Genomic DNA, 72,089 nt, shown 5'->3' on the forward strand with positions numbered 1-72,089 from the left:
TAGTCATAATAATACTTTAACATTTGTAAAGCACTTTCTTTTTTTTTTACAATAATTTTTATTCAAATTTTCATAAAACATAGAAAACAAAATCATAAAACATTCAAAGACAAAAAACAAAACAAAACAAAAATGATTAAACAAAAAAAAATAAAATGTTGACTTCCCATTTGTCACATATCAAATCAGTTATAGGTCTACAATATATAACAATCCTGTCTCTTAAATCATATTATAAAATCACTTTCCTACAGTAATTATCTTAATTAATCATCAAATCTCATAAACATTACTTTATTCTTTCCACAAAAAGTCAAAGAGAGGTTTCAATTCTTTAAGAAATATATCTATCAATTTTTCTCCAAATAAACATGTCAATTAATCCATCTCATTAATAATTATAATAATCTTACTGTCATAACCATAGTCCAAATAAACATTTCGATTAATCCATCTCATCAGAATCTGTTAGGTCCAATAATTTCAATAGCCATTATTCCATTATCCCTATTAGTTCCATCTTCCATCTTCAATAGTCCTGTTAAGTCCAGTAATTTCAGTGTCCAATCTTCCATTATCAGTATTCCATAATAATCTTGCTGTTGTAGCCATAGTCATATAATAAGAGTCTGATGGGAATTTCCTCTATCCCAAATATTTTCTTGCCATCCATTCTGAATAAGTTGCTGAAATACTGTTGTAAAGTCATATCTGTGTTCTTCTTTTTTACAAAATGCACTGGCTCATCTCTTAAGAGTTTTTCCATTGTCACATGGCTGCAGTTAATTCCATAGATTTTCTCTATATCAAGCTCCATCACATCATTCCAGTCCAGAAGATTATCCAAGCCATTGATAACTTTATCTCTAATATCTTCATTAATTTCTTCAGAGATAACGTTAAATTCCAAACAGTAGATTTTATTTCTAAAATCCATAAACTCCAGATCTTTTTCCAATTCCACATTTGTTCCAATCTCCAGGGCTTGTATCTTCCCTTTATTTTTTCTTTTCTCATCTCTGATCTCATTCTCCTCTCTCACAGGATCCCCTATTTCTTTAAGCTCCTGCGTCATTTTGCTCAGTTCAATTTTCAGCTCCTTACTGCCCTGTCGCAGGGTTTGTTTCGTTATCTCAATCTCATCCATTATTTTCTGGAACATAATTACTTCCAGATTCTCAGCCACTTTCTTGATTGCCATTTTTTTAAAACCACGAAAACAGAGCAAAACAAAAATAAAGAAGAACCACTTCTTATTTCAGCAACAATTGGGTTAATATTCCAGGCTTGATGACATCACAGTATAAACAGAGCAGCCTGCTTATCTCTCTATGTTCAAGAATGCAAAACAAATTTAGTTCTCAGCATCAAAACAGTTAGTGGCGTCGTGAAGAAGCAGATTCGTCAAAATAAAATAGACCAAAAAGAGAATAGTCCCAGACAATATAATGTTCCTCGGAATAGAAATCAGGAATAGAAATCCCTCTTCTGTTTATATCTTTAGAATGCACTTCCAGGACAGCTTTTTGCGACAGAAACAGAGATAAGCTGTTAATTTCGTGAATAACAGAGAAGAGTTATAGCTCACCCAGAAGTTGTCCAAAGCCAATCAATCTGACAAATCTCCTTTTGCTGCAACAATTTAAACCAAGTAAAAAAAATAATAGAAAGAAGGGTGCTTGCCTGTTAGTCCGTTCTCTCTTTAAAGAAAAGATAAACGTATCGCTTAAACAGATAGAGCTTGTTCGAAAGTCCGTCCGGCATTGTTGGCTGGACCTTATCTCATAAATTAATGAAATCCAGTCCTCCCAACAAAAACAGGCTTTGAGGTTGATCTCTACGTTTCTCCCTGCCCGGGAGAAATTTCATCAGTCAAAAAAAAAATGTTCTGACTGATTTATATCTGAATAAGCTTCTTTTGAGGCGGGAGCCCGTCCCAAAAGCAGGCACAAGCGAAGTCACCCTTCCCGGAAGTCGGTTGGAGGAAAGCACACTATTTCTCCATGAGCGTACCAAACCAAAATTTTACCATTTGGTAAAATTTTGGTTCACGACACTGATCTGGTATTCTTGTCTGTCTTTGGCTTGAGTTTTAATTGGATTTTGATTATATTTTTATTGTATATTGCTTTTATGTATTTTAATTATGCAAACTGGTTTGATACTTTTTACAAAAGTGGTATTTAAATTTAATAGAATCATAGAATTGTCATCAGCTGACTTCAAATTTTTCCACCATTTCTCTCTCTTTACCAGAGCTTGGAAGATTACTTTTAAAAAGTAATAAATTGCAGTTACAATTACATGGCCCAAAAAGTAGTAATTACTGTTACAATTGCAATTGCTCTGAAAGAAACTGATTACTTTTTGTCAAAAGTAATCACAATTACATTTCAGTTACTTTAAAAAAAAACACCTACAAGGTGCTGGCCTTGGCTGCTGCACATCTAAGTAGCCTAAAACAACATTAAAAATAAAAACACACATACAGAGGTAGTAGAATAATTCTTTTTATCCATAAGGTAGCAATGGTGGTCTCTCCAGTGGTAAGGGAGGTGGGGAGGGAGGCAGAGGCCACTACTCAGATCTTTGCACGTCAAACCAAGCGACACCCCCCCCAGCCAGCAAGCATAATCCCTCTCACTTAACCACCTCCCGGACTTTGTCCTGCCACCAACTAAGGGACACTCACCCAAGCAAACATTTTCCCCTGAGATGCAAAAAAGTTAAAATACTGCAAATGCAGTACAGTAGCCAGAGAGGGTGGTGGAGGCCATTTTGTGTGCCAAATGCAAACACAGTATTCACACACACACACACACACACACACACTCACTCACTTACGTTGTCATCTTTCACATCCACACTTCTTTAAATCCATTCTGCTGTTGCCTCCTTCTTCTTTATTCATGTTCTTGCCCTCTGGCTCCTTTTTGCCTCCACTCCATTCTTCACCACCACCACCCATTTTTTTAAACAATTGTTTTCTCCACTCCACCCCGTCTCACTTCCCACCTCCTCCCTCGTCGCCTCCTACCCTCCCACAGAGCATGAGGGAAGAGTGATGCTGCACACAAGCCCAGTTTGAGGCACATGATTTTCATCCACAAATCTGAGGAGCAGAAGACTTCCCCTGCTTCCCTCCAACTAATGCCCAAAAGTAATGCTGTAAACATTGCAAGTACTCCACAAAAGTAATAAAATTACTCCTAATTCTATTACAATCAAACTGTAAAGGAATTACCCACTCATTACTCAAAAAGTAATGAATTACTTTACTTGTAATGAATAACTTCCAAGCTCTGCTCTTTACATAGTATTCTAGTGCACAGAGATAAATATTAATAGATTATTTTGGCTGACTACATCCAAACCATTCATAACTTTTAGAGGTAGTTGCTTAGTAATAAAGCTTACCAAAGGGTTTGAGAGGTCATGCCTTGAATGCTATGCAGCATTAGCTACTTGTTCTGAACCTTCCTGACCAAAGACCAGTTTGGTATACCAACACAGACCGAAGAAAATGAAATCAAGACAACCTGGCAGCCTTTAACCTGCAATTTTCATGCTTGAAATGAAGCATGCCTAAGCTGTGCTGTAACCCCTGTATAATTAATTTGCTTTCTTTCTTTCCAAACCCAAAATTAAAATGGTCAGCAGGCATCAGTTCACAAGCAGATTTTTGCTGTTTCACAGTTATGTGCTTGTTATAATTATTTCTCTTTTGATTTTCGTCAGCACCCACACAGACTTTCCTGTGTTTCTACAATTCCTTTGCCCTGGACATTCAGATGGCTTAATCAGTCACTAAAGAGCAAGGATGGATGAATGTGTCCATTTTGGTTTCTTTCTGTTTCTCATTTTTCAGATCTTAAGTTCAGTTCTCCACATTTCCACATCAGTTTACTATTATTAGTTTTTATTAAAAAAGGCATCATGAAAATTCACCTGCACTTTTGTGTGAATTTCTCCAAATATAAACATTTTTCTATGCAATTTCCCCTAACATACACATTTTTGAAAATTGATTTCCCCTAATACAGTGCAGTTTTGTATGTTATTTTCACTAATATATTCTTTTATATGCACACTTTACTGTAGCATATGCATACTTGGCTGGCGAACAGCATTGCAAAATTCAAATATCTACGAATTTAGAAGGATGGCTGTGTTTCAGTTCACATATTGTTTCTGAAAGTATGAATTATGTAAGTTTGCCTTCAAAAGCAAACTGAATCAAATTTCTTCTGCATCCCTACTAAGAGTCACATGATTCCAGCTACTATCCTTTGACCTTTGGGATCATACTACTACAGGATGCAAATTTTACCTCCTCTAACTACTATGGCCTTCCATCACTTGTGGAAAGCATTCTTTATATTTCCTTCCTTTGTGAACAGTATTGACATGAAGATAATTTGTGGCCATTCTTCCTCCTTTTAAAACTTCAGAGAAACATGGGGATGGCCTGATTGTTTTGTTTTTTAAAACACACATACACCAGGATTGTGCAATCTAGGTGAATTATGTTTTGGAGCAACAACATGGTAGCAAACAGTATGTTTTTAAGACTTTCTGCACCGGGCAGAAAATTAAACTTATTAATTTAATTGAATTTTAATTTTTGTTTAGTTGGTCTATAAATCTTAAACATCAAGTGTAGTATAGGATTAGCAAGACAACCACAGCAGAGAAATAACACAATATACATGCGCACAGCACCTTCATGGAGACAACTTTCATTGGGGAAACAGTGCTGGGGGGAAAACTCCTGTCCTCTAGTATCATAATTCCATCATGGCTACTATTTGTTAACTTTTAAAGTGACGATCTCATATAGTTAGGTTTTGACAGGTTGTGGGTATCTAAATGAGACTTGGCCTACTCAGTGGCAGCACTGAGACAGCGCAACTCCTTTCCACTGGAGGTCTGTTTGGTTCCCTCATTATTGGGATTCAGGCAGGAAGTCAAAATGCTGTAGATCCAGGAAGCTTTTGGTTAAAATGACAGATTAATCACTGTATTATGTGCTTCTGCTGTTTGCTCTGATGCTGGCCCAAAAAAGTAGTAATTACCATTACAATTGCAATTGCTCTGAAAGTAACAGATTACTTTTTCTCAAAAGTAATCACTACAATTACATTTCAGTTACAAAAAAAACCCTACAAGATGCTGGCCTTGGCTGCTGCACATCTAAGTAGCCTAAAAATGGAAATGGACTGCCTTCAAGTCAATTCCAACTTATGGCGACTCTATGAATAGGGTTTTCATGCTAAGCGGTATTCAGAGGTGGTTCACCTTTGCCTTCCTCTGAGGCTGAGAGGCAGTGACTGGCCCAAGGTCACCCAATGAGCTTCATGGCTGTGTGAGGATTCGAACCCTGGTCTTGTGTGTGTGTGTATAGTTATATCACCCTTTGTTATTGGAGATGGGTAGGAATAATACTATCTGTATTATTTATTGTATAGTAATTTAGGATATTCAAAGTGATATTCACGTGCATTATCTTGTTGTAATCTTTACAACTCCATCAGGTGAGTCAGTACTATTGGCTCCATTTTAGGAAACTGCTTCATACCAGGTTAGATTGTTTGGTTGATTTAGCCCAGTGTTGTCCTCTACTTTCGGTTTTTCTCTTGTTCTCATTTTTCAAGTCTTAAGTTCAGTTCTCTACATTTATATGTTACTAAGTGATTAAAAAAAAGAAGTCCCCATGAAAATTCACTAGTATTTTGGTGCAAAAGTCTCCTAATATTCAAATTTTGTATTGCCTAATATACACATTTTTGCAAAGCAATTTCCCCTAATATAATGCATTTCAATGTTAGTTTCACTAATATATGTCCCTAGAGATGTTATAGACAACCCTCTGTTTCCCCAGATGTATAAAGGAAACTGACTGAGAATATGTATAAAGATACTTGTTGAAGTCTTATAGCAACCAGGCTACTAAAGAATAGTTTGAAAGCTGAGACTTTTTTCCCAACAGTCTGAAGAAATAAATACTTGTAGGGAGAGTTTTTTTCTTTTCTCTTTTTAGTTTTCTTTCAATACTTTTTATAGCAACAAGAAATTATTTGTATGATAAAAGGAAGCTAGTTACCGTAGGAGTCATTTCCGGGTTATTTTTTGAGTCTACTGATTTCGAGTTATTACAATCTGTCAATAAGAAAAGAATCTAACAAAATAAGAAACCAGCAGATCATGAATAATTCCAAGCGTATTTTTTTAAACTGAGTTTGTTAGAGAAAGAAAATACATCTAGGCATGACATAACATAAACTTTGCTGGCCAGCTTACAATACTTTTTTATTGTTATAGTGAATGAATGAATCTTTATTTTTACCCCGCCCTTTTTCCAAAACTGGAACTCAGGGCGGCTTACAAATAAAAACTACACATAGGTAAAAAAACATACAAAAATATACAATTAAAACAGAATTAAACTATTCGTAACATTAAAACCATGAAACATACACTTAAGATACTAAGACAATTTAAAACATTAAGACTAGGACCATAGAACAATACAACAGACCTTATGAGGCCCTATCTTAAACATCTTCTAGTCCAAAAGCCTGTCGGAATAAAAAAGTGTTTGCCTGCCGACGGAAGGATAGCAAAGAAGGGGCCGTTCGTACTTCCCTAGGAAGAGAGTTCCAGAACCTGGGGGCAGCCACTGAGAAGGCCCTATCTCGCGTCCCCACCAGTTGCACTTGTGAAGGTGTTGGGACTGAGAGAAGGGCCTCTCCTGAGGATCTCAATGCCCGGGCAGGCTCATATGGGGAGATACGGTCTGACAAATAGCCTGGACCTAGCCCGTATAGAGCTTTATAGGTCAAAACCAGCACTTTGAATTGTGACCGGAAACAAACTGGTAGCCAGTGGAGCTGTCGTAACAAGGGGGTTGTATGGTCTCTGTAACCAGTCCCAGTTAGCACTCTGGCTGCAGTTCTTTGTACCAGTTTAAGTTTCCGAACAGTCTTCAAAGGCAGCCCCACATAGAGCGCGTTACAGTAATCTAAACGGGATGTAACTAAGGTATGCATCACTGTAGTCAAATCAGGCGTCTCCAGGAACGGGCGCAGCTGGCGCACCAGTCTTAGCTGGGCAAAAGCACTCCTGGCCACTGCAGAGACCTGGGCCTCCAAGTTCAAAGCTGAATCCAGGAGCACACCCAAACTGCGAACCTGTGTCTTCAGGGGGAGTGTAACCCCATCCAGCACAGGCTGAATCCTGTGTTATGTTATGGGGTAACAAACAAACACACAACCAAGTTCCCACGGTATGAGGGAGCTCACATCAAGGTAGTCTGTACAGTCATCTCTGTGAAATGGTAGTAACATTCAGAAAGAAAAGAATTATTGTTAAAAGGCTGTCAAAAATAGCTGGAGGTTCAGGTACCTGAAGGATTGCCTTCTCCATCATAAGCCAGTGTGGTGTAGTGGTTACAGTGTGATTGAGTGCATTTAATTTATTTATGAATATCTTGAATGAATAATCAAAAACAAATACACCCAAGCATATACAGAAAATCAAATATTGTACCATGCTTGTTCTCGATCTCTCATTTTCTGAGAACACAACAGCAAGAACTCTTTATATCAAACTAAAATACCATTTTTTAAAATGGTGGGGAAAAGACTTTTAGCATTAGATGCCTTTGGTGTGAGCCAGGACACCTGGAGGTTAAGGACCATAAACGTTAAGTAATACACTTGACGGCAAGGTCAAGAATGTGCCCTGGGTGAGCACGATTTTCTGACTTGAGTACGCAGGCATCATTAGGAAGGTGTTCGGCTATTACATATATAAGGCATAATCTAGCCAAAACTGAGCATTTTAAAACTGCATTGAGATTTCAGTGGAACAGGTCTAACCAACATATGCAACTTTCCCAGATTCCCATGCTTAATCTTTTTTTGTACATATTTAACATTTTTGTTGTATGCCAACTTCTGTGTATGATGGGGATTCAGACTCTTGCTGAGCAATACTAAGGTGGTGATGAGGAAGATCTGTCAGTGGGATCCACCCTAAGTCCTGTTGGCATACTCCAGCCAGGGCAGAAAGGAGGGGGCAACTTTTGGAGGCATGGAGTTGTCTCTGTCTTGCTTCTTTTCCTATTTTCCTTCCCAGTGACATTAATGAGAGGAAAAACCAATATGCCAGTTTCAGGGTCACTCCCCCCTTTTTTGGAGGGGTGGGGACAAGGGCAAGCTCTTGTGATCCACCCCTGACATGCCCCCCAACACATACCCTTTCAATACACTGCTGGCAGAACATCTATCCCTGTCAAGCTTTCTATGGGTGTTACAGGACTCCTCCAGGGACATTCTGCCATCCTGCTGGTGCAACTGTACTCCACCAATGGAGTGTAACTTATGTCACAGCTGGGCTTTGTTTGGCTTAAGATTGCAGCGTTAATCTGTTAGATTAACCTGGTGGGAGGAAGTCTGATGCAGATTAGGCATAAGGCAATGCGCAATGCCAGCATTTGATTTACTTCATTTTTAATTAATTTTCAGCGTTTATATGCTGTGCCTCAGTATAAATATTCCCAGGTTGACGTCAAAATAATAAAAAAAAAAACATTTTAAAATTAGTCTTTTTTTAAAGACATGGGAGATCAATCCAGCAAAACTCAGTAAAATTAAGAGTTAAAACACCTGAGAGAGCTAAAAATTTATTTGTTTTGCAGTGAAAGGACATCTGAATAGGTGTCAGGTGAGCATCCATGGGTAAAGAATTCCAAAAGTGAGGAGCCACCAATATGAAGGCCCTGTTCTGCCTTCAGAAACCACTTCACTTCACCTTAAATGGAAGAAGCATCTGGAGGAGACTTCCAGAGATGATTTGTATGAACAGACTTATTTGTATCTTATGTATTATTGCATTTATATTTCACCTTTTCTTCAAGGAGTTCAAGGTGGTGTACATGGTTCTCCTCTTCTCCATATTATCCCCACAAAAACCCTGGGAGGTATTAGGCTGAGAGTTGGTGACTAGCCTAAGGTCACCCAGCGAACTTCATGGCTGAGTGGGCATTTGAACCCTTGTCTCTCAAATCCTAGTCCAACACTATACCACACTGGCTTATGATGGAGAAGGCAATCCTTCAGGTACCTGAGCCTCCAGCTGTTTTTGACCTTAGCATTTGACAGCCTTTTAACAATAATTATTTTCTTTCTGAATGTTACTACCATTTCACAGAGATGACTGTACAGATTACCTTGATGTGAGCTCCCTCATACTGCAGGAACTTGGTTGTGTGTTTGTTTGTTACCCCATAACATAAACTTTGCTGGCCAGCTTACAATACAAAGAGTGGGATCTGATTAACTGTCATTATATGAAGTCAGGCACTAGAAGTCAGGCATTTAGTGTCATTCGTCCCATGGTGTGAAATACTCTTCCAGCAGAGATTTGATAGGTACCTTCGCTTGGCTGTGAGGTGTCTCTTAAAGACCTTCTTATGCTGACAGGCTTTCATAGCTGTTTAATTTTTTGATTAGCCAGTCATTTTGATGATTATCTGCATTGTTTTTAATGGTGTATAATGGCCCTGATATTTTATGACATGAAGGCATAGAAATAAGTTTGTTAATAAATTAGCTAGACCCACTGAAATGAATAGAATTAAGTCAGTCATAACTATCTTTTTTTAAAAAAAAATTCGTTGGGCAGTATTCAACTAACTTTTTGTGCTAGTGCTAGTGTCAGTGCTAGCGCAATGGGATTTCCACTGTCTCCTCACCCCGCAAGCACCCTGCACCATCCCCATATCTGCTCAGAACAGATGTAGGGATCATGCATGGGAGGAGAGGGGGAGATTGTTCCATTAAGTAAAGATGTCCCCGTACTTGTAGTGCGAGTCGTTTCCGACTCTTAGGGTTACGTCTTGCGATGTTTACTAGGCAGACTGTATATATGGGGTGGGATTGCCAGTTCCTTCCCCGGCCTTTCTTTACCCCCCAGCGTATGCCGGGTACTCATTTTACCGACCACGGATGGATGGAAGGCTGAGTGGACCTCGACCCCTTTTACCGGAGATTCGACTTCCTGCTTCTGTTGGAATCGAACTCTGGCCGTGAGCAGAGCTTCGGCTGCATTACCGCCACTTACCAGGAGAAATCCTTGCGCTGATGGAACGACTGCCTGAGTGCTACACTGAATACAACCCATAGAGTCTACTCTTAGTGTGACTTTGTCAGATCCCAATGTAAAACATAAAATCATTAAAGGGGGTGGGAACTGCATAGATGCAACAAAACAGAACTCACCGCACCCCCTACAATTACAAACAGATTTTAAAAACAAGTCCGGATAATCTAAGTTATTTAATGACCATTTATCACAATACCCAGTGGTATGTAGGGTTTTATCATGCTTAAGGCACAGATGTGAGGTAAAATATGTGGTAAAATGGTTGTTCATGTCCATAAGAAAGCTTGAAAGGACCTGTTTTGAAAAGAATTCTCCTGCCTAGACCATAATGAACATAAAGTGGAAATAAATAGAAAAGACCTTAGGAAGGAAGAAAAGCTAAATATAAATGGTTCACTGAAATATAGGAAAGGGAAAATAGAAACTGGTGGATCTAGCTAAAGCATGTTAATGCAGACAGAGTTTCCAGACAATTAGCCAGAAGACTTATTAAGGAGGGTCCATAACACTCCTGCCTCTCCTTCAGCAAAATTCAAGCTGCAGCAAATGCCAGCAAAGGATATAAAGAAGGATGTAAAGACAATCCTAGCAGTAAGAAGATTTTGGCAAGAGAATATATTGGGAACTCTTCTTCCTTGTACATTTTAAAGCCAAGATTGGATGAGTTTATCTACTACCAAGGGGGATTTAGGTCTGAGATTGTGGTCTGTTTAAAGGCACAGGATCCTAAGGCAGGTAGAACCTGCCTCCTCCCAGCAGTCTGGGAAAACTGAATGTAGAGAAGGCAGTGAAATTTGGAATTGGGGAGTTTGGAAATTAGCTTCCCAAGTTTGAACCCTGCCTAGAGTCTATTACGAATCAGCTCTTAAAATTTCAGGGCCAGTTCATAATGGGCTAGCCTTGCCATTAGGCATCCCTATTTAGTAGGGATGCCAACATCCACACAAACGACATTCCCATAGTTTCTGGTAGCCCTAATTATTGTTCTGAGCCTGTGTGGCAGAATCCAAAGCATCAGGAGTTTATTTATTTTTTGCTTTCTTGCATTCTTCACCACATGGTACTGATGGGCCCTGATAAGGATATCAGGAATCATAACACAATACCCACAAAGTCAATGGAAACCATAAACAATGTAAGAGGTAGTCAATGTAATTGTTAGAAAAAACAAAATGTTTGTTAATAGTAATAGAGTAATAGTATATGAAAACATGTGTGAAACAGACTCATATTACACCATTCTGAAGTAGTTTTGCATTGTAGCAAAAAAACCAAAACAAAAGACTATATAGACTGAAAATACAAATTTCCTGGTGAAGCTGAATCTAAAAAGAATGTATTGCAAAGCGGTGGACAAGATCTCCAGATTATATCTCGTTCAGATACATGAAACAGAATCTAAGGCATCACACACTTGTTTGCTTATTTATTGTTTGTTTTCTTGTGCTCTCTTACTTTACCAAGTGGTACTAGGGGACCCTAGTAAGGATGTCAAGAATCGTGAGGAGTATGTTTCCCTTGGTTCTTTATGCCCTGGACGTAGGAAGGACCAATCACTGGCCTAATCACTGATGCTATTGGATATGCTTTGAAGAAAGGGGGAGCACCAGTAAGGCTCAACAGGATTTGGTGTTATGAAGTACAAGGATACAGAAATCTGGCTACCCCTGAAATAGATGACCAGTCATGAACCTTTTTTCTCCACTGTATAATTACATTACTTTCTTGCAACTATTTCTGCACCACTGGAGCTAGACTCTGAGCTGTGGCTTGTCTGATATGTCGCTGGGTGTAGAATGGTATTCACTATGTCTGGGAATGTGGTGCCCCAGATTTGGCTAGTTGGTCCCTCTCACCTTCACTTTAGGATGGCCTAGTTTCTGACGTCTTTCACTGTTTGTTTCAGCCACACAGCAAGAAGTGAAATGTTTGCATTTATAGCCTCTGATTCCATACCTGATACACCACATCACAAGATGCCAGTTGGCTCGGAGTAACAGAAACATTGCCCAGGAGACATCATTTCTCTGTCTTGATAGTTTAGAAAAAACTGACCACTAACAAGATCTGTGGGGTGGAGGGACAGAAAAAATCACCCAAAATGAATAAACAAATATATCCCAAATAATCCTGCAAGATCCAGCAAATAACCTTGGAACATCTTGATTTCACCTTCACTACAGAGGCCCTTATTTAAAAAATGAAATGTCTCAAATTTCAGCACAGTTCCTGATTATTATGGGAAGCATCAACCTTCATCCCATGAGGGCTTCATTTGTAGTTTGACTCTTGACTGAGCTGCCTGAGTTCCAACAGCGTCTCCTCCTTGGACACGTTTATTTATATGTGCAAACACTGAAAAGTTTCAAGTTTACTCAAAGCGGATCCATAAAAAAGAAAGTAGGGAAATGTGTTTAAATTAAAATCCACACAAAAGGAAGAAGGTGCAAGCAGATAAATGCTAAGAAATTATGCCCCCAAATAGGATCCAGCCATAAAATACACAAAAAAGTGCAGATCAACATTATTTGCTCATTAGAATATATTAGCTTAATCTGATATGGTTCTCATATTCTTTGCAACAAAAATTTATTTGATGTGGAATATATTATTCCATGCAGGGAATACTACAAAAGGGAACAATGCTGGTATCATCATCATTGTTGTAATGACTAACATACTGTTTGGGGATAGTAAATTTTAACCAGTTATAATATGATGCCGCTATTTGCCATTGAGTAATTTGTGTTATGAAGGCTGCATACATTCAGCACAATAGTGTGTTGCTCAATATTCCCCAAGTAGGGGATCAAAAGACATCCTAGACAGGCCTGACTGAGCAAGAGATATAAAGTTATAGTCTCTTCACCTTCCAACTGTGTAAAATGAATAATACAGGCCTTGGAGTAAGTGGATCATATGATGGAATTAACCAGTGTTGTTGGTGAGGGTACTCACTGGTATGCAGTACTGACACCGCTTTTTTTTTTCTTTGCTGCAATTGACGATCATTTTGTGCTGGCCCACATGGCACTTTTATCAAGGCATTATTACCATCATCTCATTTTTTTTAATCAAAAAAGCACTGGAAGTAACCCACAGGACCTGATTGACCCAGAATATTACTACATCATTAATTGGCTCTGAACTTGCAGATATGACAAACCAATGAAAGCTTCTAAAGCCCTGTTTGAGCATGCTGCTCACATTTAAATTGTGCACATGAGCAGCACAATTGGGAGCAAACAAGGTAAGCTCCCACACCCGGATTAGCATCCCTGTCTGAAGACTGACAGTGCTTCCACTCACTATGTTCAGATGGGATTTAATCACAAATTCAGGCTGTAACAATTACAGTTAGATTGGTAGGTTTTGCTCAACAAAGCTGCTTCCCCAAAAGATCAGACTTTTTGCAATAAGGAAAGTGATTGGGAAATGCACTGTAAAGTATGGGATAATATTTCTTTTGATGCACACTACATTTAAAGCACACTATTAACCCCAAAGAATCCTGGGAACTGTCATTTTCCCTTCACAGAACTACAATTCCCAGCGCTCTTAACAAACTACAGTTCCCAAGATTCTTGGGGGAACTCCTGTGCTTTAAATGTATGGTGTGTATGCAGCCATTGTCTAATCTGCCCACAGATAAATCAGGATGAATGCTCACTAGGGAGCCAATGTCATCTAACCTCTGTGCAAACAAATCACAGAGATGGGTTGCTCCACTGCCTAAGGTATTGTTTTGTTTTTAACTTTTTATTTTTTTGAAATCTTTTGCTTTTTAATTTTAATTTTTTATTAATTGCAAGTGACTTTGACTGAAGAAGTTTGTGTAGAAAAGCAACTAACAAATCTATTCAACAAACAGATAAATAAAATTAGTGAAGAAAGCTGGAAAACTGTTATAAACAAACAACAAATGCTTTATTTAATTTTAGCACAACAGACCCCTCTCATTCTCAAGCTTCCAGCTTCTGCTGTTTCCTTCTCGGCTCTAGCCACACCTCTTCACCCCTTGTTCCTTTCTGCTCAGCTCGTAAAGGAACCTTACTCGCTCGCTTCCTTTGAACTAATGGTAGAGACATTCTTGCAGTTGTGCTGGCTTCAATGTGCCTCCACTTTTGTTTTCGAAAGCAGGGACACTCCGCCCTTTTTACTCCAAAACTTCAGAAGTTGCATCTCCAGTGCATTTTACCTTGAAGTCAGCTTCACATGGACTTCAAAACTGATTAGCCATCAACCCTGTTGCCACTCCAAGGTGTGTCCAATGAAAACGCTTTGCTGTTGGCTCAGGCAGAAACAGTGATTGGATCAACACTTTGTGGTGGGTGCAGTCCTGTAGCTGGGTGAGTCAAATGGAGCCACCACCACCCCTAGAAGTGTGCTCCTCTCTGGAATTCGGGGGAAAATGTCTTTTTAATTTGTGCCATGACAGACAATGACAACCTCCATTTAAAGAATGACAGCTTGTTTTAAGAACAGGAACAATTTAAGAATAGGATCCTTTGAAAAATTCAGTAAATATGGCAGGGCAAGTGCACAACAAAAGCCTCATCTGGAAGAGCCCCCAAAAGTATGTTCATTCAAGACTTTTCCTGGCTGAGGGTGGATTTTTCATTATCACAATCACCCTATAATTACTTAACTGATCCTGGAAAAAAAACATGGCCCTTGAAGAGTTAAATATTACACAGTTGTATTATGGGCCAGAGTTAGACTCTCTCCCTTGGACTGGAGACTCCATTCACTCTCTGGATGGAGGATGAGTGAGGGGCAAAGTCAGGGCTGGCACCAGGCATGCCGGGGCCCTTGGGTACCATCCTGCCCTGGGCCCCAGAACATGCATGTGCACACACACATGCACCCCACCTACCTGTTTCTCCTGTCTTTTGCGGCTGCACATGCTGTGCACACAGGACTACCATTAACCAAGATGGTGGCCGAGGTTTTTGTAAGGGGCTGAAGCCTCTGCTGCCATCTTAGTTGATGGCATGCACATCCCTACCATCAACCTAGATGGCAGCAGGGGCCTCAACACCTTAGGGAAACCTTGGTTGCCATCTTGCTTAATGGCAGCTCTGTGTGTGCAGCTGCAAAGGACAGGAGAGACAGGTAGGTGGAGCCAGCAAATGAGCAGGGGGCTTGAAAGCTCCCTCCCTGCGCAGATCATGGAAGGGGAGCACTACTCCCCTACCCTATTGAGGGGCCCCAGGGGCCCTCAGCCAGGGCCCGACTTGGCTGCCCTTTGGCGCCAGCCCTGGGCAAAGTCACTGTCTTTCCCTTCCCTGGCCTGGCACTCACATCCTCTCTGACTCAAAACTGCCTACGATATGGATGTGGATGGGATGCTGGGATAAATCAGAGTTACAGCATATTTAAATACTTGTGTAGATTTAAGAAATAAATACTTTCATTAAGTTGGTTTAAATTGGAGGGACAGTCTTGCAATGCTCACAGAGTTAGAGAGTATCTTCTATATATATTTTCCTGTGGCATTCAAGAAATCTCCAGATCTTATTTCTGTAGTTTTAAATGTAGTTGTGCTATGAACTGTATTGTTACATAGACTTATGCTGAATTTTATAGTGGTTGTTTATACATTGATTGACCACTGAAGAAGACTTTGTTGAAGCGCGTTTGGTTATATGTTTTGATATTGTATTTCAGCAGTTGATTTTTTATATATTGGTTATATTTACTATTGCTCATTCAGCTATGACAGATGTGTACATGTTATCTGCATATTTTTAATTTTGTATAAAGCATCCTCATCCATATCATAGGCAGTTCTGAGCCAAATTTTTTTGGTTCCGAATTCCTTATTTTTCCAGATTTCTGTTTGTTGTGATATAATTTTTGGGTTTTTTTCGGTTTATTGACTTACATCCTCTCCACTAGTGGTTGGCTAGCGCTGTGCACCTCTCTCCCCTCCCCCCATGCCACATCTAGAGATGTGGCTGCCCAGCCTAACAAGGAAGGGTGGCTACAGGCTGAATGGGCAATCCTGACAGGTCTGGAGCATTAGCAGTGGGAAAGGGAGATGTGTCCAGCTGTGAGCAAATACATTTCAAACCGCAGCCAAACAAAATGGTCACTACAAAATGGTCTCACTACTTTTAAAACAGCCAGTGTGCATGTAGGCTAACTATTGGGTGGCCCTTTGGTTTAGTGTAGCCTTCTATCAGCAGAACAGGGATTTAGGCAATCTTTGGCAAGTCACCCTGCAGGGGCCCCCCCACACCACCTCTACACTATTCAGAAGGTTCCCTCAATCCTTTGAAGCAGATTTTTTTTGTGGGGGGGACATGAAGGGCTGGTGAGGAGAGAGGAAATTAACAAAGATCGCCTCTATCCCTGTTCCATTGATGGAAGGACACAGTTGGATACAACCCTTACTCCCCCCCCCAGTTTATTTAAACCAACATTCGGAGGGAAATGGGAAATGTCAAATCATCAGCAGACGGATGAGTGCTTGAAAACTGAATCTTAGGGACAGAATTGGGGTACCAGATGGTGGGGACAAACAACAGGGAAGAGTTATTGCTTTCTGCCCTGCTTGTGAGCTTCCAAGAACAAGCTGAGTGGCTGCAGTTGGAAGCACATTGCGGACTAGATGGACCTTTGGTTTGATTCAGCAGTGGGGCTCGTCATGTGATCTTGCCAGATCTGCAGACCACACTGTGTATGAGAAGCAAATTGTTTTGCTTATGTGTGTCGGCCATCAAGCACTGGTGGAGTGGTGAATGGCCCATATGAAAGGACATGGTTATCCAGCCTGACGATTTATCTTCTCTTCCTTTGTTTCTCTCTCCAGTCATTAAAAAGGAAAATTGGTTGGGGACAGCTGCTGAGTCCAGTCAAATTGTGTGTACGTTTTGGCTCCTTGGAAGACCTTCTCCACAGATATCGTGTGCTTTGGCAAACAGGACAGTCTGGGCTGCAGGATATTACACCTGGCAGGGACACAAAACCTGGAATGTAGATTGTCTGGCAGAGCGCTAATTAAGCAGCCTTTTCAATCTGCACCCAAGACAAAGCCCCATAATAAGATTCTTTCACGTCAGCTTGTTTTGTGGCAGTGACTGACACCCACAGCTGGGCCCCTCTCAATCTAGGCCATTCAGTCTGTCAAACAGAAACCAAAATGCTCAAACATGATGTGTTTAGAAGGTTAAATGGATATTACATTGTAAGATGATCAGTTTCTGTGGCTACATGTGCTGCCTGGGCCTCATTTTGTCTCCTTCCAGGAGAGACCACTATAAATCACCCCTTACAGCTGGGAGAGTCCAGTCCCTTCAGAAAGCTTGGAGGTTAATGAAAAGAACTAAAACAGCTCCACAAAATGCAAGATAAAAGTCTGGCAAATAAGTCCAGAAGGATGCCAGTGTAGAATCCAAGAAGTTTATAAAAATCAAAAGATTTTTGATGTCCTGTAAAAAGCGCAAAAGTTAATTGCCAAATTAAGGGGTTTTTTTAAGAGCACAGTCCCTGGCAAATTATATAAACTGTATAAAGCTACAATGAGGCAAACCAAGAAAGGTTTTGAGAGCAAATGTCTAAATATATTATTAACAACAAAACAACAACATGAACAATACAAATGCAGGAATCCAGAAAGAAAGATTGTTCGATGATAAAAGACAGGGAGATCATAGGAAACCTATATAAAAATTTGCATGGATCTTCACCGTTAAAAATGGAAGTAGTTGTATGCATAAATCTTTTTTTTCCAAGAGCGTGACTGAATAACTATGTCAAATTTATAAAATTATTTTCTTACATTTATGTTCTACCTTTTTTCCACAAGGCAGTGTACATGGACTTATAAGGCAATAATTCATCCAGGCACTGACAAGATGAAAACCTGACTAGGTTCAACAAGGTGATATCTTCAGAACAAACATACCCTGAGAGAGGTGGTCCTGAAAGATTTAGAAACAACCTTTTCTACTGCTGTGTACACTTCATACATTTAAAGCACATTTGAAACATATTATTTTCCCCAAAGAATCCTGGAAACTATAGTTTTTTTAAAAGGGTGCTGAAAATTGTAGCTCTGTGAGAGGTAAACTACAGTTCCAATGATTTTTTGAGGGAAATAATGTACTTCAAATGTGCATTCAAATATATGGTGTGTACACACAGATAGGTGAGCCTAACTGTTGTGCCAGATAAATTAATGGAAAGTATTGGTATGATTGCAACCCTGGACCCACTTACCTAGGAATAAGCTGCAGAACTCAGTATGAATTACTTCTGAGTAGACGTGACCAGAATTGCACTGCAAGTCTACAATTATTAAATATAGAGAAGGGAAATTTAGCATGGGTAGTGCAAAAATTATTTCAAAGTGTCAATAAGCATAAATGCATCCTTCCCCAAAATAATTAGAAACTGGTTATAAAACCAGTAAGCAGTGATAAATGGACAATTTCAACAAAGAACAGAAATAAACACTGGGGTCACTCATCAACCAGTATTTTAATTAACCATGTGGAGTCAAACTTAAATAGTAGATAGGTGTGCATTTGGTATTGAGGGAGTTGGGAATACAAATTCCCCCAGTTTGAAAACCCTCATCCTATTTCAAGGCAGGCTCAAGACTCTCTGAATTCAGGTTCAGATTGAAATGGAGTGTGCCCCTGAAACTAGTCTGCCCTGTTTGCCAACTTTCCCCCTTCCCAAGTGGGCGTTGGGGAAGTATCTTTGAGAAAGGGTCAACCAGTGGTGGAGAGGCTCTCTATAGACAGGAGGGGTCCATAACGAATATGGTCAGGAACAGAGGGAGAATTTCCTTTGTGGTACCAGTTCTGATATCATTCCATTGAATTGGCAGGTGGCTACTGTGCGTGTTCGTTATTTTTCCATTATCCTTTGCTTTTAATGGTTTTTTTCTTTCCTAAAAAATGATATTGTTATCATTCCTTGTACCAATGTTTTCCTTCTTTTGTACAGTTGGTCTTGATTCAGGAATGTCATTTTCTGCCAGGGAGCATGGGATTTGTAGTTTCCTCTGTCTCCCAAACCAAACAGCAAAGAATTAGAAACAATAAATCCCATGCTAGCTGGTAGAAAATGACATTCCAGCTCTCATTTCCTCAATCAAACCTTATAGGAAAGGAGCGGCGGGTTGGGAATTATTGTATATGTAGGTAATATAAGCAGGTCTGAAAATCCTGACATAGGAGCTATTCACTGGCCCAATGCAGTTTTACAGACCCATTTTCCCAAAAGCAATTATCGTCATTTCTGGATCCCTGGTAATTTATTTTAGATAACTAAAGTTGCTGTTGGGATATGTGAGGATAGCAGCCACATATTTCTCCCCAAGAATGGTAGTATGCATGCTGGCAAGTGCAGGTGTGGCAATTGAGGGGGGGGGCAAGCAGCAGCGGGCTGCATTCTGGTGCTGCATTCACCAGAATGGGGATGGGGCCAGTAGAGATTGGTACCTTCGATGTCAGTGGGGCAGAGAATCCGCTGTGGGTTTTAGTCTAATCTTCTAAGGAGCTGTCCAAGGTGCTGATGGGGCAACATGGAGGTGAGGTCAGGGATGCTCTGGGTTGGCCCTGGGATGCCAACACGACCAACATGGAGCATCCACTGACCTCACCCCTCCTATCCACCTGTCCCAGTGAATGCAGCACCACCACTGCTAGGAGAGCACTGCTTCCACTCCGTCTGTCCGTCCGCCCACCCCCTATCACATTCTCCTGCTCCAGGTCTGGTAACCCCAGGAATGTAGGAAGCTGCCTTATCCTGAGTCAGAGTATTGGTCCATCAGGCTCAGTGTTGTCTACCCCAAGGGTTCCCAACCTTCCCCCCCACGGACTATTTGAAAATTGCTGATGGTCTTGGCAGACTGCTTAATGTTTTTCTGCCTATTGTAGCAATTTCAGTGCACTGTGCTAGATGCTGTATGATTGCTACTTGTATTTTATGGCTCTTTTTCTTTCTTAAACTGTGTTTTATAATACTAACACTTGCATTCCATAGAATTCAAATTGTAACATAATAAAAGACAATAGAAGAACTAAAAGAAGCAATGACAATACAATTAAAAATAAATATCACTATTTAATGTGGACATGCGAAGAATCACCTGAATAGAACTCAGACTACTGGCAGTCCACGGTTTGGAAACACCTGGTCTACAGTGACTGCAGTGGCTCTCCAGGGTTACAGGCAGGGGTATCTCCCAGCCCTACCTGAAGATGCTGGAGAATAAAGCTGGGACCTTTTGCCTGCAAAGCATGTGTTCTACTACTAAATGAGTCGTGGCCATTCCCCAAAGTGCAGAGATTATTCTCAATGAAATGGATGCATGGCACATGTATGCTGTAGCTGGACAAAAATGCTCTTACCTTTGATGGCATAGATTTTAGTTTATTAATTTTGCTGCAGTCTTGGTAATCTCCCCTATCTGGTAGCTTAATAAGCAGAGACACTTGGCAGAGACAGAGCCATGTGTACACAGGGGAAAGGCCATAAATTGCCCTGCTGAACACCTTTCAAACTTGAGAACGTTCCCAAAGGGAAGAGATCAGATACAGATTTCTGCGTCAGTTTGCCATCAAAGGCTCCTTGGACTTGGTTATGTTAAATCTCTCTGCCACATGTGCCTGAACGCAGGTTCCTTGCAAAGGTCAATCTCTGAGTTTGCTGCTCCTGCAGCAACTAACATTTCTCAGCTGTTCTTGGGTCAGCCATCAAGGTATGTAGTCTGGGAACTGTCCTCTCAGCTTCTTTGGGGAAGTCTTAGAAGGCTTTTCTAGGACTGAAAATGAATAAAAAACAGTCCTTGTTATTTTTATTTTTTAGCCTTTCTGAACAGAAAACAAGTGAAAAAATCTTTAGCCTCTTTATTTTCTTACTTTTTTTTTTTAGAATTCTTCTTACTTACTTACTGCAACAAGATCTCAATTTATCCAGCAGCTTTGGCTGATGAACCAAATATCTGTGAAAGTAAGCAGTTGGAAGGAGGTAAAGCTACTGTAACAGCATGTTATTTATTAGCATCCCTTTGGCTGGTCCACGCAAACATTTGGAATGATTTTTGCGGAGGCAAAGGGTGGGGAGACTCTTCTCTTCTAGAACAGCAGTATAAATAAAATACCTCTGGAGATTTCACAGCTGGTTATAGAAATTTTGCTCTTTATAAATGCAGCATAGCTAAACTCTTTTCTCCTCCTCTGAGAACAGTTCTTTTGAGGTATATTTCAATTTTTTCTTTCTATTTCCAGTGACATCTCCTGGAAACACAACAAATAAAACCATGAGTCTGTTTCTTTTCTTTGTTTAGATAAAGAAGCCAGAAGGAAAAAAGGTTTTGCTGTATTGATTGCACTTTTAAAAACAAGCACAAAACATTTGAGCCTCAGAAGAAAAAGTGTGCAAATCCTAAAATGACTCTTATGCACATTCAGTTATATTTTGCTGGTTCAGTCTTTTGGATGATTCAGAGATCCAGTTCCTTCATGCTGCCCAATACTACTGAACTTCTTTACCCATCCAGCAGCACTGAGGCAGGCCGCACATTTAGCCTGGGAGTACCAAGGAGTCGCAGGAAACGCTATATTTCTCCCAGGGATATGAGTGCACTTTTGGGCTACCACAATCAAGTGCGGGCACAAGTGTCTCCACCAGCTGCTAACATGGAGTATATGGTGAGTTTCCTTTGTGCTTACTGGTAGTGGGTGGGAAGGAACGGTGATCACTGAGATGTTATTACGTGAAGTAAATATGACACAGAAGGGTACAGTGCCCTTGATTTGAAGTGCAAAGTTCTATCACCTGCGGACAGCTTTATTTTTAAAAGTTAGATGCATTGTTTCAATAACACATGGAGGGTGGCCTCAACCTGTGGTGACCCTCTGTCAATACAACTGATGAGGGAGCACTGCAGGAATGGATGGTGGAGAAATCTATTTTGGTTCACATTTTCAACCAAACTTATCAAATTCCACTTTCTGAAACAATTGGAGAACCAAAACACATCCATCTTTCAAAATCCGCATTTATCCAAATTTTGCAATGCAGGTCTCCAACAAACAAAAATGCTTATATTAGGGGTAAATGTGCATAAAAATGAATATACATTGACCAAGATTTTTTCATCTGTCCCCTTTGGTTCCTAGCAGCATTCACTGGCTGAGGAGGTGATCTTCCATCTGCAGCCAAATCCGGTACACAATTCAGCAGCAACCTCAGGAGCAAGCCTGTAACAACTGGCTTCCATTAATGCTCCTGGGAGCCAGATAAGGCCTGATGCCATTGAGTAGCCGGCTGCCACTGTTGAGGTGGCCTCAAAAGGGCAGCTCCAAAGGGTGTCATCCTTTGGGGGTTGGTGCAAGGATGAGAGCCCACTCTTCTTTGTTTTTGTTTTTTTTTCTCCTGGGATGTTTGTTGGATGTTCGTGTCCTGTTTTAAAGCACATGTTTTTGTTGGGGTGAGAGACCGGTTGGTGTGCAGAGGGTGAGTGCAGGACAAAGCTGCTTGACCCATGCAGGGTGAGAGCCTGTAGTGAGGAGTGGAAGAGAATCCCTTTGGGTGTGAGACGGGGGAAGTGTTTGCAACACCCCAGGTGAGAGGTGGGATGGTTTCTGGGTTTGGACTGAGACAGGTGGAGGAGGAAGAGGAAAAGGAAGAGGAGATGCCACACTGCAGGGCAAGAGACAGGCTGCAGGCTAGGGTAGGCAAATTTCTGCTTAATTCCTGACAGAGGTAGTCTCATATGTGGTGTTGGAGACCCTCTATACAGTAGTGCTAGCGGACTTCAGTATCCATGCTGAGGCTCTCTCAAATGGACCAGCTTGGGTTTCATGGCCTCTATGACAACCATGGGGCTGTCTCAGTACATCACTGGTCTGACACATGTAGCCACATATACCCTCAATCTGGTGTTTGCCAGAGAGTGGACTGGTAATGTTCCATTGATTGGGGGGGGGCTCATTGTGAGTCCATTGTCATGGATGACCATGGGAACCTCCAAAATTGTCAATGTTTGCTTATTCATCCCACAACTGGAGCAGAAGTCAGTCTAGTAAATATGATTGGTATTAACTTTTGTTGTTGTTTTCAATCCACAAATGATACGTAATTTATGATTTTGTCCCATTTGCATTGCATTGAGACCAGGGTTCAAATCCCCACACAGCCATGAAGCTCACTGGGTGATCTTGGGCCAGTCACTGCCTTTCAGCCTCAGAGGAAGGCAATGATAAACCCCCTCTGAATACCGCTTACCATGAAAACCCTATTTGTAGGGTTGCCATAAGTCAGGATCGACTTGAAGGCAATCCATTTTCCATTTTCCTTTGCACTGAAATGAATGTCTTTTGCATTAAAATGAATGGTGTGGAATAACAGAAAGATAACATAAATTACGTAATTAGAATCATATTTTATTGTTGTTGGCTGATGAGGCCATACAAGTTCGTGTGTGCGCACACACAATAATAATAATAATAATAATAATAATAATAATAATTAAAAAAAACATCAGGATAAATACATATGAAATGCATTACAATAATAAAAGCTGATCACAAACATCCTCTCACAGAGCCTGGGTGATGTATATTAGTATATATAATCTTCAGAAACAAGCAATAGCTTCCACTTTCCCAGGGCTGGTATAACAAATATGGCAGTTCTATATGATGTATAATAATCTGTACCAGCTAATAAGAACAGAGTTATACTTAAAGGGGAGTTGTTACTCATCTCAGTTGATAGGGGTTCAGGATACTGAATCCTCAAGTTGGAGTACAGGGGACATTCTGTTAAGAAGTGTACCATGTCCTCTACCTTAAGGTAACCAGCTGGACAGTATCTTGCAACACCATACTGAGCCCCATAGCATCCCTTCACCTCCGTTAACTGCAAGGAGTTCAGTCGGCATTTAGGTAAGAGCCAGCTCATGTGAGCAGATAAGGGACAGGTATGAGGACACCTTTCCAGGAAGTATAACAAATCCTTTGTATATAATGTTGGATCATCCAGCTGCCAGTGCCATTGTAATCTGAGTATCAATGTCATATAGCTGTCTATAGATCTCTCGAGCACCTACATAGCCCCTTGCAAACAAAAGGGCTAGCAGAAAGCCTAACATAGAAATAACTGAGCACATCTTAGCTGCCCAAGAGTCCCTCCCCATGTCCACATATACTAATAACACTAAAGGTGAAGCCAGCTGGAAGGCTATCTTAAGCCAAAAGGAAATAGCTACTTTCTGAATGACCATTTCCACTGACTGACAAGCTGTCTGTAATTGGACAAGCTAGATGTAGTACTGGGGACTCCTAGCACTCTAGAAAGAAACTTGTGCTGTAGTGATTCCAGTACGGCAATTTTGGAGTGGGCCCACACAGGTGTGTCCACTCCATAATTACATTATGCAATTTTTGTTATGTGCCTTCAAGTCAGTTATGACATTTTGCAAACAACATCTCCCAATATCATGCATTTTTATGTTATTTTCACTTATATATTCACTTTGTGCATACTTCTCCCTAATATATGCATTTTTAAAAATCAAACCGGGACAACACAAACACACACACACTGGAAAATTTGTGGTATGAAATGTTACAAGATTTTAGCAGGAAACTATGGGATCATATGCACTTATTGCAAATGAAGCAGTATGACTGCCTCAAAGCTTTTACGGGCATAAATGGTATTGTTTGTTGTTGTTATGTGCTTTCAAGTCAATTTTGACTTATGGCGACCCTATGAATCAGTGACCTCCAAGAGCATCTGTCGTGAACCACCCTGTTCAGATCTTGTAAGTTCAGGTCTGTGGCTTCCTTTATGGAATCAATCCATCTCTTGTTTGGCCTTCCTCTTTTTCTACTCCCTTCTGTTTTTCCCAGCATTATGGTCTTTTCTAATGAATCATGTCTTCTCATGATGTGTCCAAAGTATGATAACCTCAGTTTCATCATTTTAGCTTCTAGTGATAGTTCTGGTTTAATTTGTTCTAACACCCAATTATTTGTCCTTTTTGCAGTTCATGGTGAGCACAAAGCTCTCCTCCAACACCACATTTCAAATGAGTTGATTTTTCTCTTATCTGCTTTTTTCACTGTCCAACTTTCACATTATGGTGTATTTAATTATGCCAAATTCCACCACAGTGGACAATGAGACGAATAATAAGTGTTTTGTCAGAAGCTGAACTGCAGCGGAATGGAAACAGAGCTGCATGCAACAAACATGGGTCAAAATGGAAACAGATGGTTCTTGCATCCCTAGCATTAGCTCACTGTCTGTTGTATGTTGTTTCATTTTGTTTTTTTACTTTATTGACTAGGTGTGGGATGAGAGGCTAGCCAGATCAGCAGAAGCATGGGCAAAACAGTGTATATGGGAACATGGACCTCCACAACTGATGAAATTCATTGGTCAAAACCTTGCCATTCACTCTGGCAGGTAAATAGTGTCTTCTAGGAATACACGGACTTTGGAAAGTCAACCTTCATGTTCTTTGCAGAAGTGTCCAGGGGCGCTTCAGCATGGAAGTTTATTGTGCATTTGGTGCTGCTTATGTGTGCAAGTTTTTCCATACACCATCCACATGACATCATCCTCATCAAAATCCCATTGCATATTCCACCCCACCTAATTTAACCCAGATTTACTGGGGTTTTTACATTTATTTATCAGATTTTTCCACGAGAAATCCTTCATCCAATGTCAAGTAAAAAAATAACATTAACAGTTTTTCGGGGTGTTTTTCTACCCCCGTAGGATTACCAATGTATGGTGAGTTGATAACTTGACCCCAGATAAAATTTGTGTCTGTGATGTCTGGTGAAGCATGGTTGACAATACCCAAGACTCCCAGAGCCAAAAAACACTTGTTCAGTGGAAGTAGAATTTTTCTGTGGAGTAAACGTTTGTGCCACCCCACACTCTTAAATTTCAAGAGAGAAAGACAAAGAGCGATAGCATGGAATGGTACTGATTGTGAGAGAGAATGACAGGGAGAAAGAGTACAGGGTGGTGATTATCTTATCTTTTTGTCCGTCCTTGCCACCTGCATGAAATTAGGTCAAGGGCTGCATACGGCTCTGGGACCAAAGGTTGCCCCCCCCTGCTTTGAGCCGCTTTGGGAGGACTTTTGGTTTTGATGATAATGATGATGATGATCATCCTCATTCTTATCATATAGGCCCTTCATCTGAACTACTACTGACTATGAAAATATTTTGTAGGATTCCAAATAGGCTTGGCAGATTCTATGTTTGATGGAGCTCTGGCACCTTTTTGCCACAATATAACAAAATGTGAGAACAAATTCTTAGATCAAAATCTGACATTTTTAATGGAGTTATTGTATGGGTTGGGCCACGCATGTATGTTCATCACTTGGTGATTACCCGTCAAAGGAATTAAGAAGAGGAGAAAGAGGAAGGGATGACTTTCCTTTTATCTACTCAGTTCCAACATCTTTCCCCCACCCCCAGAATCAGTCAGTACTAACTGTACTTTCTGAAATGTTCCATTGTCTTTAATGAAGACAATTACAATAGAGACAGATAATAAACAATAAACCAAATCCCTTGAAAGTTCAGGACAGCAAACATATTTCTTTCTGTCACTGGTGCAAAATGCTACAAAAACAAAGTAGAAATCCTATAAATTAATGCAATAGGACTGCTGTATCAAGAATAAAGATAGGCTTACATCATGCTCTTATGCATATTTATTCAGAAGAAAGTCTCACTCTGCAGCCTTTGGCTGCAACCTTATCTAATGCACAGGATTGAGCTGCTAGTATTATTTTTTAGCTGACTCAGAGGGTTCTATATCTACAGTATGAACCCAACTTTGCAAATGATAATACAATCATACACTATAGCAAGTATACCTCTGAACAGGTGAGACAGCTTTTTGTCTTGCCTCTCTGTTCATGCATCAGGTCAGCTGTCTGCAATTTTTTTTAAAGGGGCACAGATGTATTTATTTATTTTAAAGCATTTATAAAACGGGTAAATTTTAAAACATCTCTAAGTGGTGTACAACATAAGAGCAATAAACAACATTAAAATAAATACAACATAAAACATTACACATGTTTGTTCATTCTTCACGTTAAAAATCATTTAAACTGTGAAAGTGATGACATAGACACTGGCCAGTAGGCACCCATCATAACTGTAATACTATCAGTATCAGAGGAAGAATCAGCTTTCCTCAGTTCCTCAGCTTAATCCACTACTGGAAAAAATTGGTATGTTTGTTTCCAGGGAAGTAAATGTGTTATCAACCTCAATGTGCCTCCATCACTCTTAAAATGATATATCTCCCTTAACATAGATCATGTATATTATGAAGTGCTATTTTATCTCAGCAATGGTGAAGAAATAATTTAGATTCAAGGTACATGTTATGGGGGATGAGTGGACACCAATTAGTTGTATCCCCTCTGTGTTTCTGAAAAATGCATGTGACAGGACATCAATGCATAGGTTTCCTCTGCTTTCCAATCTACTTAAATGGCTGCCCCTTGCAAAGGGTGGAAAAACACTAAAGATATTGTGTCATGCATACTTCTCAGCTCCAAGCTATGTGGGAGAGGGGGGAAGAATTGGTGGTCAGAGGCACCTCCTCATGTTCCTGTATCACATAGTTTCAGCCTTGAGCATTTGTGTCTGGATAAGCAAGTTTCTTTATATTGTCCACAGCATCACTTTGGAGAAATTAAAAACATTTGCCTTGTATGTGGCCCTTTGTAGGTACCATTCAGCTTTGGACCTTGTGAAATCTTGGTATTATGAGAAGAAGCATTATTCCTTCCCTTATCCTCATGAATGCAAGCCCAGCTGCCCTTCGAAATGTAGTGGTTCTGTCTGCAGCCATTATACCCAGGTACATATTATTGTCTTGGCATTACAGTATCGTCCTATAATAGACATTCCAAATGACATTTAAAGCTAGTCTGTCTCCCTTCACTACACATCCAGCCAAGAAGTTGATTTCCATGGTGCTATCCCACATGGTAGTGGTATGCATGTGACTACTGCAACCACGTTGGGAAGGTTGATCATGTGGGACTTTTCTGGTGGGAAGGAACCACATGTTGATGATGTTCACAGGGCTGTGGCATTTATACCCCTGCCATAAGCATTTTGGTTAAGTTCATGGGTAAGTAGTTTCCATGCAGCTGGGTGTGCATATAAAGGAGAACCCAGTTTTATTGCCAAAGTTCGATCTGTCTGTCTGTCTGTCTATCTATCCTTCTTTTCTTCTCTTTTCACAGGATGCTCCATGTATACATTAAGGTACACACAAGGTTCTGGATCAATGTGTATATTTTTATCTTTTGTGCATGTAATTACTCACCTTTAGCTTTGAAAGAGAAAGTTATACATTAGGTAGATAATATGTGAAAAATAAAGCAATAGAAGATAATAGCCCCAATCTAGCAAGGGAGATCTACCTAGGGTTATACTTACACAGCATTAGAGTCTCATCTGCATCTAGATGCACATTTGAATCTGCTCATCTAGGCCCCACTGAGATGACAGTGCAACTTTGGATAGGAATGTGGATTCTCATCCATGCCCATTAGCTGTGTATGCAGTTAATTGTGTATGACTAGAACTGGATTGGGGCTATTATCTCTATTTATTCTATAGCTGAATTAGGATATCATGATAAACTGTGATTTATCATGATGTACTCTCCTCTCCCCTTCTGTCATAGCCACAAGGAAAAATCAGAAGCTGTTGCTTCCAATTTCAATTAAATTGAGGCGGCTTGAGCGGAGATGGAGACGAACTCCTGATGAATGCAACTATACGCTGGTTTGTGCTTTCACCAAGCGGTATATAGGAGTGGTGAGGGCGGCGAAAAAACAATATTTCACCGCCACTATTAAGGCATCTCTCTCCCGCCCAGCGGAGCTTTTTAGAGTTGTCCGAGGGCTACTCCATCTAGGCCTTCAGGACACTGTAGATACTTCGGTGGCCCGCTGCAATGAGTTTGCTGAGCACTTCCAGCATAAGATCTTACGCATTTGTCGGGACCTAAACTCTCATTTTATAGCAGTTAACCCTAGTGAGGTGTCTGGTGCACAGTCTTATCATGTTTTGTTGGATGAGTTTCAGTCGGTTCAGTTCGAGGACGTGGACAAGGTGCTTGGACAGGTACATGCAACCACTTCGGTACTAGATCCTTGCCCCTCTTGGCTAATAAAAACTGGCAAGGAGGGAACAGTTGGCTGGGCCAGGGAAGTGATAAATGCCTCCTTGCAAGAGGGAGTGGTCCCTGGCTGTCTGAAGGAGGCAGCAGTGAGACCACTCCTAAAAAAGCCTTCCCTGGACCCAGAGGATTTCAGCAGCTACAGACCAGTGGCAAATGTTCCATATCTCGGCAAGATCTTGGAACGAGTGGTTGCTGACCAGCTCCAGGCGCTATTGGATGAAACTGATTATCTAGATCCATTTCAATCGGGTTTCAGGCCCAGTTTCGGCACTGAGGCGGCCTTGGTCGCCCTGTTTGATGATCTATGTCGGGAGAGAGACAGAGGGAGTGTAACTCTGTTGATTCTCCTTGATCTCTCAGCGGCTTTTGATACCATCGACCATGGTATCCTTCTAGAGAGGCTTGCGGAGCTGGGAGTTGGAGGCACTGCGTGGCAGTGGTTCCGCTCCTACTTGGCAGGCCGTCTCCAGAAGATAGTGCTTGGGGAACATTGCTCGACACCGTGGGTACTCCAATGTGGGGTCCTGCAGGGTTCGGTTTTGTCTCCCATGCTTTTTAACATCTATATGAAGCCGTTGGGTGCGGTCATCAGGAGTTTTGGAGTGCGTTGTCACCAGTACGCTGATGACACTCAGCTCTACTTCTCCTTTTCATCTTCCTCAGGTGAGGCGGTCAATGTGCTGAACCGTTGCCTGGACGCGACAATGGACTGGATGAGAACTAACAAACTGAGACTCAATCCTGATAAGACTGAGATGCTGTTGGTGGATGGTTTTTCCAATCAGATGGTGGATACATATCCTGTCCTGGATGGGGTTACACTCCCCCTAAAGGAACAGGTTTGTAGTCTGGGAGTCGTTCTAGACTCTTCCCTGTCACTTGAGGCTCATGTAGCCTCGGTGGCACGGAATGCGTTCTACCAACTTCGATTGGTAGCCCAGCTACGTCCCTACCTGAGTAAGGAGGATCTTACATCAGTAGTACATGCTCTGGTAACCTCACGTTTGGATTACTGTAATGCGCTCTACGTAGGGCTACCTCTGAAGACGGTTCGGAAGCTACAGCTGGTGCAAAATGCGGCGGCCAGACTGCTAACAAGAACGAAGCGGTCTGACCATATAACACCTGTTTTGGCCCACTTGCACTGGCTTCCAATACGCTTCCGGGCCAAATTCAAAGTGTTGGTATTAACCTATAAAGCCTTATACGGCACAGGACCTCAATATCTGTCGGAACGCCTCTCCCGCTATGAACCGGCTTGTACACTACGGTCTGCTACGTAGGCCCTCCTCCGGGTCCCGACTCATAGGGAGGCCCGGAGGGCAGTGACAAGATCAAGGCCTTCTCAGTGGTGGCCCCCAAACTATGGAATAGTCTCCCCGAGGAGGTTCGCCTGGCGCCGACACTATCATCCTTTCGGCGCCAGGTTAAAACCTTTCTCTACTCCGAGGCATTTTAATTTTTTGTTAATGATTGTAATGTTTGTAATTTGATTTTAGCCTTTGCTGTTTTTAGATTGTGAAATTTGATTTTAGACTGATGTTTTTGTATTATATTGTATTTTATTGTATCTATGTTCACCGCCCAGAGAGCTATTGCTAGTCGGGCGGTATATAAGTTTTAAAAATCAATCAATAAAATAAATAAATAAATGCATTTTAGTGTTACATCCCATCTGTGGCTAATCTTAACTATGATTTATTGCAACAAACCAGCTTCATAAAACTAATGTTGGCTTGTTTCAAACAAACTATAGTTGATTAATCATGGTTTCTCCTGGTTCAGACCAGAGCTTGGAAAAGTTACTTTTTTGAACTACAACTCCCATCAGCCCCAGCCAGCATGGTGCTGGCTGGGGCTGATGGGAGCTGTAATTCAAAAAAGTAACTTTTCCAAGCTCTGGTTCAGACAACTTGGCAAACTGTGGTCAATCCAAAATGGAAGTGAAAACATCCAAGCTCCTCCTCATGGCTGCATCTGAACAGAAGAATGGAGTGTGTGAGCCTTGAAGGAGGCTAGGGTTGTTCTCATCACGATAAACCATGGGCAGTCCAAATATGGTCTCTCAAAATAATTCCAACCAATTTTCTTAAAAACATTGGAGGTTGCTTGAGTAACCAATAATACTTATTTTTATAGGACTTTCCCTAGATGCATCACATTCCTTGTTTCAATAACTGTGACAACAAATCTAAGTAAGGCCAACTATTACCCACCTATATGCAGGTTTGAGAGCCAAGATTGAGATATAATGCGTTACCTAAGACAGGAGTGGGACACCTTTGGCCCCAGATGTTGTTGAACTACAGCTCCCATCTTCCTTGTTATTGGCCATGCTTGCTGGGGCTGATGCAAGTTGTAGTTCAGCAACATCTGGGGGGGGCAAAAATGCCCCAATCATGACCTAAGGCAAACCAAGAGAGTGGGTGGGTAAGATGTGATCTGAACCAATGCTTAATAGCTCCTGCTGTTAACCTTGATGCTGCACCAACATAAAGGTGTATACTTCAGCAAGGGGAAAGGGGCCAAGATTCAGGAACGAGGAAGCTTCACATGAAATCATCTTCAGCCATGCTCTAGGCTTCTGGTTCATAATGAAAAGAAACATTACCACTTCCAATGCTACCAACCCAATTGCCACTTACTGCTATCTGCAAACAAACTAATTGCATTGTCCAAGTCTCAGCTTCTTTCCTAAAAACGTTGTCTCCTTTTTCCATTGCCCCATCCAGCACAAGGGAGGCTGAAAGTTGCAGCTCAACTGGATGGATGGAAGAAAGAAATTGACACTGCAGGGAGACAGTATCTTTTAAATCACAAAGAAGAGGCCAAAGGAATGCAGGATCTGAAACTTATACAAGCAGCTTCCTCTTAAAACTATATGTGACTCTGGAACATGCTTCATAACATTCCATGTGGCCTCTGTTATTCCCTGTGGCTGGCTAATAAAACCTGAATAACTGTTTAAAAAACAAAACAAAAAACAAAAATAACAAAGAATATTTTTGTACCCTACAGGACTTTTCCAGACTTTATTAAGCATTTATCCTGATTGGTTGCACAAACCTTGTGCGGAGGTTAGACTATGTTTGGTCTTTATTGAACATTCAACCCAATTTGCTTATGGGATGTTCATTTGTTTTTCCATTGATCATTTGTTCATCCCACACTTTCCAGTGTACTTCCCTGACATTTTCCTAGCTGCAAAAAGTCCATTTTTTTCTTTAAGTGGATTAGTGACAGAGTGATATAATCCACTTAACTGGACAAACCTAAATTTCTAGTATGTGTTTGAATCCCTCCCACAAAACAAATGCCTGGAATGTTATCCTAAGTTGAATACATACAGTAAAAGATGGTAGTAGTGAGGGAAATGAAATGCAAGAAATGCAGACTGTGATAATTGTGTTAAAGTTTAAACATTTATAAAATAATTACAGTGACAAATTCACAAAGCAGTGCTGATGTCCCAAACTTCCTGGTATTCATAGTAGGGTTGCCAGGTTCAGGGCCTGATCCTGTATCTTTAGAAGAAAAAGTCAGCCAAGTGCAGGTGTTCTTGCAACACTGTAATGGGAAAAACCACAAGGTGGAATTCTCCCTTCCCCCTGCACAATTTTCAAAGATACAGAAGACCTCTTGGTTGCCAGGCCAGGCCTCCAAGAGGTCTTCTGTATCTTTAAAAGTTGTGCAGGGGGAAGGGAGAATCCCACCTTGTGGTTTTTCCCATTACAGTGTTGCAAGAACACCTGCACTTGGCTGACTTTCTCTTCTCCTAAAGATACAGGATCAGCCTCAGGCCCTGAACCTGGCAACCCTAATTCATAGGTTTCTTGACATGTAGTGGGATTAAAAACTTATCTTATTCAGGCCACGTGTGCTAGAATTGAACTTGATAAATCAGCAGTTTCACAGTGGAGATTCCCTTTAAAACTGCTGAATTACACTTATCAAGAAGTTCAGTTCTATCACTTGTGGCCTGAATCAAGTTTGTATCCCACCATACAGAAAAAAAAGAAAGAAATCTCCATTTTCTTCATTTTTTATTTTTGGTTGGTTTATCATAATTTATATCCTGACTTTCAGGATACAAATCCTTCCAAGATGGCTTACAAGCAAAATACATTAATAAAATCAGACTACATTAATAAAACCAGAATTAAACACTCTTAAAACATAGCAAATAATCAGGTTTATTCCCATAGTTGAGTCAGTGCCACTCCAGACATCCTTTTTATTCTACATTCATAATTTGTGCTCATAACAGTATTGGGGCAATTATATGCAATCCCACTTTCAATACTGTTTGTGTCTGCAAAACTTTTGGGGCGGGCATACACTGCTTTGTTTCCAATCTGTGCATGCCCCATTGCTTCCTGCTAAAATCTTGTAACTTTCATACCACAAATGCTCTGGGTTGGGTTTTTTTGAGTGTGTGCCATTTTGTTTGTGCTATAGTACAAGAGTGCCTCTCCAGATGACAATAATGTGGTAACATTTGGGAAGCATCACCACAGAACAACTAAAAAAGCGGAATGATGTGTGAACAGTCCTGCACAAACCCACCACTAATGCACTATTACTGCATCAATGACATGTTGCAGAATACACCCGCAAAAACACCCCATCAGTCTGGAGAGGCCCTTAATATCACTTGGCCTTGGGTGATGGGCAGAACTGTCCAGCTGGGGCTCTGAGATCTTTGCCTGCCTGCCTCATTCTTCTGTTCCTTCCCACAGGGCAGCTAGTGTTGAACAAACAGCATCTCAAGGAAAGGGAAAGCCCTTTCCTGCCTCACTCATCACAAGTCATCTCTGTGGTGACAGGACGTTGCCAAAACATTTGGCACCTCAGTGAATACAGCTTCTTCATTTGCTCATCCCCAAGTGTGTACAACCACGCCAAGGTGGAATACCTTCTTGTCCCCTCTGGTCTGTGGCAAGGCATTTCCAGCTCATAATGAATAGCCTTCCACACAACTCCAGAATGGGGCCGTTTCTACTCTGCAAATGGTCTGCTCTGGTCCTGTAAATACCTAGCCCTGCATATTTGCATGGGTGTCTGTGTGGTTCATAGACATCTTTTCCTCAACTTTCTTGCAAGATTCATCTGAGACCTAAGCTGTCTCATTTCCAGTGTGTTGTGTCTGGAGAAACGGCAGTAAAGAGACAGGAAGCAAACTAGAAAGAAAAAGAAGGAAAAAAGAAAACATACTTTTTTAAAAGAAAAAAAATATATTCAGCTGCTCAGGGCCAAACCAGATGCAATACCATTTGTGCAATTAGCAAGAGAATGAATGGTGTTTGACCAAGGAGAGGGCTTAACCCTTTGCCAATCTGGTGCTGTCTAGATGTTTTGGATTGGGGCTGATGGAAGTGGTCATTCAAAACATCTGGAGGGCACCAGATTGGTGAAGGCTGAGCTACACACAGGATGGGCCCTTCCTATATGCAACCCTGACACTGTTTTTGTAGCCACTGATAGATCAATTCTCCACATATTTAAGACAAATGTCTACAGTCATTGGTGTGCCCTAGCAAGTCTTCTGGTTTCGGAACTGCCTTTTTCTTATAATGACTGTTTTAATGTTTCCCAAATAGATGGTGTGGGCTTCTAGCAACAGGATTGGCTGTGCCCTCCATACCTGCACCAACATGAATGTGTGGGGTAACACATGGCGACGAGCAGTCTACTTAGTATGCAACTATGCCATTAAGTAAGTAAACTGGGGGGGGGTACCCTGGTACAGACAGCAGCATTAGGACAGAGTAGGGGTGGATGGTTGTCTAGTACAGTAGCAAACAGAATGTAAATTGTAGTCCACTTGTGGACTGCTGGTCAATTTCTAATGAACCATCTAGTGCAGGGATGAGGAATCTGTGGCCCTCCATATGTTGTTGGATTCCACCTCCCATCAGCCCTAGCCAACATGGGTGATGGTCAGGGATGATGGGAGCTGTAGTTCAGCAACATGTGGAGGGCCAAACATGCCATATCCCTGATATACAAAACCTGGAGCTCCACATCTGGATTCCCATGGCATGGGGAGGAAAGCAGCTTGTGAGGTATGGTTTTGGATGGGAAAAGGGTTAAGCACACACACAGACACAGACACACACACACTAGCCAGCTGCTCCTCACTGCAAAATCATGGCCTCCCAAAATTTATTTTATGTAAAGGCAGAGCCACTGGAGCATAAGGAGCCATCAGTAGGATACCCTGTGGTATAGCTGGCGGAGGGCAATGTGTGCTAATTCACCCCAGTGCACTAATTCCCAAACTGTGCACCAGACACACTGGTGTGTAACAGGAATTAGATAAAGCAAAGGGTAAACCACAGTACGCTTCCTCAGAGTTGGCTTGCCACTGTATTTCTGCCTGATTTATTGTTTTGATCTTGCCCCCTTCAAGTCAACCTCTCCTGTATGTGGGTAATTTCTGTTGTGTGTTTGCACTGGGGAAGATCATTCCTGATGCAGACATGCAGCAGAATCAGTTATCCTCAGACAAGACTCTCTGCTGCTTCTCTGCTTGAGTTATTAGTCTAGGCTTGCTATTCTGAGCATGCCCCAAGGCAGTAACTCATGTAGAAATATAGACACAATTAATTTATGGAACTCAGTCCCATAAGATGTAGTAACTAGCTTAACTGGCTATAAAAGGACATTACATAAATTAATGGAGAGTGTCGTCTGGCAGTGGCTACTAGTCTGCCTTGTTCTCCAGGATCAGAGGCAGTTTTCCCTTCTTAATACCAGTCATTGGGCAGTAACAAAGAAAAAAGCTATTGCTGGTGAGCATCTGAGAGGCATCTGGATGGCCACTGTAGAAACAGAATGCTTGACTAGGGCCACCTCTACACCATGCATTTATTCCACTATTATTCCACTTTAAACAGGCATGACTTCCCCCAAAGAATCCTGTGAAGTGTAGTTTGTCAAGGATGTTGAGAAGAGACTCCTCACAGAGCTACGATTCTCAGAGTTCTTTGGGAATTGGGATTGACTGTTAGACCACTCTGGGAATTGTAATTCTGTGAAGAAAATAGGAGTCTCCTAACAACTCTTAGCACCCTTCACAAACTACCATTTCCAAGACTCTTTGGGGGAAGCCATAACTGTTTAAAGTGGAATAATAGTTGAATAAATGTCTGGTGTGAATATGGTTTAGCAGGGCTCTTGTTATAGAGACTCAGGTGGGTTCTTTTGAGATTAGGTAACTCTTATTCAATTAAATAATGAAACAAATATAAGAATGTATGAAGAGCCCTGCTGGTAGTGGATGACTCAGTCATTAGGAACATAGATAGCTGGGTGTGGTATGGGCATGCAGGTCTTTTGGAGGGTGTACTGAGTAGGGATGCTGGACAATTCTGACAAAAACAGAAATAGGAGTGCAAATTGCAGATGTTCTCTTATTTGTCCCATGTCTGGAATGGAAATCAGTCTAGTAAATACAATTGGTTATTTGCTGCTGTTGTTGCTTTCAGTCAGCAAACATGTAATTGGTTATGTCCTTTGCCCCCCATTTGTACTGTATTTTCTTTGCATTGACATGAATAAGGTGGAATAACATAATGACAATGTAACTTATGTAAATTACATAATCTTATAAATCATTTAAGTTACATAATTTCAGCACAGCATACAGCAAGATGAATAATTTGATTTTTGGTGGAAGATGAACAGCAGCAGAATGGAAGCAGTGCTGCATGCAACAAATACAGGCTGGAACAGAAAATGATGCCTTCGTACTTCCCTAAGGCTGCTTTCACACATGGGGCTTATTGCATTAGTTTAACCCAGCGTTACCCAACTTTTTTCGACCCAACGCCCCTTTGCAAAATCTTTTTGTGCCCAATGCCCCCCTCAGATTAAGTATATGCCAATGCTTTCTATTCTTCCCTTAAAATATGAGTAATGCATAAAAGGTATTTTCAATGATTATTACTGATCTTTTTTATCATGCGTTTTTATTGCACTTAGATTACACATTGAATTCTTAGTATGAACCAATAGAATACAGTATGAACCAATAGACATACTATGTCAGTATGAACCAATAGAATACACTGTGTTACTTAACAACAAACTCATTCAGTTTACCGGCATTGTTTCGTTAAACAAGTTCATTTAAACATCACAGAAACAACGGGTAGCGAGTGTGTTCCATTCCTGAAGAAAACCAGCGAATAACTGACTGTCTGCATCACCCATTTGCACACGGCACTCATCCGTTGGAAGAATGCGCCCTCCACCAATACACCCAGCTTATCAAACACTCTCTTGTGATTGGTTCCAACATTCCTCAAGACAGCATCAGAACATTACCTAGTGCCGGGGCATGGCTAATATCCCCATTCCTTGATATGACACTGGCCGCTATTCAGAATTTCTTTACTAAAGAGCACACACTATTTATAGTGTTATTTCCATGAATTGAGACTATTAAATACATTCTAACTGGGGACAAAACAGTTTAAAAATTAATGATTTGTGTATTAAATAAAATTAAACTTAAATGCTTCAACTGTCGCATCAGACCGCCAAATGTCAACACCCCCCTAATGAACCCAAATGGCCCCCTAAAGTTTGTAGTCACGCCAACACCCCCCTGAAAGGCTGTAATGCCCCCCAGGGGGTGCTACCGCCCATGTTGGGAATCGCTGGTTTAACTGATTAAAATGGTAGTGCTTCTGCCCTGATTTCTAAAATTCCTTTCACACTGCAGTACCTGATATACAGGCATGTTGCACAAATGTCTTTCACACTGCTGCAATTGGAGACACCAGGATCAGGTGAAAAAGGCAGGAAAAACAGCAAGAAAGCTAAAACTCCAAAAAGAAAGACAGAAACAAAGCACTAAGGAAAAGGGGGAAATGTGGTCACTTTAAAAATACAAGCTGCCCTGGCTCAAGTAAAAAAAATATGAGAGGAGGGCTTAACAGACAATAGAAAAGGACTTGAAAAGACTTGAAAAGCAACTTCAGCAACTATCACACACAATAAGCCTTATATCTGAAAGCAGCCAGGGGAAACTAGCCTGGAGTAAAGTGAGCACAAAGAGAAAAAGGTGGATCAGATCTTTTAGCAGCCGCCTGGCTCCATGGGGGGGGGGGGGGGACAGGACTAAGGCACAGATCAGAGGTAGCATTCAGAAAAACAATGTAAGGAGGACTCAACAAAGGCGAACAAACGCAAATAGTGAGCAGGCACAGGCAGGAATGAGTTTTAAAAAAACAGAAATATAGCAAGGCTACTGAGAGGAAGCTTGGATGCCTGTCACATGACAGGCTGCTAGCATAAATCTCCTGCAATCCTCTGGGTTTCCAGCCTTGCAAACAGATTATTTCTGGTATTATTTATCATGGAAATTAGAGTTAAACTTGCACTGTATTCCACTAGAATTCCAGAACTAGCTTGTACGTCATGTGAAAGGTCAACTATAATGTGGAAATTACCAGGTAAGAAATTGTCAGAAAAATGGAATAAAGTGCAGTGCGAAAGCAGCCTAAGAGTGCCATCCAAGTGCCCAGCAATGAAACCTGTCTCATGCCTCATTTTCTCTTTCCAGGGGAAACTGGGTCGGAGAAGCACCTTACAAAATGGGGAGACCTTGCTCTGCCTGCCCACCTAGCTACGCAGGGACCTGTAGCAACAACATGTGCTACTCAGGACTCAAATCCAACCAAGTGAGCTGGTTCTGAACCTAGCATTTGTATTCTGCCAACATAGCTCCTCCGGAAATGGCAGAAGCATGGCACAGCGTACAGCAATCTGTAAAATAAGGGGGTTATTTATACTTTTGAAATCCTAGTCTGTTGCTCTTGACCTTTCAGTTGGACCCTCTCCCATTGATTGATAAAGCTTCAAGAATACTTCCCCGATGTCTATATGTTATATTAGGGTTTATTTCTATGCTGCCTTTTGGCCAAAGAATACACACAAATACAAAATACAAGTAAGAAAAGAACAAAACAGTTTACAAAAAATTAAGACAACAAAATCTTAACATTTTAAAACCACAACAACTAAAAGCCAAATACATTCATCTTCCTGGTAAAGGGCAGTCCCCAGAAAGCAGAGCTTGGAAAAGTTACTTTTTTTGAACTACAACTCCCATGAGCCCAATCCAGTGGCCATGCTGGCTGGGGCTGATGGGAGTTGTAGTTCAAAAAAGTAACTTTTCCAAGCTCTGCCAGAAAGATGTCAGAAAGAGTCGGGATGAGGGGGCAAGGCAAGTGGAAAAGTTCGTCCCTTGATTGTCCAGCATAGTCTCACCCCCTACAGGTAAGTATATATAAAAGAGCCTAAATTTGTCATAATTTTCTATAGGGTTAAATGGAAATGGAAATGGACTGCCTTCAAGTCGATCCCGACTTATGGCTACCCTATGAACAGGGTTTTTATGGTAAGCAGTATTCAGAGGGGGTTAGGGGTTCTTAAACTTTGCCGTGCAGCAGGCCACAATTCCAGTTTGTATGTCCTTTGTTAGCCACTACATTTGCTTATGTTGTAAGCACCACATGAAGGCCCATTTGGTTTAAATCACATGCCACCCAAACAACTATCTTCTCTCATACTGACTCTCCAGGACAGAAATCACCAACCTCTTTGTACCAGAGAGCACATTTCAAATTCTGAGGGAGTTCTGGGGGCAGCAGTCACAAAATGCCTGCCACGGGGGCATGGCATAACATAAAAATAGAGAATAATTAAAGTGAAACTTTCCCCATTAATTGTATTTTCATACTAGAAAAGGCTTTACCTATTGAATTTCTGCCTACCATACAGCTGGTAAAGGCACAAAACCCCTGTTTATCCCCAATGCCAACCCTAAATCAAAGGCTAGACTGCTATCCTATACCCACTTACCAGGAAGTAAGCCTCATGAAACATAAAGAGACTTACTTCTGAACAGACATGCTACCATTGTACTGAAATTTAACTATACAGTGATTTTTAATGAGTCTGTGGTATTTAGCTCTTGAAAAGTAGAAGATATGCCTAAGCCTCTTTGAAAAGTTTTTACATCTGCCTTTTGTATGGGGGTTCTTTAACATTCACCCATACTTATTGTGTAGTCGTATTTGCAGGAAATAATTTCTAGGCACTACCTGATCTCAGGCATCCTAGTTGTTAGCGAAAAAGGAAGGGAAAACTATGGAGATTCCAAGGACTAGAAAAAAAAAAGAAACCAGGAAAAGTACACTAATAAGGAGTGCAAAACAACAGCTCTTTAGGACCAGAGGGCAAGACAACAGCTCTTTAGGACCCTAAAGATTCCTATTGGCTGGTGTCATAACTCTGACTTCACTCATTAGCTAATAACATTGATAGGCAGGAGCAGCCAGGCTGGCTCATTTCACAGAAATCGCTTTCTGAAGGGTACCTGCACATTTTGCTCCATAACGTTCTTTCTAGGAGGGCTACAGATTTACTTTCTTTTCTAAAATGAAAGCTCAGATTCTGGGCTACCTGCTGGAGGCTCCACTGAAGGCCTTTGCGGGTGCCTTGGCACCTACAGGCAGTGAGTTGGCGACCCCTGTTCTAAGTGTTTCTTGGTGATAGGAAACAAAGCAGCATATTTTCCAGGCAAAGAGACATCTCTGGCCTCGGTGCCCTACTATTTAGGCCAGTGATGGGGAACCTGTAGCCTTCCCAACATTCAACTCCCATGAGTGCCAGCCAGCTTGGCCAGTGTTCAGGGATGAGAGTTCAACAGCACTGGGAGGGCCGCAAGCCCCCCCTTCCTGATTAAGGCACTAGGTAAACTATTATCAACCAGTGCCCTTCATACATTTTTCAGTCTAATTGTAAAGCAAATGGGATGCTCTCATGAGCAGAACTCACCCCCCTCCCTACATTAGTTTATTTTTGTATTTAATTAAGTCTTCTATGATTGTCCGAGTAACCATCAGGCTTGTTAAGTTTGATTACACTTTCCCTCCATTATTATTATAGTCAAGCTTCTTCAGCTTTTAATCAGTTGCTGAATAAAGCCACTCATTTTTGATTACCCTATTAAATAACTCACTGAGCAATCTAATACCTTGTTGGCTCGTTACTTCAAGGGCAGAATGGGGGGGAGCTTTCTTTTTCTTTTACAAGTTCCCCCTCTCCTCTCATTGACATCAATAGGATGAAATTACTGGGCTGAAATAACTCTGAGCCCATTTTGTGGGGGTGCTCAGGGACACAGGGACTGTAGGATCCCATGGATCCTCTGTCTCTCCTGACATACTCCCAGACACTCTGTTTGTGGCCCCACCCTGCTGGCAACACAAAAACAATGGCAGAACTTTCCATTGCTGCATTTGGGAGGCAGCAGAGATTCCTGTATGCACAGACCACCCTTTCTACAGGCAGAAAGGTAGGTCCACAGCATCCTAAGGCTACTCAGCTGCCCTCCTAGGGAGCATAAGTTTGGTCCCTCACCATATTGACCCAATCAAATTTGATTTCTGAATTTAACATCACATTTCCTGATAGCCACAAGATTCTTCTGAAACATTTTTCTGCTCAAGCCTACCCCTACCAACAGAAATCCACTTTCAAGTCTGAATTTGCACAAAGCAGATGCCCATGTGTCCCATTCCAATCTCCTAGATCAGCGTTTCCCAACTAGTGGGCCACCAGATGTTGTTGGACCACAACTGCCATCAGCCTCAGCCAGCATTGCCAATGGTCAGGAAAGATGGGAATTGTGGTCCAACAACATCTGGTGGCCCACTAGTTGGGAAACGCTGTCCTAGATCAACGAAGAATAGCCTCCCAATTATTCCATGTGTATGCTGGGAATGTAGCTCAACTCTTTGAAGACTACTCGGTGCCTCTTGTCTTGGAACAAATCCCCTGGGAAGTTCTCTTTGCAACTCCCATTAAAAAGCATGGGAGCTGCCAAGAGTGCTGTTCCAAATATGTTGTGTCTGTTAACAGTCCACAGTAAGCCTTGAATAAATGAGTGTGAGTTCATGGCATATTCTTTTTTGGGGGAGGGGCCTGATTTGATTAATCATTGCATTTCTTTAGTCTATGAACTGTAGCTTGCCTACAGCAGTAGGGATAGGGCAGGCTAGAATTTTTTTAGATTGTAAGCTCATTTGGGCAAGGGCCTATCTATTTTTGCCTACATAACTCTATTAGGGAATGTTGTACACTCATGATATAGTATAAAATTAGTATTAACAAGCAAACTGCCTGATGCAAGTCTGGCATTGGCAGCAGGCACTCTTAGGCAGTGGCCAGGGGCACAGGAACCCAGCGGCACCCACCTGCACTTGTCCCAGAGAGGCTGCAGGCCTACCTGGCAGCAGCAGTGGGTAACAGCCATTTCAGTTTCCTAGTTATTCTCCTCACAATGCCTGTGATTTAGTATTGCTCCAGGCATTGTGGGAAAGAAAAAGGGCCACCTGACATTGCCAGGTAAACCCATTAATGAGGGGACCATTATAACGTAGGAGGGGCCCACCAATGATGTGGCAAGGGGTTCCATTCAAGCCTAGTGCCAGCCCTGCCCTGAAGAAGGAGGGTGTCATAGATCTAGAAACCAAGAGAGAAAGAAGTATACTCAGGTCTCTACTGTAAACATCTTATTCATATTTCCATAAATAGGTTGCAATAAATACCTTTAACCCAAATTACTTGTGTATTTCTTATTTATTAAAAATGTAGCTCACGTTATCATATACACAGTTTAAAGTGGATCTCAGCATTTATACCTCATATGATCACAAGCTGAACAGCAGTGAGATGAAGCTGCAAAAAAAGGCTACTGAATTTTAGGTAGTAGTTATGGAACCATATTTTCTAAGTCAGGAAATTTATAACAAGAAGAAGAAGAAGAGAACAACAACAACAACAACGTATTCCACACTTCCTCCGAAAGGAGCCCAGGATGGCAAATAATAGTTCCATTTCATTCTACACTGGGCAGTCCTCATCTGGAGTACTTTGTTCAGTTCTGGGCATTGCATTTTAAGAAGGATTTAGACAAATCTATCAGCGGATGGCAATGAAAAAGTTCAGGGATATGGAAAACAGATCCTATGGGGGGGGAGGCATGGACTTGATATTTATTTATTTATTTATTTTATTTTATTAAATTTCTATACCGCCCCATAGCCGAAGCTCTCTGGGCGGTGTACAAACTAAAACTTCCATCTACAATTAAAACACATATTTAAACAATTTTAAAACTACATCCAAATTTCAAAATTGTAAACATTTTAAGACAGACAAAAACACATATTAAAATACTAAATACTAAAATACTAAAATGCTAAAATGCCTGGGAGAAGAGGAAAGTTTTAACCTGGCGCCGAAAGGATAGTAATGTTGGCGCCAGGCGTGCCTCGTCAGGAAGATCATTCCATAATTCGGGGGCCACCACTGAGAAGGCCCTCTTTCTTGTTGTCATCCTCCGAGCCTCCCTCTGAGGAGGCACCTGGAGGAGGGCCTTCGATGTTGAGCGCAGTGTACGGGTAGGTTCATATCGGGAGAGGCGTTCCATCAGGTAGTGTGGTCCCAAGCCGTGTAAGGTTTTATAGGTTAAAACCAGCACTTTGAATCGAGCCCGGAAACATATAGGCAGCCAATGCAAGCGGGCCAGAATCGGTGTTATATGTTTGGACCGCCTTGTCCATGTCAATAGTCTGGCCGCTGCATTTTGCACAAGCTGCAATTTCCGAACCGTCTTCAAAGGCAGTCCCATGTAGAGCGCATTGCAGTAATCTAATTTGGAGGTTACCAGAGCATGGACAACTGCAGCGAGATTTTCCCTGTCCAGATAGGGGCGCAGCTGGGCCACCAACCGAAGTTGGTAGAAAGCATTCTGGGCCACTGAGGCTACCTGAGCCTCAAGTGACAGGGATGAATCAAGAACAACTCCCAGGCTGCGAACCTGCTCCTTCAGGGGGAGTGCGACCCCATCCAGAACAGGTTGAACATCCACCATCCGGTCAGAAGAACCTCCTACTAGCAGCATCTCAGTCTTGTCTGGATTAAGCCTCAGTTTATTAGCTCTCATCCAGTCCATTGTCGCAGCCAGGCAACAGTTCAGCACATTGACAGCCTCACCTGAAGAAGATGAAAAGGAGAAATAGAGCTGCGTGTCATCAGCATACTGATGGCAACGCACTCCAAAGCTCCTGATGACCATACCCAACGGCTTCATGTAGATGTTAAAAAGCATGGGGGACAGAACTGACCCCTGTGGCACTCCATACTGGAGAACCCAGGGTGCTGAACAGTGTTCCCCAAGCACTACCTTCTGGAGGCGACCCGCCAAGTAGGAGCAGAACCACCGCCAAGCAGTGCCTCCTACTCCCAGATCAGCGAGTCTCCCCAGAAGGATACCATGGTCGATGGTATCAAAAGCCGCTTAGAGATCAAGGAGAATCAGCAGAGTCACACTCCCCCTGTCTTTCTCCCGACAAAGCATTCTTTAAATAGCATTCTTTAAATACCCAAAGAGTAGTCACATAGACTAGATCCAACACAGAGGATGGGGCTAGTTCCAATGGACTAAAGTTACAGGAGGGTACATTTTGATTGAACATTTGGAGAAATTGTGATGGTAAGAGGAGTTTGACCATGAAACCAAATGCCTAGAGACAGTGGTGGCTCTGATGTCAGCAGGTCAGTGAATCCACTTCAGATTTTAGTCCGAACTGTGAAGGAGCTAAAAGTATCTTGGGCAGCTCATTGAATGTTCAGACTACAACCCAGAGTGGATTCACTGCCCCACTGACATCGGGCCATCAGTTTCTACTCTCTAGGAGTGGTGGGCTCTCCCTCGCTAGGGATCTTCAAACAGAGGTTATACAGGGAATGCTGTGGCTCTGATTTCTTGCATCAAGCAGGGAGTTGAACTAGATATCCTACAAGACTCTTTCCAACTCTATGATTCTATGAACATAAGAAGATGCCTTATGCTAACCCTGATGTCTGTGTTCTATCTCCAGTATGCTTCTGAATACCATTCAGCAGGATTTTCTTAGGTACCGATTCTGAATCAGGCCATCTAACTCAGTGCTGTCTACTCTGACTGCCCGTGGTTTCCAAAGGAATCTAGTAGCAACCTTTCCCAATCCTCTCTCTCTGTGTGTGTGTGTATCTGGAGGGGACAGAAATCGAACCTGAGACTTTATGTAAAGCAAATTAACTTCAATACCAAACCAAATCACTAAACAGGATTTAATTGGGGGGAAATGAATCACACAGCTTAAAAAACTGAGAAGAATGTACAACTATGAAGGCAGGCATATTATATTAAAGGCATAACTAGGAAGACCTACTGAACAAGGGTCGCTTCCATACAATCAGGTTTGAGCATTTATCCTGATTTGTTTGCACAAAGTTTCTGGGGAGGTTATATGATATCTGCTATTTGCAGGGGGGGGGGCAGAATCCATTATGATTTCATGTCAATTTCCTTACTGCAAAATGTCCAGGGTTTGGGATGGGGGTGGAAAGCTGGTTTGTTGCACAAGAATACCAATTCCACTTTGGTTGTACAACCTGAATTTGTGGATATGTGATGAATCCCAGCTGCAAGATAATCTGTAAACACCTAGAAGGGTTTTGTAAGACTTTCTGGTTGAACACTATTATGACCAGCAGTAGTGTAGTGGTAAATCAGAAGTGCAGGATTCCTTCATGATAGTCACACCATGCCTCGTCACAGCCATACTTTAAAGATTATACAATAAAATGAGCTTTCAGTCTCTTACTTTGTTTAGAGTTTTCTGTTGAGCAATTAATACAGGATGAGGGTATGCCTTTTTGAGGTTCAGCAAGAAGAAGAAAATGATAGCTTCCGGAAGACTCTTCTCAGTGGCTGACATGCTCCCTTTTCATGCAGGTTGGCTTGTAGGACACTGGAGATAAAGAAACCCCAAAAAGTAAGGGGTCTACATCCCCCCCAATCTCAGACAACTATACCCCTGATGACCAAGGAACCACTGGAAGCTACTGTTTGAAAAGCCCACTCTGACAAGTCACCAGTCTAACATCTTGGAAAGATGGAACACTGAGAGGGCTTTATCCACTAATCTTAGTGGGTGTTGGAGGAAACTATAGAGAGAGACCAGGACCTATGCCAAGGATGGGGAACCGATAGCACTCCAGATGTTGCTGGACAGCTCCCTCACTCGTGACTAGGGATGGGGGAGAAATTCCATTCAACATGTAGTTCGCACTTTCTGAAAGAATATATGAACCAAAAAACAGTCTTCCTTTGAAATTCATAGTTCTCCAAATTTTGCAATGCAGTTTTCCAGCCAAGTAATATGCAATAAAAAAGCATATAGTTGGGTAAGGTGTATATAAAAATGCATACATTAGTGAAAATAATATTAAAGATGTATTATATTAGGGAATATTACTGTTAGGCAAAATGCCATATATAATTGCTTTTTAATATGTTCTTAAACCTTTTTTAAAATGTTTTAATCTTAGAAGATGTTTTGAAAGCTTTTTTTAAAGAAACATTTTAAAAGATGTTTTGTTTTAATGTGTTTTAAAGTTTGTTTTTATGATGTCTTAAAGTTTTTAGTGCTTTTGTTTGCCGCCCTGGGCTCCTGCTGGGAGGAAGGGTGGGATATAAATAAAATAAATAAATAAATAAATAAATAAATATACACATATATCTTAGGATAAATTTGCTGATGAATTTTGATGAGGATTTAAAAATAAGAAACTGAAATGTGGACAACTGAACTTTAGATTGGAAAAATGAGACACTGAAAGGAATGGACTGATTCACCCATCCCTACCCATGACTATTAGCCATGCCGGCTAGGGCTGATGAGAGTTGGAATCCAACATCATCTGGATGGGTTCTCCACCCCAGACCTAGGCCCTGCAGGATATAAGATATGTGTGCTGTAGAGTGCCATCCACACTGATGATGCTATATGATACATCATCAACTATGACAATAGTAATATGAACAAAAAGATAAGCAGTGAGAAGGAGCTTGTACTAGATCTAAGAGTGGACAGTATGCCACTGTAGGAATTTAAGGATTGTCGTGTCAGAAGAGAACTGAGAAAGGTGAACTGCTGGGGTAGCAGAATGCTGGATAGAGATGAGGGACTGAGGTGCAACAGTGGAAGACCAGAGAGGAGAAGTCTGCGATAGACAAGAGATGACCACAATGTGTACCACAGTTTTTGCTGAGGGGGCAGAGACAAAAGGTTGTATTTCTGCAGTGGTGAACAGGAAAAGCAACAGACTGAATCAGGGCTTTTTAAAAAGGATTTTTCACTGGTGGAGAAGGAGCTCAAGAGGGTACATTTAACCATGCAAAAAGGCATGAAAATACAAATTGCATAATAAAGTTATACTATGATAAATGTATTTTAACATTAAATGTGATTAAAAGAAAGTTAGCACTTACATGTAAAAACAGTCTTCTCCGTCTGCTCTTAGACCACTAGCACACTGACTGGCTCTTGTATTCCAGTAAAATCTCCTTGTTGACCTTTAGGACTTTCAGTTTATTAAAGTGTTTGCAGGAGGGCAGACGCTCAAGGTAAGCAGCGGCAACGCAATTCACTGGCGGTCAGGTGCACACCACTACCCCACCATGCCATCCACTACTGTTAATATCATATCAGATTGTCATCCTATTTAACATTCAAGCTTGCATTTATTTCAGTGGAGCCCTGCAATTTCAGTTGGCCTCTGCGCCTTCACATAAGTCATTGAGGTCCTGTTGTTTTCCGTGGGCATTCTTGGCATTTGTTTTAGTATATCCCCTGTCCGTGTGGTGCACTGAACAATACATTTTGGAGGGGTCAGTGTGAAAAGGGCACTTGGACAGGGGAAGAGTTTGACTTTACCGAAAGGGGGCGTAGGATGGGTCAGGGAGCAAAAAGCCCCATGTCCTCATGTTGAAGAAAGAAGCTGAGTAAACTAAAGGCCCTTTACTGGTGAGGAAGCTGAAGTTCACTGGTGGGGAATTGATGAGGGATGGTAGAGAATTCCCCCACTACTTCATGGGCACTTCCAGACTGCTGCTATTTTGGGGTGAGATTCAGTCACACACTGGCAAATTCGGGTTGCCCAATTACAGTTGATTGGGGATCTTGTGCAACAAACCTGCTTCCCCAAAAGATCAAATTTTTTCCAGCGTGGTGGGAAAATACACTGAAAAGTTGATGTGATGCAACTTTGTCTTATCTTCCTGTAAATCTCCCTGTAAATAAGAATGAATGCTCATTAAATAGCCAACACCATCTAATCTCCCTGCAAACAAATCAGGATGAATGCTCAATAAACAGATCACCTGGAAGCACCCTTAATGTTTTTTTAAAAATGCCCTAGAATGGTAATGTGAAGATACACATATCTTGTGGTTTGCTGGGCCTTCTAGTCTGGTCTTAATAGAAACATTCCCATTTGCCGCCTCCTTCCGTCTGTCTGCTTTGCTTTCTCTCTTTCTCTCCCTCTCTTCCTTTGCCGACCAAATGTATCACTTCATGCAACCAACAAACTGGGATATGAGTGCACAAAAACTTATGCCATAATGAATTTGTCTTTAAGGTGCCACAAGACTGTTGTTTGTGTTGCCAAGTACTAACGTATTTTCTATGCTCAATTAAATAATAATATGCATGGGTGTCTTGTCTCAATTATGAAGACAGCTCTGGAGGACTGTGTATAGCTTGTGATTCTTTCAAAACACATCAAGCAGTGATCAAAAAAGGATTGGGAGCCTGTTTGTGTGTATTTGAAAAGAAAGGGCTGTGATATTTTTCTTCATGCTCTCTTCATAAATGACACTCAAGACCCATGGATTCTGTCTCAAAACCCAAGTAGCAGATGTCACATAAGTAGCACCCTCCTTGTCGATGTGCATGTGACAGTAGGGTGCAGCTGTTGCCATCACCAAAGTGATACATATATGAAAGTATAGCACATAAGAGAGTGAGTGCCTCTAACCAGTCGCTTGGAGGCAACCCAGCAGATCCTACACAACAATCAACAATTGTTTGTCTCCAGCATCTGTTATTTAGAGATATCCTCAGGGATATAGTCATTCAGGGACACAGGGGGTCCTAGACCTGTTACATTTTTGGAAGCAGGGTCCCAACCAGGTCCCTTTGTAAAAAAACTTCCTCATGAAAATTCATCAGCATTTTAAAGCAAATTTGTCCTAATAAATGCATTTTTGCATGCAGTTTTGATTAACTTGCACATTTTTGCAAACAATGTATCCTAATATAACACATTTGTGTCTGTTATTTTCACCAGTGTATTCATTTTGTGTACACTTTCCCCTAATATATGCATTTTTGTAAACATTGCTCAGTTGGACACCTGCATTGCAAAATTCAGATAAGAGCAAATTTTGAAGGGTGTCTGTGTTTCAGTTCTCATATTGTTTCGGAAAGTGAGAAATCGATAAATTTGGCTTTAAACATGAGCTGAATTGAATTTCTGCCCCATCCCTAGGCAAAGCCAATCAGCGTGAAAAGGGAGCATGTTAGCCACTGAGAAGCAGCCTTGTCCTTTCAAGCTGATTGGAGCCAATCAGTGAAAGAAGGTGAGCCTGTCACTGAGAAGACTCTTCTCAATAGCTAAAACACAGACTCCTCCTAGGGATGTATGTTATACTGGAGTATGGACTCATGAGATGACAGGGAGAGCAAGGGAGGCGGGGGAAAGGGGAAGTGGCTGTGAGAGGGTGTGGTATGACTATCATGAAGGGGCCCTGCACTTCTGAATTTGCCACTACACTACTGGGTATACCACTTAGTATATAGGTGGCGAATTCCATATAGCCATCATGGGGAATAATCATGGATACACCTTTTCTTCATAAGATTGTCTTAATCTTCTTAAAGCCTGAATGTTGGTCTGAGAAGAAACATAGTGCATGCATTCCTGAATGGCATTTTTTCTCCCCTTTGTAGGGAAAGGTGGTATTCTACTGATGTTTAATCAGAAATCTGTGAGACTTAAGGCCATGTTATGTTAGTCACGTAGTTTGAACTTGAGTGCAGGATTTTACTTCACATAGCATGAGGACCCTGGTATGGAGAGGGGAGTAGAGGAGATTTCAACCCTTTGCTTCCCCATTCAGTGGAGCCCTGCTTTCAGAAGACACGTGGAGACCTTTCACACATAGAATGTGTGAAGGGGGCTTGTGAGTTCCAAAGAGGAATGGGTCGGTTGGCTGTTGGGGTTTGAGAGTTGGTAGAGAGAGATGTGTAAAAAGAAGCCTGTAAATATCAATATTGTTGAATCTGTAAATAAAACCTTTTGTTGTTGTTATGTGCCTTCAAGTCGATTACGACTTATGGCGACCCTATGAATCAGCGACCTCCAAGAGCATCTATCACGAACCACCCTGCTCAGATCTTGTAAGTTCAGGTCTGTGACTTCCTTTATGGAATCAATCCATCTCTTGTTTGGCCTTCCTCTTTTTCTACTCCCTGCTGTTTTTCCCAGCATTATTGTCTTTTCTAATGAATCATGTCTTCTCATGATGTGTCCAAAGTATGATAACCTCAGTTTCATCATTTTAGCTTCTAGTGACAGTTCTGGTTTAATTTGTTCTAACACCCAATTATTTGTCTTTTTCGCAGTCCATGGTATGCGCAAAGCTCTCCTCCAGTTGCCAGTTCATTTCTGCACTCAATGCAAGCTGCTCACATTAGTGTGTAAAACCCTAAATGACTTAGGCCCCAAATAACTGAAAGATCGCCTCCTTTCCTACAGATCCTCTTGGGTGAGGTCTTAAGATTGGCAGAGGGGGCCTTCTTGGTAATTTCAGCATCCTCAGAACTTTTTTTGGGGGGGGAAGGGCAGCCCAAGAAAGGACATTCTCTGTGGCAGCCCCTAAGCTGTGGAATTTCCTCCCCACAGAGCTATGTCTGGCACCTTGATTATACATCTTTCAGCTTACGTTGAAGATGCACCTCTTTAACCTGCTTTTTGATACTAAAATATATATTTTAAATCCCACACTATTCTTCTAATTGTAAATTTTAAAATGAATTTTAATATTGTATTTTTATACTGTTGTAACCTGCCTTGGAACCTTACAGTGAAGGGTGGGTAAGCAATCCAATATTAACAACAACAACAAGGGCAGGGAACTTGAGGGCCACATTCCTTTCTGGGGGCCACATGCTGAGTGGAGGCCAAAGGCAAAAAAGTGGGTTGAGCAAGGGATGTGCCTTTGAGGGGTGGAGAAATCTGGAGAAGTGTCAGTTTTGAAGGGCTGTACTTCAGTTCACTTCTGGTTTCAGAAAATGCAAATTAGATAAGTTCACCTTCAAATGCAATCTGAATTGAATTTCTCTCCCCCCCCCCCCTGAGTTGCGCCCAGCACATAGGACTGCCCTAACTGTTCTGCAGTCATTTGGGCTTTGACTTATGTAGGTTTTTTAAAAAATTGTTTGATTTCTTTGGCACCAACATTGCTATCCTTCCAGCGCCAGGCAAAGACGTTTTTATTCGCCCAGGTTTTTTACATTGAAATTCTTTTACCTGCTGCTATGGTTTGTTTGTTTATTGTATTGGGGGCAGGGGTTGTATTTGTGTGTATTTTTATTATCCTGCTTTTATGTAAACTGCCCTAGGAGCCTGGATGAAGGTCAATGTATGCCTTGTAAAAATAAATCAATTTAGAACATGCACATACATACACATAAGCCCTCGCCTTCAGAGATACCCATTCCCATCCACACACATGTCCACTAAGATCTATTCACACTGTACATGTATGCTGGCACTAATTTATACACAACCACATATGCTGTTACATATAACCAAATGCACACCTGGGTATATATGCTTGGCACATCAACAACGATGGCGTGCAGGGCCTCCAGCATGTGCAAGTACAGACACAAAGCCTTTGTTCCCTGTGTTTGTTTGGTGAGGGCAATAAAACGTCCCATGTCTCTGCAGCTGTGAAACTGACCTAGTTCACAGCTTCCCAATAGGAGTTCACTGCCTGCCAGGCTTGGGGGCTAATTTCCTTTAGCTCTGCTTTTGGAAGGGTAAGAAGGAAAGCAATCTCTTGATGATGGGGTCACCCAGGGCCTGAAACCAGGTGTCAGTGGAAGTCCCAAAAGTGTGCCATAAAGTCATGTTTGAGTTTCAAGCTTGGGAGCAGTTACTATAGCTACCGTGGCAGACGGCACCTTGCAGGTTGGTTTCCATACGAGCTTGGTTACTATTTAACATCTCCACCCACATTAGGCCTGATTAAGTGAATCAATAAGATAACAGAGGAGGCAGGTTTCCTCACCCTTCCTCCCTCCTCCTTCCCCCAGTTTCTTTTCTTGTAATTTTACACTTTTGTCAGTTTTCTCTAGAATTATACCGATGAGAAATGGTCAATGTAATCACACAGCTAAGCGCTAAGATGGAGGCTCCATATAGTGGTGAGTACACAGGTTACCATCCTCTATTCTCTCCTTGTCGCTGATGAGAAAGAGTCTCATGAGAAGCTAAGAGATTATGGGCAGGGTTGTGTACGTTGAGGGCATGCCAGTCACACTCTAGGTATTGTTGATCTGGAGAGCCTTATGCTCTGGCCCCAAATTAACCAGGCTGTATGTCCCATGGGTTTCAATATAATGTACTTCACCCCAGGCACCTACTTGTGTTGACTTCAGTCAGAAGTTAGCCTTCCTAAAAAAAACTGAGCCTCTCTCCTTTATGAATTCTGTGCATGAGCAAAAGTTTGCAGGATGAATGTCACGATCCAGGCAGCTGGCCTGGGAAATCCTCTAACCTGGAAACCAGAAAAGGGGGCTGTTTCCTTGTTCTTTGTGCCAACGGATGTAAGAAGGAAAGAGAAATGAGCTTTTCAAGGGAGATGTTTGTATCAGTACTAAATGGAGGGATATGATCAAGATGCGTCTCTCACAAAGCTTTTCAAAGTGGCTGAATATAGTAGCACTGAATGATGTTTTAGCTGAGACAAGTTTAGTTCATTCTGTATGGGATGAATGGGAGGCAAAGCTGGGTTTTTGTAGGGATCTGGTGGGATAGCTTTAAGGCTCCTTTGTAAACTCCGTCAGCATGAAGGCAGAAACCCATCAACAGATGCTTCCCATTATGGATACTTGTTGGAGTGGCGTAAAGGGTTGTCAGGGCCCCAGGCCAGTGTTACACTTTCAGTTGTATTTTGCAGACACAGGCTGTCCATTCCCATAGCTGTATGCATGGAAAATGCATCGAGGGAGGATAAATTATAAATGTCCATCTGTCTCAGCTATATATCCATGAGTTAGAAGATCATCTACCCACATTGTGGAGCTTGTGGGTCTGTTGCAAATACAACACATGCATAATGTATTCTATCAAGTTCAAGGTTTTAGTTTTGGTGTACAAAGCTCTATACAACTCAGACCAGGATAACTGAAAGACCTTATATACCCAGCCGATCACTGCGCCCGGCAGGTGAGGGCCTCCTGCAGATACCATCTTATCAGGAGGTTCATTCTGCACAACATAGGAAACGGACCTTTAGTGTGGCGGCATCTACCCTGTGGAATTCCCTCCTTTTGAATATTAGGCAGGCGCCATCTCTGCTATCTTTTTGGCGCCTTTGGAAGACTTTCCTCTTTCAACAAGCCTTTTAGGTTGAGACCTATCCCAGTCTGCGTGTGTGTTGGAATTGCTTTTTAAGATGTGTTTTTTAATAATGTTTTTAACCCTTTTTTAAAGTTGTTTTTTTCTTTTTAAAATGTTTTTAACGCTGTTTGGTTTTAATGTATTTTAAGATCTGTTTTTATGATGTTTTAAAGTGTTTTTAGCACTTTGTTTGCCGCCCTGGGCTCTTGCTGGGAGGAAGGGCAGGATATAAATCAAATAATAAATAAATAAATAAATAAATAAATAATATCAATATGTTTTCTTATGTCTTCAGATGCTCTCCTGTGTTTGCAGCACAGGTGAAGTCTCCTTTTACTAGTGGGATTATAACCATTTAGATTGCAAGCTCCTTGGGGCAGGGATCTGTCCCTTTTCTGTTACTCTGTGTAAGGGGCAGTAGGGGTGGGTGGGTCATAAACTAGCGCTTCCAGCTGTCCAGATCTGGTGTGCTCTTGCCTTTCGAACTCTGTTCTTAACTGTGAGCCTAGCAGATTGAGGTCTGAGCTTCAAGAGCTCTATCTAGGCTGCAGTACAAGGCTTCTTGAGCAACCACTCAGCTGACCTGAAGGGCCAGTCTTACCATAAGAGGCCCTATTACAGCTGAGACCTCTAAGGTAGCTCCTCAGCAACTTCAAGTGTAAGGAGTCTGTTTAGCTTTCGCTCCCTTTTTGTAATTGCTGCTTAAGAACATTACCTAAGCCTGTCTTTGTCTGTGTACCTGATTCTGGCCCTCCTGACCCTCTGCTGCTGCCTTGACTTCTGCCTGACTTTAACCACACAGCTGCCTTTGGCCCCTCTGATCCTTGTTAGCTGGTCTGGAACAGTCTGTTGGGAGGCCACGTAACCTGCCTCTGGGCCACTTGGATGGTCAGCCAGTTCTCTGGGTCCTGAAACCTGATGGCCTGCAGAACTGAGCCCTCTGAGGCCTAGCAGCAGCACTCTACCCCCCTCCCCCTGCACATGGGAGGTGCTATGTAAATAATTAATAATAAAACAGTGATGGTGCTAACAGTGGGCCTGTTGGATAAATAACAATGTAAATTTCATTCAGCGTGAATTTGGTGATAGAGATGGCTGCCTGTAGAAAGGAGACATTCTGATCGTTATTTCTCCCCCTAAAAGACAGGTGATCAACTGCTGTGTACGAAGTATGAGGTAGCCAATGCAGTGCCCTCTAAATGTTGTTAGACTACAACTCCCATTATGTCTGATCAGCAGCCATGGTGGCTGGGGCTGATGGGTGTTGTAGTCCAACAGCATCTGGAGGATACTATGTTGGCTAACCCTAGCCCTGACACAATTCTTTTTAAGGGAAAGTGCAGAAAATACTGAAGTTTATTTTGAAACAGTGTGATATTGCGTTTCTTCACACTCAGCAAGGTCCAACACACTATAGTTTTTAGTTTTCCACAGCAGTATATTATCTTAGAACTCATCATGAATAATAGAGAGACCAACACTCCAGTTTGTAGGAGTCCTGCTGGAGGCTGAATTCTGTGCAATTCACAAATTTGACACCTTGCCTTACTTCAACAATAGGCATTGCCTGCTCCATTTTCATTTGATCATGTTTTCCTATGGCAGATTTGGCTTTTAGTTACCCAGCACTTACTTCCACTCACATTGCCAGAGGTTAAGTTGATCATCATATGTATACTTACTGCATGCTTGAAAGCACAGACTGAGGTTTGACAGCAGGGTGCAACCACTTTAAAAGTTATGGCTGCAATTCAGTGCCCAAATCTGACTTCCACTGAATTCCATGGATAGTATCAGCAGTGGCATGTACATAACCAACTCTGTCTAAGACAATGCAGGTGGAAGTTAGCACAGGCTGATTAAAAACCCACACCTGCCATGAGTTCAAAGGGTCATATGTACTTATCTGCTATAGATCTCACCAGTCTTGTTTGAGAGGGTCATAAGCTCAATGAAGATTAGGATTCGGGCACCCTTGCAGGCAAAACCATCCCCACTGTTTTGTCAAAGCACATAACATGTGATACTAAATAGAGACCCCTGATATACAGTGTTATGTCCAGTGGTTTGCCTTTGTTGTGTACATACATAAGTATCTTCTGTTCAGTTATATGAAGAAAGAGCAGATCCTTAGGTACGATGAAAGCTTGCATCAATCATTCAGTATACATGTGAATTATGAGCTGCAATCCTGGGTTATTCAAGATGATGGGCAGCTTGTGTCTCTGTATAAGGAGTAGGGATAGAAAGACATATCAATTTTGGTTCTTTCCATTTCTCATTTTTCCAATCTTAAATTCAGTTCTCCAAATTTCTGAAGCAATTTGCAATTTTTTTTAATCCTAATGAAAATTCTCCAGCATTGTAGTGCAAAATTCTCCTAATAAACACATTTTTGTATGCAGTTTTGACTAATGTACACATTTTTGCAAGCAGTTTCTCAGGGTTTATTCTAAGCTTTTTCCCCCTACTGCACAAGGAGCCAGCACACTGCCCGCCCCCAAACTAGTCAAGCAATTTGTCCCATAATATACTATTAGCAGGACTTTTTTGTGACTGTACTCACCACTACGGATACTTGCACCTCTTTTTTTACTGCCTATGCCAGCCATTTTATGTTGGCACCCACAGTACTTTTATCAATGTATGAGTATTGACATCTTGTTTTTTACTGAAAAAGCACTGACTAGTACTATAAGGTTATGAAGATTTGAAAGGAACTAGTATTTATCTTTATTTTCTATTTCCTTTTATGTTTTCTCATCTATTTCTTTTTTAGAAGCTACCTAGTGCCTTATTAAATCCCATATGATCAACTGCACAAAAACTTATTTCACACGGCACAATATTTTTGACACTGCTCAAACTGTGTCTAGCTGCACATTAGAATACACCCTGCAATTTCTCCTAATGTATTTTTGTATGTTGTTTTCACTAATATATTCATGTTTATGCACACTTTCCTCTAATACATGCATTTTGTAAACACTATTTGATTGGAAAACTGCATCACAAAATTCAGATAAATGTGAATTTTGAGGGATGACTGTGTTTCGGGTCTCATGTTGTTTCTGAAAGTGCAGATTTCATAGATTCGGCTTTAAATTCAAACTGAATGAAATTTCACCCTCATCCCGAATAAAGAGGCAGCCTTGTTTGCGACCACTTGGCTGTTCACCATAGGAATTTTATTCAGGTGAGTGAGTGGGCTGTTGGAGGAGGGAGGAGGCAGTCTGCCCATCCTCTGGTAGCCCATTGCATTTCTATGCTGGGTGCAGGGTAGGATGGGGGAGAAATTGGTTTGGTTTGCACTTTAATGCAAATCTTCCTAACTTCCCAAATCAATATGCAAACTGAAATGCAGCTCTCCCTCAAAAGTCACACTTCTCTGAATTTTGCAGTGCAGTTCTCCAACCATATAATGTGTACACATATGCATATATTAAGGGAAAGGGTCCGTGAAAGTGCATGTAATATTTATAAAAATAACATACAAAAAAACCCATTGTATTAGGGGAAACAGGTATATCGGGAGAAGTGCTGATGAATTATCATGAGAATTTTAAAAAATGCAATCTGATATGGAAATGTGGAGAGTTGAACTTAATATTGGAAAAATGAGGAACTTGAGAAAAACCAGAATTGACAGATTTATCCATCCCTAGAAGCTCCTTCCTTCCCAGGCCCCACCCAGCACAGAAACTAAGGCTGCAATCCAATACACACTTACCTGGGAATAAGCCCCATTGAACCCAGTGGAGCTTACTTCTGAGTATATATGGATTGCATCTTAAGCAGGGGGCAGGGGTGGAGTCAAGATGAAAGCAAGCCTCCTCTGGGTCTAGCACAGAAACAAAGAGAGCTGGTGGCATAGGGGCAGAGTGATCCTTCCCTCTGTAGCCAGCTTGCAGCATTTCTATGCTGGAAGCAATACCTCTTCCTGGGAACCCATCATAGAAGACACCAAGTAGACTGGCAGAGGAAGCACAGATCACTCCATTCCACTGCTGTAAGCCCACTGCATTTCTGTGTTGGAGGTGCAGGAGGAGGCACCCCTCCCTGCACATCCAGCATACACGCCAAGCAGGTTGGCAAAGGAAGCAGGGAACACACCATCCATCCTCCATCAGCAAGCAGGTGAGTTAGAAAAATTGTAGACACAGGTATTGTTGTTGTGATCCAGTATGGTGTAGTGGTTCGAGTGTCAAACTGGGACCTGGGAGACCAGGGTTCAAATCTCCACTTGGCCATAAAGGTTGCTGGGTGACCCTGGGCCAGTCACAATCTCTCAACCTAATCTACCACAAAGGGCCGTTGGGATAAAATGGAGAGGGAGAAGAACCATGTACGCCATCCTGAGTTCCTTGGAGGAAAGGTGGGATATAAATATAATAATAATTAATATATATATATTGGGTTTCCTGTCCACCCTTCACCATAAGGTCCCTGGGGGCAGGTTACAACAATATAAAAATGCAATATTAAACCCATTTTAAAATTTACATTTAGAAGAATAGTGTGGGATCTAAAATATATATTTTAGTATCAAAGAGCAGGGTAAAGAGGTGCATCTTCAGCGTTAAAACAATTTAGTAGAATGGTTGGGGGTAATTTTCAAGGTTGGTAAGGAGGACTTGAATGTTACAGCAAAGAGTCTTGTAGCACCTTAAAGACTTAATAAAATTTATTATGGCATAAGCATTTGTGGATTACAGTCCACTTCATCAGATGCATTTGATTAAGGGGACTGTAGTCCACAACTGCTTATAAATTTTGTTAAGTCTTTAAGGTGCCACAAGACTCTTTTTGTTTTTGCTGCAAGCAGGGCTACCATCAGATGGGTAGAAAGGGTCCATTTCTACCAGGACCTGGACCAGTAGGGTACCCAGACTCTTAACTTTCTTTCTTTCTTTTTTTTTAAAGTAAGTTTCTAAGTGCTGTGGAACAAAATGTATACACCAAAATGTGAGACCCCCCCTCCACAATTTCTGTGAAACAAGCTAGCCAGTTGCTCTAATCCCTGCTCTTTCAGGTTTTAGCCAATGAGTGAAATTAGAGTTGTAATTGGCAAGGGATTTGTTGACCAGGCTGTAGCTAGAAACCCTTGCAAGTGCTGAAAAGAGCTGCCTTTTCCTGCTTGTCTCTGCTCATTGGTTAATGTGAGTTGAGCAAGTTTATAGCTTTCAGCAGCAATACATATGCCTGCCTGCCTACTTTTCTCTCTCTGTGTTCATCCAGTATGAGGTCCAGAAGGTCAAAGGAGCACACACTGGACAAAAGTCTTGGTAGGTCTCTACACAGTAGAAAATTTCAGTGGCAATGATAATAAAAGTGTACTTGCAGGGTTTTTAATTATTTGCAAAAATAAAAATGGTATTATACATCTTATCTATCAAATAATTTTTGAATAGAAATAAAAAAGTGTGCATACAGTTTATAATGCCATTACAATGTGTTATAGTTTTCGAAATATAAGGAGTCATGCAAGTTTAAATTTTCCTGGGGTGCTGACCAGGACAGTTTATTTGTTTAATTCATAGCCTGTTTTTAAAATCTTCTCAACATGAGGCTTCATTCTATACACACTTTTCTGGAAGTAAAGTTGCAATCCTAATCCCACATACCTGGCAGTAAACTCTGTTTAATTTCACTGGATTTACTTTTGAGTGGACACGGTAATAATTCTACTGTAAATCAGTGGGACTTTTGAGTAGACATAGCATAGGATTGTGTTGCTGATCCTTCTCTCTCACTCTCTTCACCCTCCCCAACCCTATTTTTAAGGCAATTAGTTAGGCCTTACTTAGGTGCCACTGCTGTTATTTGGCAGGCAACTAATACTGATTTTTTAAAAAAAAAAGTTCTGTAATGACCAACTGGTTTTCACAATAAACTATTCTATGGGGTGTATGCCTTTTTACATCTCCAGTATGTGTTTATGGAGTCTTTCCAACACCCCTGTGACTTGGTTAGACTGAGAGTCAAATTCAGTCAAGCTGCACATGCTTAAGAGTATTTGTTTGTGTGTTGGCAAGTGTGGTTTGTTTGTTTGTTTTGGTAATTTGCTGTAAAATGTCAGGGCTATGGAATGTTTCAGTTAAAGCATTGGGGCTGCCTTTGTGCATGCTTTTCCCCCTTCACTGCATGGTTTGTGAATATGACATGATATATTTGCACCTTGCTTTTCTTCCTTGGTCCTCCCACCCTCTTTTATCTTTGCAACAACCTATGAGGTAGGTTAGGCTGAAAGTTGGTTCAATCAACATGCACAAGTTTTTTTAGCTGCTCCTATCTTTTAAATGTTATTTTAATCTTTAAATGTTATTTAATCATTATAAGAAAATAATGTTTTTTTTAGCTGCTCCTATCTTTTAAATGTTATTTTAATATTTAAATGTTATTTAATCATTATAAGAAAATAATGCTTTGTGAGGGCAGAGACTCAGAAAGGAAGGTTAAAAACCTGTTAAATAAATTCATCTTCAATCAAGACTGTGGTTTCAAAATAACTGTTCACATTGGTAATATATGTACATAAACAAGAGTTCTTACCCATGAATTGCTGGGAGGTGGGGGTGAGTGGGAATGTAGAGGTTCCAAACTACACAGAGTATTCCAGGCCCTCAAAATCTGTTGGCACCCTTGACCGCAAGAGACTATCAAGACTATCCCTCTGGAAGCTGTATTAAACCCATGGGATAGAGGGTATACCAAAAGGCATTTTTATTTTCTTATTTATGTTGGCATTTTTATGACTCCCTTCAATAAAAACTCTTAGAGCAGTGTTGAATAAAATAGTAAAAACAATAAATTTATGAAACATTACCAATAAAATAAAACAGTGGAAGCAGCAATTGACAAAAAAGTTATGTGCTACTGTTGAACCTCATAAATTTAAGATGTTATACTGAAATGGGTTAACAGACCAGTCTCCAGTACAGGAGTGATTAATTGCTTCTAGGTGACCAGACAGAGATGTTTTACATAAATTAGGAAGAAGCCACTGTCGACTGAACATTTCAGGACCTGTAGACTGTGACATCACTTGCATTATATGGGTGGAATGGATCCCTGAATGTAGTTGTCGCATTCTGACCATGAGCACCAGCCTTGATTTTAATTTCGTTTGGCAGCGGCTAAAGCAAACGACTGAATTATCTGTGAAAGGATTTATGGTAAGGTCACCATGTCCACTTTGGTCTGAACTAAAGGAAGCATCTGACCAACAGCTTCCAACATAAAAATGATTTACTGGGGATGAAGCACCTTTAATTAAATGGGAGCATCACTAGTTTTTGAACTGGCTCTAAACCTGGATTGCAGGAAAGAAATGGGGTGGTCAATGCAACAAAGAGCTGACTCAATATGGGGCTGAGCGCAGCTTTAGTGGGTGAGTGGAAGGGGAAAGTTTTGCAGATGCAGATTCTTCACTCAGTGAGTGGGGGAAATTGTACCTGCTGAAATTTTCCATTCTGCACATCTCCTAAAGGCCTATGTTCTGAATCCAGCAGCACCCCCAAATGGAAACACATTCTGTTTAGAAGAAAGGTGCCATATCTTATCGGCTGGATTGGGGAAGAGTAACTGATTCCCATCCCACCAGCCAGCCATGTCTTACCCATCTGTTTTAAGCGACTAAACAAAGGATGCACTCTTCTTCCCAGACATTTCTTGTATAAATGTTGGCCTTGAGGAAAAGCCTGCCAAGTCTAGCTGAGACTGAAGATGTAGGCAGAAAGCAACAAAGAGGAAATGGGATGGTGCTCCAGGAGCAAATGCAGAAGAGCAGCTGAGCAGAAGGAAGGGCAGTCCTCCTAAATAGTTAGGTTACAAAGTTATCCAAACATAAGATGAAGGAAAACAAAGAATGGATTCAGGGAGTCCATAAGGCCAAAAGCCAAGGGGAGTTTGGAAAAGGATTAAGGAATCTTTCTGTTCTGCATGAGCTAATGTCAGACTGAACTCTTTAGAATAGTATTTAGGAACCAATTTCTGAACAGCTGTAGGACAGACATTAATTGCCCCGGATGTAAAGCAGCAGCATCAACAGACCCATAAATCTCATGTTAACACCCAAACCCCATAGGAAGAAGAGCAATAGCACAGTGGTAGAGCACATGCTTTGCATGCAGAAGGTCCCAAGTTCGGTCCCTAGCATCTCCAGCTAAAAGGATCTGAGATAATCTAAAGAGTCACTGCTAATCAAGAGATGGCAGTTCTGACCTTGATGGACGAAGGTTTGACTTGGAATACCTGTTGCTGGGGCACACCTAGTGTTCTTGTGCCCTGCCAGTAGGCTTCTTATAGGCATTTTGGTTAGCCAGTGTGGGAAACAGGATGCTGGGCTAGACAGCGAAAACCAAAGTGTGGCAGCATCTCCCCTGTGGAATTCCCTCCCCTTAAATATGAGACAGGCGCCATCTCTGTTATCTTTTTGATGCCTATTGAAGACCTTCCTCTTTCAACAAGCCTTTTAAGTTGAGGCCTATCCCAGTCTGTGTCTGTTGGAATTGCTTTTTAATATGTCCTTAAACCTTCTTTTTTAAAAATGTTTTTAATCTTAGATGATGTTTTGAAAACTTTTTTTAAGAAAAGTTTTAAAAGCTTTACTGTGTTTTAAAGTTTGTTTTTATGCTGTTTTAAAGTTTTTAGTGCTTTTGTTTGCTGTTCTGGGCTCCTGCCAGGGGGAAGGGTGGGATAGATAGATAGATAGATAGATAGATAGATAGATAGATAGATAGATAGATAGATAGATAGATAGATAGATAGATAGATAGATAGATAGATAGATAGATAGATAGGAAAGAAACCCATTCTAAACAAATCTAGAATAATTCAGTTGGGCTAGATGATCTATCTATTCAAACTTTACATATAATTTTATTCTGTTTGAAAAATCTATTAGTCATAAGACATAATTAAAACCTTCCATATCAATACAATGCCTTGTATTAGGTATTTCTAACAAATGTAAATTAAATATACATAAAATGGCTAGCATTCATAAAACCATGTATAAAACAATCGTATATAACAATAAAATGTCGTTGTGCTGAACATATCCCAAAGGTGTTTCAACCTATACAGGTCTTCTTCAGTGGGAACTGTAAATTTTTATCAGTAAAATGTTGTTGTGCTCCTTTAACATTCCTAGATCCTGTAAACAGTAAGTGCAACCTACACCTTCTCTATACAGGTGTCTATCTTGTGCAGTCAATTGAGACTGAAGAATAAATATTTCCATAGTAATGCAGGCCTCTCTAATTCAATGAAATTGCTTGTTCCCTCAGCCAACTCCCCACTGCCAGCTAATTCACTCCACTTAAATTGACATTTTAGGAACATGGGTTGAGTAGATCCATGATGAAGGGGTCAAAGGATTACTTTGTCAAGTGCCTTGCTCACAACTCTAAATACATTTAACACTAGGGATTCCATTCCATTTTTCAGTTCATCAAATGGGCTACCAGTTCCTAGTCACTTTAAACTGTCTTCAGCTAGTTATTGCAATTCCCATTTCTCCCTTTTTTCTGTTATTTCCCCCCCCCCAAATATGTAATTTTCTTTATTTCTTATGCTGCTGTATAGTTATATCATGTATTATAGCATCAGGAGATTCCAAAAATAATTACATAAATAATTACGCAATTCTCGCCGTGGATTTTAAAAAAAAATTACAGTGTTGCTAACAGCAGTGAATGCATGCAAACAGTGGGAGCAGGTTTGATAAGATGAACTTGCAGATTATCCCAGAATTCGATACCAAATACAATTTTCTAAATATTCTACACCATCCCTACTCAACACACTTCTGGCAGGTTTGTCATAGGGTGGTAAATGTGAGTTGACTTATAGACTGGATATGTGATGAAGCAATTATATCACCAAATATCCTCTTTCCCTATGCCTAAAGTCCAAGGATCTGCTCAAAAGTTGGTAGGAAAGACATGACAGGGCTGGGCTGACAATAGTGAATCTCCATGCTCCTCCACTCCCACACACACATGTACACATACTTCACTTCTCTCTTTGAAGCTGGACTTCAGCATATCCTCACCTATAATGAACAAAAGGGATGGTAGTTGCAGATATGAGTGCCCCACAGGATGTTATGAAGTGCAAAAATTACATTGAAAAAAATCATATAATGCAAAGATCTCAGGCTACTTCCTGCAACATAACTTTAAAGGCAACATCATTTTCCCGCCAAAAGATGTTTGATGTGCTTCTGCAAACCCCTGAACCTGCTGGCACTCCTCACTTGTGCACTGGTACTTGCTGTTTTACTACATAATGGTAGGCACTTTCCCCTGAAGCATGGAAAAAGAATATAAACTATGCTATATGTAGCACTACATTAGAAGGATGTGTTTGTTGGACTTCGCATAGCAGATTGAGGGTTGTTGCTACTTCCACCCTGGTTAACCTGCCCTACTTTTACTAAGAGAATGGCATTGTTTGGTCTTTATGGAATTTCAGTCTGCACATTCACACCATACATTTATCCCACTCTGCATTTATTCCACTCTAAACAGTCATGGCTTCCCCCAAAGAATCCTGGGAAGTGTAGTTTATGAAAGGTGCTGAGAGTTGGTAGGAAACCTCATTCCCTTCACAGAGCTAAAATTCCCAGATTTCTCTGGGAAGAGGGACTAACTGGGAATGGTAGCTCCATGAAGAGTATAGGAGTCTACTAACAAGCAGCCTTCATGAACTACACTTCTTGGATTATTTGGTGGAAGCCATGACTGTAAAGTGAACTAATAATGGAATAAATGTATGGTGTGAATGTGGCCCATGCTCTTGCTTTTCAGGTCTTCACCAGACATGGGGTTAGGGCAGGACTCCCCAAGCTGTTGTCTCTGGACTGCCAGTGGTCTGCAAGCTCCATTCAGGTGGTCCGTGGTATGCCTCACTAAATATTCATATTTATTTTGATTGCTTCTTTTATTTGTTATATTGTTTGTTATTGTATTATTATTTGAATTTTATGGAAATAAAAAAGCAATAAAATACAATTAAAATTCATACAGTAACTAGCACAGTGCATTATAATTATTACAGCAGGCAGAAAACTCATTAAGTGGCCCTCCAAGAGCCTCAGCAATTTTGAAGTGGTCCATGGGGAAAAACATTTGGGAACCACTGGGTAAGGGGCTATTGGTATCACTCCTGCCAAGTTACCACTATAAATGCTTTCTGGGTGGCCACGGAATATGAAACAAAATTAACTGTGTTCACACTGCAGCATACACAAAGTTTGGGGTTTTTCTAGATAGCTCAAAGGCCAAGTCAAGGCACATGACTGTCCTGTCCAAGGGAAATGCTGGTTTGCTTGTTGTTATTTTTTAATTCCCGGAACTATCATTGCCTGTGTTTAGGCGCCAGGTAAAAACATTTTTATTCACCCAGGCCTTTGGAGTTTAATTTTCTGTTTGTTTTTAGTCAGGTGGGGAGGAGTTGGATCTTTTTATGTATTTTGTGTGTATTTTATGATTTTTCCTTGTTTATATGTCTTTTTAATATTGTAAGTTGCTTTGAGTTTGTGTGTGGTTGTTTTTAAAGCGACAAATAAATAATAATAGTCCAGCTTGTGGCAAATGGATTGTCTGGCTTGCTTGCCGTGAGTAAATCCTGAAATAAAATGTGCTCAGCCTAGTAACTTTTGGAGAGTGTTGTGCTGGCATTGTTGCACTGCTATCACAGGATCTGCAGGTCATTTAATGCTTTGATGAGAGAGGCAATAGACAACAAGGATAAATCCCCCCATGTAATGTCAGTGTCTCACACCCAATGTCGTTTTCAGCAGTAATCTGCATGCTTCAGGAAGAGAACAAGCAACACAAGGAGATGGGGATTAGACATGTCCTTCTCACTTGCCACAAAATGAGCACTGGGTAAATGTTGTTAATCCTGCAGTGATTGTCAATAACGTACTTATATAGTGACTGCTGCAGGTTAATCCAGATACATACACAAATGGCACAGGAAGGATGGGTATTTTATAGCACTCTGCTAAGTAATTTAGAGAACTTCAAAACAAATGGTGACCCTGTCGGAAAGAGTCCTTTTGAAAACAAATGACACAATTGTTCCTTAATTGCAGATGTTCACCAATGCAGCAATAATGTATGTGCCATGCACAGAGTGCACTGACACACTATTGGTGCAGCAATAAAGTGTGTACAAGATAGGGATGGAAGGAACTGTAAATTTTGATTCTCCCATTTTCTCATTTTTCTAATATTAAATTCAGTTCTCCAAATTTTGAAACAATTTGCAATTCTTTTTTTAAAAAATGCTCATGAAAATTCATTAGCATTTTAGTACAAATACCTCCTAATACACGTTTTTGTACGCAGTTTTGACTAACATGCATGTTTTTGCAAGCAATTTCCTCATGCATTTTTGTATGTTATTTTCACCAATATATTCATTTTTATGCGCATTTTATGCCTCTTCTCCCAGGCATTTTAGCATTTTTTATTGTTTTAAATTATTTAAATCGTGTTTTAAATTGTTTTTAAAAGATGTATTTTAAATTTGTATATTTGTTTTTAATGGTTTTAGTTACTGTAAACCACTCAGAGAGCTTCGGCTATGGGGCGGTATACAAATACAATAAATAAATATATACATTTTTGTAAACATTGTTTGGAGAACTCCATTGTAAAATTCAGATAAGTGTGACTTTTGAACTAAAGGGTGGCTTTTTTAATTTTCATATTATTTTGGAAAGTGCAAATTTGATAGATTCAGCTTTAAATGTGAACTGAATTGAATTTGTCCCCCATCCCTAATGCAAGATCAATATCTCAAAAGAGATAATTAGGACTGCTGCAGTTTTAAGGTATTTGTTTATTCAAACTTTTTTATACTACTAAATTGTGAAAAACAACAAAAAATTAGTTAATTCTCTTTACAAACCAGGATGGGTTGTTTCATTTCAGCTGATTCAAACATGTGGAGGTGTACATGGCACAATTATCTCTTAAGACTGTATGTACCATGTCAGAATCCACATGGGAGGCACTTTGTTTTGAAACACCATGTCAAAATCTCCCCATTTTGGAACTTTTGAGGTGCCAGTGGTGGGACACAGCATGATGATATGGCCATGAGTATGGATGCCATTGACACAGATTAGACAAATTGAAAGCCTTGTTCACTACAACTGAGCCTTCCAACTTCAGAAGCAGTATTATAATTTACACTAATAGCAAACTCACATCTGAATGTGCCTCCTTATGTAGCTTAAACAGTACCATTCGAGCCCAAGAGAAAGATATCAGCATGCTTAGGAAAAACTCACACTTGCAGAAGTATAAACAAAGTTTTTATAAAAACCCTACTGGGGCAATGACCCCAAAAGAGCCAAATGAGGACTGAGCATGCTCCGTGGCCACAGAATGCTTACTGACAGGGGATGAAAAGCCAGATGGGAGGGGATAAAGAATGGAGTATCCTGGAAAAGGGCATGGCTGATAGGCTGATACAATGAACAAATAACTCAACACTGCAACAATTCGTTGCAGGTCCCCCTTCCATTACTGGAGACACACAACAGGGGATATTTATATCCATCCTGTTCTGTTTGTGAGCTTCCTAGGAGCTGCTATCTGGCACTCGACGCTGGAGTTTATGGACCTTTCAGTCTAATCCAACAAATTCCTATGAGCAACTAAGTGAGGGTGCAGTGGTGAATCTGACAAGGAAAGGTCCGTTATCAACCAATGCAAAAAGTAGATTTGTACTTGCACAAAAGCTACTAAGGGCTGTCAAACACCTGGTCTGTTAGGACCTGAACCTCCTTCATTTCAGACTGGAGAAAGGCCAAGTGAGGAGTCGCCAATTCCAAGCCCCCCCCCCAAGCTCTGTAGATTAACTAGTCAGTGCAATAAAAGAAGCCTCTTGTATAGTATCGGTAGACCATAGCAGGTAATCTTGTAATGCCTGACACCTATGAAAAGCTTTCACATCAGGCTTGTTGTCTTGTCTCTGGGCAGTGAGGAGCTGCTTTTGCTATTACTGTTCTTGTTCAGCACCTGCCTTCTCCTTACTTAGTCTCTGCTGGGACTGTGCTGAATGTTCACATGTGAAAGAAGGGGCTTTTATGAGCTCCAAGATATTCCCCAAAGGCACCTTGCTCACTCTTTGTTCGCCAATCAGTGCAGTTCTTTTGCTGGTTGACACTTTTTTAAAAAGTGTAAGGTCACATCACATAGGCAATCAGATTTGCCTTTATGACATCATGAAGCTAGTTCAGAGTGAGGGCAATGCCCTTCTAAATGGGCTGATGCTTTTGCTCTGTTCACAGATACCCCTCAAAAAATAACTAAAAAGGGACTGTGCTATTCACAAGCTGCAAATGTTTTTGAGCAACCCTCCCCTCCCCAGTCTTTGTCTTACTTTGCTTATCCCTCATTTCCCCCTCATTGCTCCTGGCCTTGCTTCTCTTCCAGGATCTAAGCATCCTGACCTTCCATGATCTGGGTTTAACAAAGCCTGGCCTTTGTTTCTGCATTTGATCAGGTACCATTGATTCAATGCATAGAAGGGGCAACCATTTAATACCATTTAAAAAAGGTACCTTTCACCCACTGTCTGCATGAAAAACCTGAAGCTGGAGGTTGGGTGTGTCAGAGCAGGTAACCTCTGAGGAATTAAGAGGATGGAGAAGCAGAGGCGGAGCATAAGGCAGCCAAACATTGTGCTTCCTGGAGTGGCATTGATACACGCCACTTAGCGCAACCAATGTCAACAGGAGACCTGAGGGAATAAGGCAAAACCAAACAGATTGACACTCCTCAGAACAAGAGTCATAAAACCTGTGCAAACCTGAACAAGTGGCACAACAGCCTTTTTATACCGTCCAAATCAATAACTAGGTCTTGCTAAGAGTGTTTGCGGACACATAAATGTCACACACCACAGATTGGATCACCGGGTTTATGACTCAAAGTCCCAAGCTACTAATGGAGAGAGTCGGCTGTGGAGCTGTCCCTCTTTCCTCGGAAGGCTTGCTTTATATGCGCTTGCTAATTGGCCACCAATCTCTGCTTACAATCTTTGGAAAATATTACTTCCACGACAGGAGATTTGTAAGCACATGCCATCTATGAGTGCTTTGCATGTCTTACTGGGTGTAAGTATAAATCTCTGCCCACAGCAAATACACCCTGTGGTGCGGGTTGTCATTTGGAGCAGCCTGTGAAAATGCAGGGTCTAGTTAAAGAGGAGGAATGAGGTCCCATAAATCCCATTTGTTCCTTGTCTACCTTCAAAATTGCTTTCTGGTGTTGGGGTGTGTGTGGTAGGCTGGAGACAGAATGGCAACTGGGACCTATTGAGTGATGTGTGAAGAAGTGATTCATAGCCCAAATTCTACATTAAGGAAAGCCAGTCTCTATGTCCTAGGTGAGGTGTACAGCTCATATGCATATTGTTTGTTTTTGTTGGTGTAATTTATTTTATTTCTGCTAGCTAGGGGGAGAAAGCTATGGAGAACACTAAAGCCCAGCCCATAACCACTGGGACTCCAGACTGTTGAATGGATGGATTGATTTGGCCAATTTTATTGAGTTTGAAGCATATATTTGGTCATGAATAATCCTGAGATGGGTTTAACCTTTTCACTTTCTCAGAAAAAAAGTCTGTGATACTTAAAACTTGAAAACCACTTAGGTTTTTTTATTATTTACAATTAAGCAGTACACAAATTCCGTTAAAATAATAATACTTAGCAACAAAAGCCTCTTAAACAGATGTGTTGATTTGGCCTATTTTAAAGAAGTGCAGAATTATGTCCTCAGTGCCTAAGTTTCACTTAATTATCTCAAAGGTTCAAAGAAATACTGTACCCCATAATAAATAAGCAGAAAAGTCATTCCAGCAGTTAGAAAAAACAGTCACAAAAATAGCAAGTTTTCACAATAAAAATGCAGACAGGTGAGGAAAACATGCCAGGGATCAAAGCCCTTTTCAGTGTGGGAGTACAAAGTAGGAGCATAGAAGAAGGTGAACGATGTTGTTCTGATTCCCTTGTTGAAGCAGGACAGGTGTGGAGGACCTGTGGCTCTCCAGATGTTGTTATTCTTTCATCAACCTTATACAACATGGGCAATCATCAGGGATGACAGTCCAATAACTGAGGGCCATAGGCTCCCATCCCTGAATTAGGAGGCCTTTGATTATCAAGCTACAGTTCCTTTTACTCTTGGCATTGCCAGTGTAAACTTCAAGGGACGTTAGAGCTCCATAAGTCAGTTGCTGCATTTGGCCCTATTTGGAAGAATTCTGTGTTGGCCTTAGTGTTTTTTCTTTTGTTCTTTCCACACAACATTTCTGCAGAAGTCCAAGTGTAGAGGAGGTTTCACCAGGTTAAGTTGAGGTCAAACCTGGACTTTTCCTTTCTTGGTGAATGTATGATTCTGCTGAGTTCTTGAAAGCTACCATAGAAGATGGTGCACCAAGAGAGATCAAACAACTCTAAAAATATACAGGAAAATTGGGGGGGGGGGAACCAAGCAAACATGTGGGGTCCCAGAGAGGCAATCATGGCTGCTTTGCTCCTCCTTGGTCATTTTGCTGCTGTGCTGCACTGAGCTAAGCCATGGTTTGGCTTCAGGGTTTTTTTTAAAGGAACTGTTATTGAATGTCCATTTTTTCATTCAAATGCCTTGCATATGGAAGTCTCTCTGCAATGTACAAGCCCTGATGTTTGGATTGAGGTGAAAGTGGTTCTGACTAAAAACAAAAAAATTGAGTGAATACAGCCTTGCAAATGCAGTTACACAAATTACTAGCCTAGCAAGATTCTTACTGGCCTACCAGTCAATACATGAATTAAAAAGCAAATTAAAAACTGCTGCTCATGATCAATGCCCTGCTGTAGCAGAATTCTTACAAAAAAAGAACTAAGATACAGGGAACCAGACATCACAGGGAGAAAGATTTTGTGAAGTTTTTCAGAAAGACTGGTGATGTGTAAGAACCCTAAGAATAATTGTGGAATGTGCCCCTGTGTTCTACTGTTTCTATTCAATTTCACTAAAATGTCATACCCCTAGTCAGTGTTTCAGTGGATTCTAATCTGAACTTGTGTTTTTGGTTCACTGATTAAATTTTATGAGCCCCTTTGTGTCTAGCGGGTATCCAAAAGTTAGGACTGGGTGTCCATTTGGATATACTACTATTACTTTAAAAATGCTTTGTTTGGCTTGTGTCATCTGATCTCGGGGTCGTGGTTCAGCATTCTTCAAACAAACCACAATCTGTAATGTTTGTGCTATGGTTGCCAGTTCATGGTTTGTCTGGGAGAGCCAAACCACAAGCTGGGTTCAGATGACAAACTAAGCTGATTACAAACCATGGCTTAGCTCAGTGCAGAAGCAGAACAACTGGAGAAGGAGCAAAGCAGCTGTGACCTCCATGCTAGGAGCCTGCACATTTGCTCATTTGCACTAAGCCATGCTTTAGCTTAGCTTTATGTGTGAAAAAGAGGCACTGGCAGCATCCTACATTCATAGAAAAAAACTAAACATAATGACCATCCTGGTATGTTATACTCCTAGAAGTCTTCAGCCAAGGAACTGACTGGCTAGTTCAAATTTATATGTGAAATTCAGTGCCACCCAGTTACACTTTAGATTCCTTACTGCCTCCCTCAGAGCTCTTCCTGTCCCTCATCATGGCCCACAAAGCATCTCTCTGAGAAAAAAACCCTGACACTCCCTTTCCTCCCAGAAATTGGACTGGAAACATTCTGATAGCTTAGTCCTTGGGCACTTACAATACTTCTGAGTGTTCTGTGCCATCGTACCTGCTCAGCCAGTCTGCTTAAAAGGCTTTAACATCATGAGTGCAATGAATAAAAATTCATAACTATTTTATTACACTAGCAAGTAGGGCTCAGGGGCAGTTATTTTGGTACTTTTTGTACTCAGACATCCAAGAGCAAAATCCAGTTATAGTGCATGAGTTATTAAGAGTGCACATGTATAAAAATTTCCCACAACAATGCAAACATCAAGCAGGAAAGGATGAGGTTCATCTACATTTTCAAGGGAAATGCAGCCGTTTCCACATGCTTGCAG

At 41.1% G+C, this 72,089-nt stretch overlaps 1 protein-coding gene across 5 annotated transcripts; it reads left to right on the plus strand.

The window, feature by feature from the left end:
• The first annotated feature begins 20,811 nt into the window (after nt 1-20,811).
• Nucleotides 20,812-39,235, plus strand: R3HDML (R3H domain containing like). 5 transcript variants are annotated; one of them, XM_061630292.1, is made up of 7 exons: nt 20,824-20,887; nt 21,061-21,156; nt 21,476-21,839; nt 25,490-25,608; nt 27,918-28,050; nt 34,989-35,104; nt 38,963-39,235. In XM_061630292.1, the coding sequence occupies exons 3-7, from the start codon at nt 21,579-21,581 to the stop codon at nt 39,093-39,095; spliced, it is 762 nt and encodes a 253-aa protein (XP_061486276.1). In that variant the 5' UTR covers nt 20,824-20,887; nt 21,061-21,156; nt 21,476-21,578; the 3' UTR covers nt 39,096-39,235. The 5 variants fall into 5 exon arrangements, with proteins under 5 accessions (XP_061486279.1, XP_061486276.1, XP_061486275.1 ...); XM_061630295.1 differs by lacking the exon at nt 21,061-21,156 and having other exon boundaries at nt 20,812-20,887; XM_061630291.1 differs by lacking the exon at nt 20,824-20,887 and having other exon boundaries at nt 20,906-21,156.
• The last annotated feature ends 32,854 nt before the right edge of the window (nt 39,236-72,089 follow it).

The sequence above is a fragment of the Rhineura floridana genome, chromosome 6 (genome assembly GCF_030035675.1).
Source record: "Rhineura floridana isolate rRhiFlo1 chromosome 6, rRhiFlo1.hap2, whole genome shotgun sequence".
Classification (NCBI taxonomy): domain Eukaryota; kingdom Metazoa; phylum Chordata; class Lepidosauria; order Squamata; family Rhineuridae; genus Rhineura; species Rhineura floridana.

What these genes read in the sequence shown, in the direction of transcription:
- R3HDML (XM_061630295.1), top strand. Translation starts at nt 21,579, where the DNA reads ATGACTCTTATGCACATTCAGTTATATTTTGCTGGTTCAGTCTTTTGG. An exon ending in CTTGCCATTCACTCTGGCAG is followed by an intron (nt 25,609 to 27,917) that starts GTAAATAGTGTC and finishes GGCCCTTTGTAG; the next exon opens with GTACCATTCAGCTTTGGACC. An exon ending in GTATGCAACTATGCCATTAA is followed by an intron (nt 35,105 to 38,962) that starts GTAAGTAAACTG and finishes TTCTCTTTCCAG; the next exon opens with GGGAAACTGGGTCGGAGAAG.